Consider the following 72,089-nt stretch of genomic DNA (forward strand, 5'->3'; position numbering starts at 1 on the left):
CATAACATATAACATTCTAAATCACATTCTACGTAAGTCTAGGGATCTCACATGTTTAACAAATGCGTCCCTAGATATTGGTTTGGTAAGTGGATCAGCCACCATATCATGTGTAGAAATGTATTTGAGGACCACTTCCTGTTCAGCAATTGCGCCTCTAATATAGTGATATCTCATCCTGATGTGTTTGGTCTTTCCATGGTATTTGGGATCCTTGGCTACAGCCAATGCAGTAGTGTTATTGCAGAAAATTGTCACAGGTTCTGACGCTGATTTGACAACTTCTAAATGTTGCAGGAAACTCCTTAACCAAACTGCATCTTGTGTTGCTGCAAAACAAGCTACATACTCAGCCTCCATCGTAGACAAGGCTACACAGGATTTCTTCTTGCTACTCCATAGTATTGCACTACCATTAAGCGAGAAATATCTTGAAGTTGATTTAGACGGATCTATTTATCCTCCCTAATCAGCATTAGAATAATGATCAATCTCAAATCCTCCTTTCCTTGGTAACATAGCATGTAATCTGAAGTCCCTTTCAGATATCGCAGAATCTTTTTGACTGCTATCCAGTACTTTTGACTAGGGTTCGATTAAAATCGACTAACCAACCCAACAATATAACATATGTCGGGACGTGTACATATCATTGCATACATGAAACTACCGATAGCATTAGCATATGGTACTCCGGACATTTTTTCTATCTCTTCTGGAGTCTTGGGACACATATCACGACTTAGGCTCAAGTTCTTATCAACAGGGGTATCCATCGACTTGCTATCTTGCATGTGATAGCACTCTAACATCTTTTTGATGTAAGTCTCTTGATAAATTCCCAAAAGCCTTCTAGCGTGATCTCTTATGATCTTCACACCTAGCACGTAGCTAGCCTCACCCATGTCTTTCATTTCAAAGTTCGATGATAACTACTTCTTAGTGGCATAAATCAATTCTTTGTTATTCACAGCCAACAAAATGTCGTCGACATACAAGGATAAAATTATGAAACCATTACTTGAACGTTTTAAATACACGCAATGATCTTCTTCCATCATTGTAAAGCCATCCCTTTGGATTGCTTGATGAAACTTGATGTTCCATTGCCTAGATGCTTGTTTAAGACCATATATGGATCTATTTAGCTTGCAAACTTTACGCTCTTGTCCTTTAGACTCGAAGCATAAAGGTTGATCCATATAGATTTCCTCATCTAGTTCTCCATTGAGAAATGCAGTTTTCATGTCCATCTGGTATAATTCTAAGTCCATGTGTGTAACTATTGCTAGGACGAGACGAACTGAAACCTAGCGATAAATCAACCAAGTCCCAGACTTGATTAGTTTTCATAGACTCCATCTCTTCTTCCATAGCTTTAATCCATTCCTTAGCTTTAGGACCAGATAGAGCCTTATTGATTGTTTTAGGCTCTTCATCATCCTGTGGAGTAATCATGAATATTTCCCCCTCAATATCAAATCAATGACGTGGAATTCGTTCACGAATACTTCGACGAAGTTGAGATTGCTCATGATCTTGCTCCATAGGAGTTTGATCAGGCACTACATCACTCCCACTTTCCCTAGGAGGATTAAGAGTTTCCTCTAATCCCTCTACTGGTATAGATGCGCCATTTTCTAGATTTTCCATTTCGTAAAATTAGAAATCTTTATCAATCCACCACTCACAGGAAAGTCCTTTTCTAAGAAGACAATATCACGGGACTCAATTTATGTCACCTTCCGATTAGCTTCTTCACCAATAAACACGAATCCTTTAGAGTGAGAAGAGTATCGAATGAAGATACACTTCTTCCATCTAAGACCAAGTTTCCCGTGGTGATGGGAATTATTGTGAACATAAGCTGCACACCCCTAAGGATGTAAATTACCTAAATTAGGTTTTTCACCATTTCATAGCTCATATGGGATGAAAGGGATAGATTTAAAGGGCACACGGTTAAGAATGTAGGTAGCAGTCAATATTGCATCTCCCCAAAAGAAAATTCATAAATTGGCTTGCGCCATCATTGACCTAACCATGTCTAATAGGGTCCTATTCCTTCTTTCTGCTATGCCATTTTGTTACGGAGTATAAGGAATAGTTAGTTGTCGAGCTATACCCTTTTCATCACAAATTTTTTTGAATTGGTCAGACAGATATTCACGACCTCGATCGGTCCTTAAAGCTTTGATCTTTGTGTTTAATTGATTCTCCACCAAATTGGTGTATTGTTTGAAGTAGTCCAATGCTTCAGACTTGTGTGAAATCAGATAAACTTGACCAAAACGTGTGAAATCTTCTATAAAAGTGATAAAATATACTGCACCATGCCTAGCCCATACATTCATTGGTCCATATATGTCAGAATGAATAAGCGGTAATGGACTATTGGCTCTCTTGGCTTTGCCAAATGGTAATCTGGTAGCTTTTCCAGCTAGGCATTGCTCAAAAGTGAGCAATTCTACTTTGGCGAGAGATCCTAGGAGACCTGCTCAAGCCCATCTATTTAATCGGCCTTGCCCAATGTGTCCTAATCTAGCATGCCATAATACACTATCAGTACTTGGAACAGAACTGGAATTTTCAACAACATAGATAGATGCATTGTCATTGAGTACAATATTAACGGTGTCTAACACCATAAAACCATCCAATACATAGCTAGAACTATAATATACATTGTCCAGAAATATTTTCACATAACCTTTATTAAAAACAAGATGAAAACCTAGTCCTAGCAACACAAGAACAGAAACTAGATTTCGTCGAACTTCTGGAGGATAGAGCACATCATGGAGATAGAGTGCGCGACCTCCCTGTAGCTCTAGCTTACAAGTATCGATCCCAAGCACATCAACGAAAGCATTGTTCCCCATGTATATACATCTACTCCCCTTCAGAATCCGACGAAAATCTACAAAAGCTGTTCGGTCCCTTGCTACGTGGTTGGTTGCTGTCGAGTCTACAATCCAATAAGACACAGATTCAGCAAGCATTGAGCAACTACTAACATACAAGTTAGATGGACTAAAGTGGTCAAACATTACCTTTGGCTCAGTGTAATCACGAGTAAAGTGACCTGGTTTGCTACAATTGAAGCACTATTGTTTATGCTTTTCTTGCCACCGTGTGTTTCCCACGCTTGCGCTTGTGTCCACTAAAACTAGCTTCATTCACCCTCTTACCTTTATTAAGACCTTTCCCTTTTCCCTTTTTGCCACCAGAGTTTGATGCTCTTCGTGAATCAGCCATAAAAACCTCTTCAGTAGGTTTTTCAGTGAGAAGACGATCTTCTTCAAGCTCCACATGGCGAGCGACCTCATCAAATGTCTTTATGTTGTCGTTGTGGGTAAGGTTAACACGCATGTGTTCCCAAGTACTTGGTAAAGAGATAATAACAGCTTGGACTTGCTGCTCGTCAGTCATTTTATGCCCAGCAGTCCTCAATTCACTGATCATGTTGGACATGACTGTTAGATGCTGCCTCATTGTGTGATTCTGGCGCTTCTTATAACCATCAAATTTGAGGGTTAACTAACGAAGTCTAGTAGTTGAGATCCCCCCATATTGAACCTTCACAGCATCCCAAACTGCTTGAGCTGAACGGTGCTTCTCAAAGCGCAGCATTATGTCATTCTTCATGCTGCTCAACATCAATATGTGAGCCACATGATATTTGCGCTTATAGGCTTGATATGCTTCCATATCACGCCTATGTTGAGCAGTGTTCCCATGCTCAGGTTCAGTCATTGGTTGAGTGATTGTTTCCAGCATGTCTTGCTCTTCTAGGAGATACTGAATCTTACAATGCCAAACATCTTAGTTCTTTTCATTTAGTTTGTCTCCTTGGTTCAGGTCAGCGACAATGCTTTTTGTTGCAGCCATTTCAACTATACAGACACAATTGCTAACATTAGAATCTAGTACAATTTAAATTTTCAAATAATTTTGCCACTTCATTTCAAATCAATAATATTAATATAACATATGCCACAGAAACGAATAACAATGTAAACATTCAATCAATTCCCATTAGCATAGTCCAATTAGTATTTTTGATTCAAACTAGTGTAAAATATTATAGTTATTAGTTCATCTAATAACTCTCACTATTTGATGACATTCCCATTCATGCACATTTATTGTAATTACATAAAAAAAATTACATAAAATAAACATGCCATTAATGAAAATATTCAATATGTACATCAAATACATAAAATATGTATATACATAAGAAAGATGTACAAATAAAATAAAGACAACATAAATCACATGCTAGGAACATAATCAAGATCCTTTTTTATGTCATCTTCATCTTCTTCGTTACGTCTATCAAGTTCGTACATCTCATACCATGGAACAAATCGAGCAGCAGAATCCAAATGATTTGCGCTATGACCAGTGCATCGTATACCCATATTAGCATACAAACGTTCCCTCTCTAGGAGCAACTCATCCGTGAGAGTTTCGAAACTCAACTTGCTCAACCTTTGCTTCAATGAGTCTCGAACCATGCTCCACTCTTCCGGTAGAGAATCGAGAACAATTTGAATTAGTTGCTTGATGTAGAACTCATGAACATCCCGTATCCTCAAATTTTTCATCCAATTATACATATGATATATGTGTAGATGCATGGTGTGACTAGGATTTTTCCTATATCCCAATAAGTGTATTATTTAAGCTCTTGTAACCACTACAAACACAAATAATTAAATCACATTAATAATTAAATTTTTAATTATTTAATTATCATATGTAATGATTTTTCGGTTACCAAAAAATTCCAGAAAAACAATAGAAAAATAGAAAATATTGTTTTAATTAATCTGGAAAAAACAGAATTAAAATTGGATGGCACACACGCCCTCATAGGCCCAAACAAATTGGATGGTCTAATGAGAGATGGTGCACTACACGCGCCACTGTTATGGATCGCGAGTTAAACCCAATCCGTACCCGCCTATCCGACCCGCTACTTGACCCTTTTAGTTGACCGGGTTGACCCAACTGGCGCGTGAGCGCTCCGCCAGGCAGGTGAGCCTCACGCGCCACCTTCTGTCAGTTTTGGCCGAAATTTTTTTTCGATCAGGACAAATAGGATGTCTAGATTTCATTTCTGGTCTTATATTTACCATTACAATCTTTTAAATTGGTGTTTGACATTCAAACTCAAATGTCGCGACTGTAATTCATCAATGAAAACATAAAACCAGAATACTAGTTTCGATACTTATCTTTGAGAATTCATATAAATTCATAAGTTCTCAAAAATTTTAACAAAAATATCCGTTAGAAAGCTTGTTTCAAGAGCTTTCCAACCATACCAAACTTGTTCAAAGTAAAATTACATATGATACTCAAATTTTTATGCAAATTTCCCATTTTTTTCACGATTTTTGAAGAACATAAACCTGATTTACACAATTTTCAGCCATCTATATATGTTCTAATCATGCAAATCGTATTCAACATTATAGAAACAACCTATGCTCCGATACCAATGTAGTGTTTCTAAAGAGAAATCTAAAACTTACTGATTTCCTGATCGGTACGAATAAATGAGGATCGATTTCTAACTTGATTACTAGAACCAAGAACGAATCCACAGTACGAACACCTTTTGTTTTTGCTTGTAAACTTGAGTTCTCTAAATCAAATATTGGAATCCATAGTGATTTCTTTGTACTGTGTTTTCTCTTTTTTAAAGATAAAAAGACGTCAATTACAATTTTGTAACTGACGTAAGAAAGTTACTAGTAGTTGCCTCCAAGACAACTACTCAATAACCCACCTATGGGTTGGGTTGGGTCAAGCCCTCATGAGATCACGAAAAATAGAAAATTCTAAAAGGTTGTTTTCCAAAATGGGAAACACGAAAACACGGAGTTCTTTGTCTTTTACTTCTTTCCGTCTTTCCGTCTTACCATCTCGGTGAATTACACAATGAGATCACGAATAAAGGAATGACCGAACGAGGGAGTATTGTGATGGGTTGGTGGGCTAGAAAGGCATAGGCTAGGACGTATGGGTTTTGTATACCTTGGTTCTTGGTTGGTTTGGGTTTGTGTTGGGTTGGCTTCTGCTAGGTGGTAGGCTGGTTACTGCAAGTATGGGGCATTGTTGTGCTTTTGGAATTGAGCCAAACTTTAGTAATTGAGCTTATCTAGTTATCTGTACATAGATTAGAAAGATGAACATTATTTGCACCTCGTTTTTTACTAAGTACACCCCATTAACCCTTTAAAAACACACTAGAGTGGGGTGTACTTATTAAAAAATGCGGTGCAAATAATGTTCATCCATTAGAAAACTTATTCAAAATAGGTTAAATCCTACATATTTTTTTCTTTTTACAATCCATGCATGATTATGTTTATCAAAAGTGTTATGATAAACAGAAATAGAAAATAGAAATATACATCAAACCAAACATGTTTTCTGAGTTTCTTATTCCTTAGAAAACAAAAATAGAAAATAAAAATGGAAAACAAAAACAGAAAAGGAAAATAAGAAAACATAAAATAAACCAAACGGACTCCAAGTGATCTTGTGCAAGATCTTTCCCTCGTCTTTGGGACAAGTGCCAGCAAGATGGTTCCATCAGCTACTCCCAAATTCAATTGAATCATGGAGGCAATTGGCCAAGCAATTCATCTTCAATTTCATAGCGGGAAGTAAGGAACCAAGGACCCTGAGCACACTTCTCACTATGAAGCCAAGTATAGGGGAAGGCAAAAGCGATTACCTCTCAACGTATTTGGATGTTTATTAAGAGGTGGAAGATTGGAGTAAGAAGACAATCGTTACTTGGTTTTGCCTTGGTCTTCTGGTGGAGAGCAGGTTGGAGGAGTCTTTAACCCTATATGAGCCAAGCACTATTGTAATTTGCAGGATAGGGTGAGGAGATATGAAAAGATGGAAGACGGTCCCTTGATTGACCAATAAAATGATAGATCGGCCTCATCCAAGAGTTCATACAACCGATAATCACGAGGTGGTCGGTAGAAAGATGATTGAAGGGGGACCAATCAAGGAAGCTAGTACTCAACAAACTATATGGAATTCAATACCCTAATCCAAAAAATATTTTGAGAGATAAAGGATGAGTCGTACATTGTTAAACCACCAAAGATAGCGGTTGATCCAAGGTACATAAATCAAAACAAATATTGCAACTATCATCAAGACAAAGGACATTGGACAAGAGAATGTGTCCAACTGAGACAACATCTTCATAGTCTGGTCAAGCAAGGGCGCCTGGCTCTATATGTGCAGAACCCCCAAGCGAATGAACCAAAGCGTAAGGAAGAGGAAAAACCAATCATTAAAGCCTAAAGGCAAGGGGAGGATCCCCCGATTAGACTATTGAGATTATAACTTTGAAGGGAGTAAAGGATGTATCATCTATGAATAACACGACTTTAGACTTTTCATCAGGGGCGACCCCCAATTGAGAAGAAGCTGAGGTTTCCAACTATTGACATAACATTCATAGATCAAGATTTGAATAGTGCAAGTGTCGAGCACGATGATGGGCTGAAATGAGAATTCTACCTTTGAGCGAAAAGCCAGAGGTTTACTCCCTTCAGACTTCGAGGATTGAGAATTGGCCCGCAGATCGCCACTCAAGTTCCTTAAAGTGACATATTTATGCCTTTTTGGATGCTCTTTAAAGAGGTCATGTCCTTAGAACTCTTTTCAACACAAAGTGGAGGGTCAGAAGAATCTTTCCTTGAAGGTGGAGTAGAAGGGAAAATTGCATGAATAGGGGCTAGTAAGGGACTAGTTCTGTGAGAGCCACCCATGCTTGAGCTAAAAGCCTTCAGAGGATGAGCCATCAAAGTGGATGAAGAGTTTGCAATAATGAAACAAATAAATAAATGAATAGAGAAAGAAGACATACAAAAATAACATAGCACTCGCACACACATTAGATTCCTCCAGTTTTAGGAGGTTTCAGCCGACAACAGTAAAATCAACTAAATCACCACTAAAACCCTCTAACCAGCTTTCATTGTTGGAGGACGTATAGGAAACCTGGACTAGACCAAGTACCTCAGCTCAATTGGCATGAAAAGAATGAATAAGGGTGTTGCCTAGGTTGAAGGAAAGGAAGAATTCAACTACCCAAACTTTGTCAACTTCTGATGGCAAGCGAAGGAACGACACCACCGAGGGCCTATAACCTAGAATTACTTGGGCAGATCGGCAGAATGGCTTTATTTCCCCATCGCCTAAATGCTTATAGAATTTAGCTAGTTCTGGACACAGACCACATGCCCAAATTAGCCATATAAAAGGACCAGCACTTGAAAGGAGCAACCTGGGTTAGAACGTGGGAGATATAACAGCCAATAGGATTGGCTAACTTAAGGACGTGAGACAACTGACTTGGAATGACAAGTGGACCTCAAATAAGCTTGTTTGGGTTCATCTCACCTTCCCTTTCGCTGAACACCCAACCTTGACTACGAATCAGGAAAAAAACTCCTTCTCAGTGTGTAGATGAAGTGGGCAAAACAGTGGATAAGGGGTTGGGTTTTCTCATGGGGGAAAAGGTTGTATTCCTCCTCGACACTACTACACTTGGCGAATTATACTCTCTCCACATTGATTGGTCTAACCCCAAATCCGTATGTCCTATTTAAATAGTCAACCCAATTAACTATAATGAAAAAAAGTTATAATTGCATTGGTGGGAGCGAGCTAGACGACTCTCAATGACTCTTTGAAGAATTCGGAGAGTGAAAACCTCACTCCACCCTCAATGACAACAATCAAGGGGGAACTTCACCCAACCATCAGTGAATTCACCAGGATAGAAGAGTGTGAGCTTGCACTTGGGTGGGAAATCGTTAGTGGAGGCTCTTTCTTTGAGTGAAAGCTCACACTTGTAGTAGTTTCACAGTGGCAAAGATACAACTGACATGTGAATTGAAAGTGAGAAAAACCCGTCTATTTACACAAGAGAGGCTTTAGAACCACGAGGTGGCAGTTAATGGAGGAGTCGAAGAACCAACCATCACTTTTGACAGTTCAAATGATGAAATCGGGTTCCGAGGCAAACAATAATTAACCTTGCAAAGTAGGGGTAAGCCATCGCAAAGTAAGTTATGAAAGAAGCAAGCAGATCTAATATGAGATTCAGTATCACGACAAGCTCGACCAATAAGGACGGGCTCAGCTTGGATAAAATCCAAGCCAACCTTGGGGGTAATTATAGAGGAGTAAAACCTAAAGGCATAAAGTTAACTTGAAGCACCAATGGGGTGCGGACACGTATCCCACGATAAGCAATTAAGGCATGGGATCAACAACTAATCCCTTGATTGGTGTCACGGATCGGCCACTACAACCGATACACATAATTAGCGGAGTCAAATTGGCTAATTAAGAATCCCTTAATTAAAGGGATTAGAATAGTACTATAAAAGGTGAAAGATAACACAAGATATGGGACTCTTTGATTACAAAAATACTCACACTTGATACTGGAGACTAACTTGAGCATCGCAGTCTTCTCGATTATCCACGATGGTCGTCGGATCTATTGACATGTTCTTACAGGAGATCAACGTTAGAAGGAAGCTTTTTATATTTGATTGGACGATTCAAGCTTTGATAATTTTTTATGTTGCACTCGTTCGTATCAGATCCAATCCCAGTTGAACTAATGAATCATAAACCGATAAATTTTTCAATTCGATGACCGGTCTGATTTTTACAACCTTGGATAAAACGCAAAAATGGGAGCATTGAAGTAGTTTAGTAGATATTGGATAGGCAAAAAGTCCCATTAACCGATAAGACAATTTTTTATGTTGAACTCATTCATATCAGATCCAATCCCAGTTGAACTAATGAATCATAAACCTATAAATTTTTAATTCAATGACCAGTATGGTTTTTACAACCTTGGATAAAACGTAAAAATGGGAGCATTGAAGTAGTTTAGTAGACATTGGATAGACAAAATGGTTCATTAAATAGTTTAGTAGACAATGGATAGGCAAAAGGGCCCTTAAATGATAAGACATTTTGTCGTCTATATGAAGTTAAGCCCAAAACCGTGTGTCCACCACCCCCTAAATACGAATTAAAACTGTTGTGTTAATTATATACATATAATTACGCACCCTTTACATGGTATTTTATGGTTCTTAGAGTGAATTGAGGATCGATATTGCCTAAGAATTGTATATTTACACATTGCAGGTGCCTAGGAGCATATCGAACGAAAAGGAGTCAAATTGGATTAAAGATTGAAGAAATTACAGATATTGACAGAGAGGATTTTCGATTGATCGGCCAATGCTTAACCAAAACTTACCAGAAAAGATTTTTGATCGATCGGGGATCAATCTCGATCGATAGGCCAGACCTAGATCATGATTCTGTGGATTTCTGAATGCCTAACAATATCCCAAACTCATGTGGGTCCAGTTCAAAACGACACCAATGGGTATTCTAAACGACATATATGTAAAGTCGGGTATAAAAGGATAAATTTTAGGGTTTTAGGGACATTCTCTCCCATTTAGGAAGAATCCTTGGAGGCTAGGGCTTAGGAGACCAAGAGGAGGCAGCTTTGGAGCTTGGAGAAGAAGAGGATTTTAGGGGGTTTCTTGATTTCTTTCTCTAATCTTTGTAACAATGACTGCTATTCTTCATTATATGATATATTTGCACTCTTTCAGGGACTAATCCTCTTGCTAGGGTTCTAATGGAGCCCAACCTTGAATATTGAATGACCTTGCTTTGTGATTCTAGATTCCTCTTTCTTATTGATTGTTTATGGGTGTGTTTAATGCTTTTGGGTGCTTGATCACCATCTAAATGATTTGTCGCCTAGATTGAAACGGAAAGGAGATTTTTAGGATTTGCCTCTTGCCATAGACGATATAGGGTGCATGAACCACAGAAATGTAGGGACATGACCTATGCAATTGCTAAATGGTTAATCCATAAATCTTAATGGGTCTTCGTCTTTTGAATCCGATTGTTAGACATAACAGGGAGTTGAGATAAAGGCACTTCCAGTGTGACCAAACATGGAGCATTGGAGAGGTTAGGGAAATCGATTGTCAATAATTGAATAGGGATTATGGATTAGCGAATCAAGAGAATTCTATTGGATAGGTGGTAGTGACATTAGGTATCCTAGTACCTTCACTCCTTGATTTATTTATTAATTGCTTTTAATTACTTATCATAGTGTTAGTTTATGATCAAACCCAATCTTCACTTTTCTACTTTAGCATAACTTAACCTTAATTGATATGAATTTGAATTGTCAATACATCCTTGTGGGAACGATAATTTTCTTATCATTTTATTATTTGTGCTATTTATGCGCTTGCAATTAAATCCATATCAAAAACCTAAGTCACTAAGATATCCCACGCCTCCTAATTCCATATAAAAACTCCATTATACTTATACCATGCTCTAATGACAACGTGGATATGGAGGGCGTGAGGGATTTGGGTTGTTACTCTCAGAGTTGGGTACTTGGGATTCATTTGGCATAGAATATACACTAGAATATATGTTATTGATTTATTTAGAGCATATGCGGTAAAATATTATGTTTAAACGTTTGATGAAACTTAATTTAGATGTAGAGTATGTGTTGTGAATTTACCAGTAAGGGCTTAAATCACAAAACAAAGTATTTAAAAAAAGAACCCATTTTATTTTTTCTTCACATAATAATTATTCAATGGTGGATTTCTTAGGAACACAACTTCTTAGTTTTCATCTCTTTTTTTGTGACATTGAAAACAATGTAATCTTATCAAAGTCCTCCATTGTTATCTGCAAGAACTTTTTCAAGAAATTTTCTAACAATCCACTTCTTTGATTCTTCGGGTGCCCTTCAATTGACCTTGATGGTGAATCTTGGAACAAAACCCTTTGATTTCTCAGCGAGTCTTGGCACAAAACCGTTTGATTTCACAGTGAGTCTTTGGTTCAATTCAAGTTTGTTTACCGATGATGGAGAATCTTGGCACAAAATCTCAACTTCCTAATATTCATCTCTCTTTCACATATGAGAATAATCCTTGTCTAATCCTTTGATTTCCCAATCAGGATCAACCACTTTCATGATTTGTCTACTAAGGTGACGAGAAATGGCTTTCATCAAATAGGCTAGAGATGGGGAGGTGACGATCATGGAGCGAGAGACGCGAAGGGCAGAGAGAGTGTAGTCTGTGTAAAAAGCCAAACCAATAAGAAGAAACACTCCAAATGTCAACGTATATTTTAATTGCAACGTATATGTAGCCGTTTCCTATCCGTTTGGTAGCACAGCGTAGCCAAGTTTTTTTCGCTAGCAACAAATGCTTGGCCATGCTCTACCAAATGCAGACTTGGTTTCTAAAGCTTCCGCTAAGAGCTTGACACGAATGAGGATTCTCTAAGTTTTGGGCCTAACTTTTTGGGCTTCGATGTGAAGGCCCAAATTTTGACACTTTCAAAATTTTGTTCATGGTAATAATGTTGACAAGCAACTCTACGTACCCCAATTTACGACCCTATTTTATCTCAAATTCTACATGGCATGTGTGATAGTCATTGATTATAAATACACATATAAGACTTACTGTTGCTTATCTTCTGCTCTGGACAAGATATTTCACAATTTTGGCTATTGGGAAGAGGAGTTTTGTGTTGTAGATGATGAATTAGTAGGTGACCCAGGGTTTGCTGTCAGCCCAAAGGATTTGATAGGATTTTACACCGAGTCTGAATCTGTACCAAATGTATGCAGTTAGAGAACACAAGACTGTTGGCTCGAGGTTTACCTTCCAGGAAAAGGACTTAAAATTCATGGAGTGTCAATCTAAAAAAACGCATGAAACAAAAAACTATCACCAGAATGAAAGAGCTTCTATTAAACGAAAATGAAAAACAACACATTGCTGGAATGAATTAGAAATTTCATTGACAAGGGATACATCCTAAGATGTAGGTGTACTTTACAAGCTAAAATAAAGATATCACCGCAGGGACTTTGAAAAAGGAAAGACAGATCTAAAACTAGTTGGCCAAAGTCATGCTAAGTAAAAAGATAAGTGGCTGGAGCCATGCCTAAGAAAGCAATAAAGGATTAAAGACGCTGAGTCTGTGTTTGATGCGGGATGCTTGTAAACTTCTATTCTTTCTTCTTTTATAATGTCAAGTGATGTCTCTTCTCCTGCTTCTTTGGTACTTACTTCACGTACTCTTGTCATGGGGATCGTGGCACAACTGCCTTGAGATCATTTGCTTGAATGGTTGAATTAATGGTCTTCAACTGTAACTCTCTCATGGATATGGGGATTCTGGTAACCTTTCTCAGGTCATGCGTCTTCTTCAATGAGGACGTGGATGTTCTTGGAAGTTGTGACAATCTCCACTTTGGGGGTCTTCGGGCTTCATGCTTAAATATGTGGGAACATGGCTAACAACAACCATTCTATTGATGCTTATGCACGAAAGATCATATATAAACAAATGGGGGTGACTGTTTTGATAACTAAAATTGCGTTCTCCCTTATTTTTCAAAACACTACCTTTGAAGTCATTGTCCAAAAGTTGCACAAAGCCACGCCCACAATTATGTGAATAAGTCATTGAAGTTAAGAGAGATGTGGCGATTTTTAAGAAGAGCGTGGATTTTATTACGAAGACATTTTCTGAACTATGGTCTGAACTAAATCATGCGACCACAATCGAATTAAGTTGAATGGTCCTTTTGAAAATCTATATCAACATTAGCTTTGGGGTATTCATGATAACGGTGCTCCACCCGATGGGCAAAGAGGACGAGCATAATAGGGCCAACTTATTAGCAGACACATGATGTTGATCTATGGGTGGTAATTATTATTTTGGTCATAATTTAAAATATTCAGTACCTAAATACTTTGGTATGATATATACGACGATATATGATTTGTGGTGTAGCGTTTCCTTACAAAAAGCACCGTGTACCAATGGTTGGAGAGGGGGAGTGAACTTGCAACTCGTGAGTACGTTTTAAGTAGAGGAGTTAATCAAGGGTGAGTTGGTGTATACGTGTCATAAATTGATGATCCTAATTTAATCGATTGACATATGTTTAATTGCAGTATTGATGCTTAATTAGCTAACGATGTTGTGAATCTTTTTGTTCAGAGAAGTAATTGTGAAGTCCAAGTATCATGTCCTCATGAAGAAGGATATTGATTGTTTGGCAGATGATAGAGACATTATTGTATTAGTCAGTAATAGGTTGTGACAATACGTTCCCTAAAGTAAACAGTATTATATTTCTCCGTTGCTTAATATACAAGTCATGGATGCCACAATAGAGTTGTATGCATCGGAAGTGAACTGGATATCATATGCAAAATGCAGGGAGCAATTATTAAACGATGGGTTGAACTTAAGGACGTGGCTACTAAATATAGAGAAATGGCTGATGGTTTCACACCACCATACAACTACGATATGGTAGAATTTTAATGATATCAATATTACATTGGCGATTCATATGTTTTAGCAAAATATATAGATTGATAATCATGATAATTGTGTCTGTTATAAATTTCCATACTCATGCATGCCGGATCGCACTGATATGTTGTCGTGATCGACACCCTAGTTATGGTTTTGATTATTTTTGACGTCAAGTGAGATGAAGTTGATATCAAGATGATTGAGGATTTAAACGCTATGGTAAGATACATATATACTATAACATTAGTTTATAAAATTGTGGGTTTGATGTGAACCATACGTCGTTGGTTCATACTAATGTTATTTTTATATTAATATGGTTGTTTATTTATAGCTTGCTTTCTTTGATGCTATGTATGAACACCCTTCTTTTCCCGGTATTGAGACAATTTATCGTGGACTGAAGCCGTCCACTTTCAAGAGGATTGTTGTGCGAACACCATATTACCATATACAAGGTATATTTTTATCCTCGCTCTTCATTATGATAAACAATGGGATATGTTGAGTTTGTTTGTAATATGGGTGTAGGGAACACTCTGCCTTGTATATGTTAAGTGTGTTAAGGTGTCACACCGGGGACTACTTGACCAGTGTATGTTCGATCTACAAAATAATATGATTGAATATATGTTCACATGAATTCTTCCATGACAGTATTGGTTATGATTTATTTTGTACACAATTGAGCTGAATTTGAGGATGACGTTAATAATGGAAATTGTGCATCATTGCTCGAATCAAATCAAATGCGATTTTTATGGCAAAGCATGAGATTGTGACAATCAAGATGTGGGACAAGCTGCTGTAGAGACTCCGAATGCAGGGGTGGATTTTGTGTTTGTTTAGTTTAGTTTAATTTTGCAGATGGGAGGATTTGTGTTAAATATTGTATGAATTTGAGATGGGCATTATCTAACTATCTAAGAGGTTAAATATTAAATCTATAATGTTTGGAATAAGAAAATGGACACAATCTAAGCTATTAAGTACGTATAATATGTTTTTGATAATATATATATATATATATGTTATGGTTATCATTTACAAAATTCAAATGTGGGAGTTTAGGGCTTTAGGTGCGGCGACAACTGAGTTAATTTGATGACATTGTCATGTCAATGTAAGTTCTTTTTTTTACATCACATATTTAGGTATGATTGCATATCTTACAATCTATGGTGCAAATGTTTATTAGTGTGCTTTGAAAAATGACATATTTTTTTTTCAATATGTGGTGGTAACTTTATCGATAGACATGGGTGATTAAAGAGATGGACTTACACTGGAGGAATTAGTTTTTTGAGAATCCGATCATAGTTCCAACCACATGGAGGGATGCAAGTAATTTTTTTTTCCTTTTTTTTTGTGTTCTATGGGGTATGTTTGTATAATTGACATATTCATTGCTTTTATAGGTCGTCTTTCCATCTCGAGCAGACAAGTCAATGAGGTCTCAGAGTTGAGGGTAGCTAGCATCTTTGAGATTCCTTTAGAGGAGATAAATTGGGAGGTGATCCTGACACCGGAGAATCTTATGCGGACTAGTTTATGGGTAGACGACCATGAGTCAACCAGAGGTAGTATTCCTTCTATGGGATTCTTTTGATAATGGGTTTTGTTTTCTTAATGTTACTTCTATTTTGGTAGACGAAGATGCATCATCGTCGACTGTTACTGGGATGAGCCCAAACCTTATGACATCGTCAATATTGAGAGGAAAACAGGAGTTTGGTTCTTCTAACGCGGGGTGTGTTGATGTTGACCAAGAGGAAGTACCTGTCGCAAGCAAGAGGTTGCAAGCCATGAATGAGATTATCAAGTGCCAAGAAGGGACAGATAGAGTTTGCGGCATGCATAACCAATGTTACTTCTTCTGTGACTTCTCCGGAAGAGTATGGGATAATTATTTTGAAGTCATGGTTTTCAATATATATATATAAATGTATTACTTGGTTTCCTTATGGAAATGTTTTAAACTTTGGAATAATATAACATGCATCACGAATTTGATGAGATTTTGTGTTGAAATAGTGAATTGAATAAATGATTGACACAAGCGGTAACTCATGCCTAATTGAGCTAAGCTCTGGGGAATACTCCGAGGAACCAAAGTCGCGAAGGTCTAGGATTGAGCAAAGCTCTCGGCTCAGGATTCGTGGGGGTGTAAGATTGAGTAAACTCTCGGCCCGAGGACTAAGTATAGAGAAATGCCTATGTACAGAATGTTATGTGTTGGCTTCTGTAGAAGTCATTGTCAAATTTGTAAAATCCAAAGGCTTATGAGTTCAACGCATTTGACTTTCAATTCTACTATGTAGCTTGCCTTCTGGGATGGTTTCTTTGATTCTATGGTGCTGCCTCCGAATCCTTTCATTGAGATGGGAGCACTAATATCCAGTTTCCACATCAACCGACCAACCGTACAGAAGATCTTGTTCAAGTTATTATATGTTGCTTACCTGTTAGGTTACAAACAAATTCATGTGAAAATATGACTTATCTTATATTTTGTTGCTATGTTGCAGTGAGGACTCTAGAGTCTAGAGTCTTTGTGTTGAGAATCATGAGATGCAGAAACCGCACTAAGGTTCTTATGCATCTCTTATATCATTATTGCAGCTTCTCAATTTCAGATGTATATGATTTGGCTTGCGCGTTGTACAAGAAGACCGATGTAAAAAGAAATGTGGTTGTGGTAGAATCTTCTTCAGCGGTGCCTATAGCAGACTCTGTGTAAGAATATCATCGACATTGACTGTGCTAGTATTGTGGGTTTTTTTTTTAATCAATCGGTGATTTAATGCCAAGTTCTTGATGTTCTTTGGATGTCACACCCATTTTATTATTTTGAATTTTCATCATGCTTTTGACTAGTATTTTGGAAAATACTGTATGGTTCCCCATGTTTGTGAATTAGGTACCTTTGGATTTGTGAGGATCCATATGTCCTAACATTGATATGTTATAACCACTATGATTTTGGTAGTGATGATAATATATTAACGTATACTTGATTTTGTGGTGCAACAATATGTAATATAAACTCATAACAAAACTTTGGTGGACTCCTTTATTGCATGTGATTTGAATCTTCCCAAGTTAAATGAACAACTTAGATAACACATTTAATTTATTCCTTGCATCTTGAGTTGTGCATTCCCCCAAGTATGTGCTAAAGTCAAATATATATAAATGGAAGCCTGTCACATTATTGTAGATACCAGATACCTCTATTTAGTGTACACAAATGAAGAAGTTGCTTTTGATTTTATACATGTTGGTCAATTTCTTATTTCCTTCAAATCTTGTACTAAATTGTTGATTTCAAAGCTGAACAGATAAGGCATTAGTGCTTACCTCTTTCACTTAAATCTATATAGAATAAGATATTATTCTTATTTAATTTGTTTTTTATGAACGAGATTTGTGGTTACAATATTAAAAATAATAATTATTTCCTCCAAATCTATTACTAAATGTGTTGATTTCAAAGTTGAACAGATAAGGCATAAGTGCTTATCTCTTTGACTTAAAATTATGTAGAATAAGATATTATCCTTATTTAATTTGTTTTTTATGAAGAGATTTGTGGTTACAATATCAAAAATTGATCACAATGTAGTTTGATCATATCTAATTATACAGTAATCATCCACGTATATAACTAAGGAAAATATTTCTTCTTCTAAATTGATAATAATCATCCATGTAGTGTAGGAAAGATATCACGATGGTGTTTGTTTTAGTCAATATGAAATTAAGTATAAAAAAATTAAATAACATGTGTGAAAGTGAAAATGTGTCAATGTATAATATGCATATCAAACTTTATGTCAATTTGATGTCATTGAATATAAAAAATTGATTTGGAGCCGCTTATGATATATGAAACCTTATAGGTTGTCAAAGTTACTTAATTACTAAGTAACGTTATTTAAACGTCAAATACAATCACGTTGCACTATTAATCAAACGACGTAAATAATGTTTAATCATCAAATTGAACGTTATCAAATTATGGTTAAATAGACTCTTCAACACAAATATTGCCCTAGCATACGCCACATATTCAAACACCAAAACAATTTAATCAACGCCAAATACCATACAAGGACCTCATTTAAACAAAAAGAATCTTGTAAATATTGACAATTGAAACTAACTACTTGGGTAAGAAGTTGTAAAAGTGTTGCTAATATTAACAACAAGAGAGTATGTATTGTTAATATATGGACCAAATTTATTCAGTTTTTATGCTTATAATATATGGGCCAATTTTAATGACTTTTTTTGGGCTTCTTAAAATATGGGCCGTTAAATTAATCCTTCTCCTGAGAAGATGATATCTCCTGTTATTATTGCACTAATTCCATTACTTTTTATGTATGTCCAGATTTGTAATTTTAACTACTAAAAATACACTCTATAAGAAATTGGTTGCACACTAAGCTCATAGGTTAATTTACTTTTTCAACACCCGTTAAATACATGTCAGAATTTTGACAGGATGGGATCGGAACCCACTTTTTTTGGATGGGATATAGAAAATTCCGAAGTTGAAGAAATGATTGTGAAAAATTGAGAGAATATTTGCTATCATCTTCAATAGGCGTTCAAGTCATCTTTAATCTTCATCCTAAGCTTCTACTCGAGCCACCTACTAGACCTTCTCACCATTTTGATTTTGTAAAGAGAGGGTACTACTCATCTTAGGCTCTACTTGTTATTCTCAAATCACCTCACTTACCTTACTTATAATTCCTACTCGTGAGAGTGCGATTATTGTTAGCGAGAGTTCTTCATTAAAATAGTTTAGTGCTAGTTTGCGAGAACCAATTATTGTTCGCTAAGATGGAAAGGTACATGTGAAAGTGGTACCCAATTCAACTCTTCAAAGTGCAACAAGAAATTGATTGGAGCAAATAAAATTGAACAAATCATCACAAAAACTAACACAAAAACACTAAATTGAATAGAGAAATTGTTGAACATATTTAGATCCTATTCACCTTCAGTTGATGACAAAGATACAATGTTATACTCCTACATCCATGTCATATATGGTTTGAGTGCTAGGCTAACTCCTCCACAAATCTCCGAAATTAAAAAATTCCTAGCACATATTTCCACATATCAGGAGTCATTTGGCAAACTCTACACCACTCATAGTCCCTGGTTTCTTAGGCTGAATCATGAATTCAGCCAGTGGCCCAATTCTTCATATGGTGAAGTCATAATCATAGGACTCATCGATATAAGCATTTGGCTTGAAAGTGTGAGCTTTAGTAACAAGGGGATGCCACCAATACTATAGAGATGGAAGGGGCAATGTGAAAATGGTTCTTGCATTCAATCCTTCTCTCTGCAGCAAGAATCTCATTAGGGCTCAAAATTATAACAAAGGCATCTTTGTTGAAAGTTGAAAAATCAATTCGACATTCTACAATGACTCTCCGTGAGACTTCTATGGTCACAAAACCCATACATCCACTGCTGCTGGTATTTTGTGCTTGGTGTGAGTCACTTTTGATTTGCAAGAGGCAGGGCTGGAAAAGTAGCACCAATAGCACATGTTTTCATGTACAATGTCGCATTTGATATGGGTACATATGAAACAACAACAACAGACGTGCTTGTTGGCATGGACCAAGTAGTTGTTAATGGAGTAGACATTGTGTCATTAACCATGGGTTTTAACAATACTTCCTACTTCAGTGATGTCATTACCATAGCTTTGCTTTAGCTATTGAGAAAGGAATATTCTTCCTTGTGCAGCCGATAACTATGGAGCCTGTAATTCAACACATAATGAAGTTCTTTGGATTACAAATAAAATAATGTAGCAATTCTACATATATATGTCTATTTAATTGCTTACCTATATATAGGACTTCTCAAATACGCACCAATTTTACGCACTTGTTTTCCAATCATAGATGCAGTGGTCCCGTATCAAATGTGTGGTGTCCACTTTTGTTGTGTTTTATTACAATTATTGGATTTCGAGTGCGTAAAATTGGTGCACATGTGAGAATTCTTATATATATATATATATATACACACACACATTTGGTTATAGTCATATATATATTCATTTTATATGTCCAACAATTTACAAGTTTCATAATTTATCTCTTCAATTTAATATTTCTGTGTTTGCTTTTGTGGTGGTTTGTTCAATTTTCTCTTGAAAGTTTATCTGTTAAATTTTATCTCTTCAACAATTATTTTTTAATTTATCTGTTCAACTATATGTTAAACAATTTGTCTAGTTAATTTAGTTTTTTTTTGTTTTTGTGGTTGTTTGCTCAAAATATATATTTTCAGTAATGGGAAAAGAATCAAAGAGGTCCCTGAACTTTGATCACTAGGTCGATTAAGCCCCTAAACTTCATTTCGGGTAAAACATGCCCCTGAACTATGATGAATGATGTTCGTTACCCATCCGTCACATTTTCCATTCAAATTCGCTTAGGTTTCCTACATCAGAATTGATGATAGCGCTACTTAGATTCCATAAGAATGCTCCAAGTCAATTGATGCCGAACACAATGAGGTTGCTTTTGATGCTTCAGCGCCAACCGTAAACACGAGGGTTGGGCTTTTCTCTGAATGACTTTTTAGCCCACTATGTGTTAAGGGAGCATGTTATAGAAAATGATAGGTACGAGCTCTTATGTAGAGGAGAAACACCTTTGATAGTTGGGCTCTGGGTAGAGGATGATGGTTGGAAAAGTGCATACTTGTACGCACGGGAGGAATTAGTTTTCAAGGGAACTATCACAGTTCCAACCGCATGGAGGGAAGCAACCTTTTTTTCATCTTCTTTATTTTGTCTTATATAGGGTCGACTTCATGTTTGACGTATTCATTGGTTTGACATATTGTCTTTCCATTTTGAAAGGGCAAGTCAGTAAGGTGTTGAATTTGAGGATAGGTAGCACTTTGGTTATTTCTTCGGAAGAGAGAAATTGGGTGGTGATCCTAACATCGGAGAATCTTAGGAAGACTACTCTTTGGATAGACGTCCAAGAGTCAATCAAAGGTAGTATTTCTTCCATGGGATTCTTTTCATAATCAGTTGTGTTTTGCTAATGACGCTAATGTTTTCGTAGACGAAGATGTTTGACCGGACCTCTATTTTGAGGTTCTAATACCATCTAATTAGGGGGTCTAGTATCTTAAGTAATGTATTTGTGTTTAAATAAGTTAGTTTTACTTTTATGGTTGCCTCTCATTGGTTTTGCAGAAAATATGACTAAATCGGCAAAGTTGGAAACCCTCGAGACTGAAGAAAAGTGCATAGAGATGAAGAATTGTCTGGACACCTTCATTGGATGTTCGGATAGTTGAATCCAAGTGTAAAAAGGTCAAAGAATCGTGAAGTCACAGCCAAAAATGGAAATCTGCACAAACTGTCCAAACACCTTATAATCTGTCTGGACAGTTGGAACCAGAAGGTTTAATGGTCCACATAGATTTCTCAACTGTCCGGACAGTTGCCCGATTTTTGCATTCCGAGAATGGTTAATTGAGCTGGGTTTTCGAGTATTTCTCAAATGTAACCAATGGCAGAAAGCTTTGTAAGGGTAAATAGATAATTGTACCTGTAAAAAGAAGGGAAAACCCAAAGATTTGAGTTTTCTTTCTCATTCATTCACTCTTGAACTTCTAGCTACCATAGTTTTTCTCTCTCTTTCTCTCTCTAGGGTTTTGCTTACTTCTTGTGATTTTGTTTGTAAACATTGATTTTCATCTATAAAATTGATGTTTATATCCATTATGATAAGTGGCTAAGTTTCCTTTCTAGTTTGTAGTCCCAAACGGTGGGTGCAAGGTTTCGATTACTCAAGGTATGTTCAAAGGGTCGTAGCTTCGATCCCTCTCTTTTAATTTCATGATAGTTTTGTGATTGGAAATATGAGAATGACATATTTGATTGTATTCTTGGATTGTCTAGTCTAGTGATTGCATCTAATGTGTTCGATTGAGAATTGTTAGACCCATTGCATGATTTCCTTAATTAATCGAGTTTTCTATTACAAAGCTATTAATTATGTGAATTGATGATGGGGTTTTGGGTTAATTTAGGAATGTGCATGGAAGAGTTATGGTTAATTGATCTTTGAATGTGAAACTAGGGTGTTAGCCAAGCCGAGCCCCATGGGGGAACATTAATCCATAATATTAGGTGTTTATCCCTTTGCGTTCATCATAGATTAAGAGACCCGATGGCCTACATGTATGAATTGAAGTCTTATATCCCAATTCTCTTTGCATATGCATCATGGATAGCATCACACAATGCATTGTGTATGGTTGTGTGTGTTTGCAATGATACCTTGAGTATGAGAACCGAGTGCCACCGGGAAGATTGGAGACCAAAGGTTTTTAATTAATTGTTTTAAATCCAATTCTCACTTACTTTGATTACAAAATCGCTCTTGCTACTGAGTCATTCGGCCCATTTCATTTACTTGCTTTTATTTGATATTCATTGTGTTTATTAGTGCTAGTCATTTGCATATCATTCACCACCAAATTTGCGTTGCTTCCTCGTGGATCGATACCAGACTCACCAGTTTATTACTTGTCGATACCCTACAATTGGGGTAAGTACACACACACACTTTGGTGTCGGTCAAGTTTTTGGCACCATTGTCGGGGAAGCAATTGTGAAGATGGAGGGTCGCTTGTAGACGGTTGCTTGTAGACGCTTTTCGCCATCAAATAGGGAAGGAACACAGTCACGCTTCTAGGGTAACTTCGTTCCTTTTTCTACCGCTTTCATAATTTAATTGAGTGTAGAAAAAAAAACTGAAAAAGAGAGAAGATCATACATAAAAAAAGAAGTGAGAACTTGGCGGATGGGATTAACTTAGTTTCCTGTGGGCGATGGATGCCACCTTGTTTGCTTTGTGGTAGTGGAATGTTGTTTGAGAGAGATTTGCACTTTTTCTTTTATTCCCTACTACTTGCTTGCATACTTGGTGTGGTTATCTTTTCTTGGAAACCTATTGTTGATCTATTCTTGCCTTTGCTTATTCTCATGAATTCTTGTTTTGAATGCACCTTTGGTTGAGATCTCTTTGCTTGAAACTCCTTGATTACTATCTTGTGCTCCTTGTGCTTAATTGAAACTTTGTGCCAAAATGTCGTTATCTAGAGGGAGTAGTGTTCATGCTAATGATGCGGGGGGTGGTCAAGGGGAAAATTTTGATTTGAATACATTGTGTTGTTTATTGCAAAATGTGAACATAAAGGAATTGTTAAATCATAGGCATGAACCAAATGCCCAAGGAGGTAATGTTTTGCAAAATGTGCCACAAATTGTTCAAAATGATAACCATTTGCAAAATGTGACCATAAATGTTCCACATGATCATGTATTTCAAAATTCACCCCAACATGATTTTCAACATCCCAATGAACCACTCATGCATTATATGCCTCATGCGCCCCAAGTTCCACAATATGCATATTATGGGCATGATGTGCATGCTCCTCCTCCTCCTTTTGACTACATTCATGCACATGAGTACCAACCTTTTAGGCAAGCACAATCTCAACACACCAAAGTATAGCTCCACCATCTTACCAACCATGCACTCCACCCCATGAGAGATCACTTGAGGATACCCTTCAAATATTCATGGAAGCTCAATTGGAGGTTAATCAAAGGAGATTTGAATTTCGTGAGCAGACCAATAGAGCCTTGGAAGATTTAAGAAGCCAGTTGACAAAGATCACTCAAACATTAGAATCTCAATTCGAAACTTCAAGTGGGGGGTTGAATGTGCAAGAACAAGAACAACCTATCACTACCTCAAGGAGTGGGATAGTAGTTGACAATACCATGACTTCTAAGGGAAGTGAGGATGAGAAATTAGTGGAAGAAGTGGGTGGTGAGGTGAAAAATGTTATAGTTGGAGATAGATCATGTGGAGACAATGACAATGATCAAGTTGAAAAGTTTGAGGAAAAGAGCGAAGAGAAGAGAAATGAAGAGAAAGAGGAGAACAAAGTGAGACCAAAAGGGAATGAGTTAGACCTTGGGAGGGTAATTGAGTACATCCCTAAGCTTTATATTCACTCTCATGTTGAGGATATATTAGAGATGACACTTGCAAAGGATTCATTTGAGGGTTTGCTAGCTTTGGTTGAGAAAGGTAGTCGACTTCTGATTGAGGGAGATATTATGAAAAAAGTTTTGAAGTCCTTGACTATTTATAGTGTATAACATTTGCCCCTTCATTTAGGAGCATTAGAGCCCTTCCCAATCAAAGTTGGTTCATACCAAGTGCATCCTCCAAAATTGACAACATTACCTTTTGCAAGTGAATTTAAAGAATCCTCTAAACATCATGTCACACATAAAATATTTTCCAAAATTAGAAAAGTGTGGCATCCCAAACCACGATTACAATTTTTTTTAGGTGAGTTTGGGGAAAAGGGGACCGAATCATGCGTGGTTCGTCATGTTCCTCAAAATGGGAGTAGTGATTTTGAGGATGTTCTTGGGATCTCAAGGATCTCATCCCTCCCTTGTGTTATGGTTGATTCACTTTTGTACATATATGTTTAGGATTAGTTTAGAGATCATTTTTATTTTTATATGTGTCTTGTATGCTCACAATCCATTTCACAATTTTCACTCCTTGTGCACTCATTCAAGTTGGGGGGTGAGAATTGTGAAATGGTTGTGTGTTATGTTGTGATTTTCTTACCCTTAATTTTGGTGTGTTTTTGTATGTTCACAATGCATTTCACAATTTGATCTTGCATTGTTTTCCATTCTTGACATTGGGGACAATGTCTCATTTAAGTTGGGAGGTGAGGGAATAGTGAATTCATTGTGAAACTTGTTTTATTTTGGTGTGCTTTTGTGAATATCAAAAGTTTGAAATTTTGAAAATTTTTTTGTTGTGTCATGCTTGGATAGTGTGGTTGGTATTAACTTTTTCAAGATAAGCTTTATTTCTCATGATTCCAACCACTTTTGAAAAGTATGGTATGACTTTCTACCCTCCATCCTTTTGTGTTGTGCTTTATTGTTCATTCATGCTAGATGGACTTTAGGAAGGGATAGATAGACGCTTTTGGGATTCACTACCAATTTGAACATTAATTTCTTATTCTTGTTCAAACGTGCAATTGTAGAGTAGGTTTATTGGTTTCGTTTGCGAAATTTTCTTATTCTTGTTCAAACGTGCAAGTGTAGAGTAGGTTTCTTGGTTTCGTTTGCAAAATCGATGCATGTGATTGAGTGGGATGACTATGATCAATTTATCTTGGAATGATTTAGACCTAATTTGATATAAAATTGTGTAGTTGAGTAGGCATCTTGGCATTAAAGCATTTGTATGACTGTGTTTTTGGATCATTTTGTCTGAAAAATTACCTTTTTACCCTTCTCATTCTTTTGAACTATTCTTTATTGATATATATTTGGTTTTTGGGTGATTCTTTTCATCAATTATTCATTTCACACCCTATGAGCGTGTTCTTCAATAGCTTTGTAAACATTACATTTGATTACTGAGAAGTGTGATTTTTGTATTTTGCCACTTGCTTGTGAACTTAGGATTGAATGATTCATTAGGTTGAGAGATTTGAGCATGCCTTATTCATTTGTGAGTGACTATAAGCCTAAATCTCTTTAAGCCTTTTTATTTCACTTACAAGCCTTGTGTGAACAACTTCCTTAATGCTTCCCACCTTTGGTTGCAAGGTTGAGTAGGAGCTTGAAAAAAAAAATAAGTTGGTAGTGATATTACCCTTTCTTATGTTGAAAAAAAAAATTGAGGGTTGTTGTATAAATGTTGTTTGTTTTAGGAAAAAAAATAAAAGAAAAGAGAAAAAGAAATTATAGAAAAGAGAAGAAAAAAAACACCAAAAAGAGATGTATGCAATAAAGTTAATCCTTTGTGTGTAAAGAAGGAGAAGTCTTTGAAATTGTGGTACAATGGAAGGGGTGACAAAATGAGAACTTAGCTCACATGTTGAACTTAACCTTGCAACTTGCTACCTAGATCCAAATTCTTCCTACCTTGTCCCATGGCCACATCACATCCCATTTAACCTTTTGATGAATTTGATCCAGGGTAAGCAAGTGAGTTGGTGAATGCATCAATTGCTCTTGTGGTGATTTCTTTCTCAAAGCTATGCCCATCCAAATTATCTTTTATAAACACATACACTTAATTCAATTGTGTAAGTCATTGACTTAACACAATGCTTTTATGTTTTTGTGTACATTTAGGATTGGGGATTTATGAACACCAAAAGGGTCCATAACAAGGTTTTACTTATGTGAATGTGTTGAGTTGCCTTGCTTGATTGCACATATATTTTTCATAGTATAAAATGTTCTTAGTCATCTTTGAGGGGATTGAGATTGATTTTGCATGTTTTCGACCAGCGGGGGAAATTGGGGAATTAACTCTACTTCTTGCATGTGAGAACTTAAGAATCATTTATGGTGCTTTCAAAGTAATGGTGGATCCCTTGGCAAGCGTATGTGGGTATCACTCTGATAAACCCTCACGAGACTACAACTTGTCCACTAGGGTGACCTAGGGGTTTAAAGGCTTGTTGCATATGCTAAATGCAACCGTGATTCCTACGTCAGTGAGTTAGGTTTTTATTTTTAAGTAGTGTTTGCATTGCTAGGGACTAGCAACGTCTAAGTTAGGGGGTGTGATCGGACCTCTATTTTGAGGTCCTAATACCATCTAATTAGGGGGTCTAGTATCTTAAGTAATGTATTTGTGTTTAAATAAGTTAGTTTTACTCTTATGGTTGCATCTCATTGGTTTTGCAGAAAATATGACTAAATCGGCAAAGTTGGAGACTCTCGAGACTGAAGAAAAGTGCATAGAGATGAAGAATTGTCCAGACACCTTCATTGGATGTTCGGATAGTTGAATCCAAGGACAAAAAGGTCAAAGAATCGTGAAGCTATAGCCAAAAATAGAAATCTACACAAATTGTCCAAACACCTTATAATTTGTCTAGACAGTTGGAACCAGAAGGTTTAATCGTCCACATAGATTTCTCAACTATCCGAACAGTTGCCCGATTTTTGCATTCCGAGAATGGTTAATTGAGCTAGGTTTCTGGGCATTTCTCAAATGTAACCAATGGGAGAAAGCTTTGTAAGGATAAATAGGTAATTGTACTTGTAAAAAGAGGGAAAAACCCTAAGATTTGGGTTTTCTTTCTCATTCATTCACTCTTCAGCATCTAGCGACCATAGTTTTTCTCTCTCTTTCTCTCTCTAGGGTTTTGCTTAGTTCTTGTGATTTTGTTTGTAAACATTGATTTTCATCTATAAAATTGATGTTTATATCCATTATGATGAGTGACTAAGTTTTCTTTCTAGTTTCTAGTCCCGAACGGTGGGTGCAAAGTTTCGATTACTCAAGGTATGTTCAAATGGTCGTAGCTTCGATCCCTCTATTTTAATTTCGTGATAGTTTTGTGATTGAAAATATGAGACTGACATATTTGATTGTATTCTTGGATTGCCTAGTCTAGGGATTGCATCTAATGTGTTCGATTGAGAATTGTTAAACCCATTGCATGATTTCTTTAATTAATCGAGTTTTCCATTGCATAGCTATTAATTATGTGTATTGATGATGAAATTTTCGGTTAATTTAGGAATGTGCAAGGAAGAGTTATGGTTAATTGATCTTTGAGTGTTAAACTAGGATGTTAGCCAAGCCGAGCCCCAAGGAGGAACATTAATCCATAATATTAGGTGTTTATCCCTTTGCGTTTATCGTAGATTAAGAGACCCGATGGCCTATATGTATGAATTGAAGTCTTATATCCCAATTCTCTTTGCATATGCATGATGGATAGTATCACACAATGCATTGTGTATTGTTGTGTGTGTTTGCAATGATACCTTGAGTATGAGAACCGAGTAGCCACCAGGAAGGATTAGAGACTAGAGGTTTTTAATTAATTGTTTTAAATCCAATTCTCACTTACTTTGATTACAAAATCACTCATACTACCGAGTCATTTGACCCATTTCATTTACTGCTTTTATTTGATATTCATTGTGTTTATTAGTGTTAGCTAGTCATTTGCTTATCATTCACCACCAAATTTGCATTGCTTCCTCGTGGATCAATACCGAACTCATTGGTTTATTACTTGCCAATACCCTACACTTGGGGTAAGCACACACACTTTGGTGTAGGTCAATGTTGACCAAGAGGAAGTACATGTGGTAAGAAAGAGGTTGCGGAACATTGCTGAGATGATACAGAGTGTCAAGAATGGACGGTTGGAGTCTACGGCTATTAGTGGTGACCCTACAGAATCAGCCTGAACTCAGGCGTGTTTATAACATGATGAGGTGGCATGCTTAGTTATCTAGGGATTTCTCATGTTTATTTTGGCCTATATTGACAATTAATTATATTTTCTGGTTATTGTAAGGACATGCTCTTTGTTAGCTTTTTTTTTATGTTTATTCATTCGGGCAGCATCAACTTTCTCTTATTTATTTTGTTTAATAATTGTAGGTAAGAGCATGGTTTAGAGGTGTTTCTACACGGATGATGGAGTTTATATGATTGCAATTGTTTATTGGAGTTTTTTGTTCTTTTCATTCAAAAGATTGTTCAGCGATGATTATGACTGATCTTTAACGATATTTTTTTCCGACCATTGTTTTGAATGTTTAAACTTCAAATCAGTGTAATGTAATTTGGGTATCAACATCAACTAACCCTTTGGTCCAGTATGTTTGAAGAAAAAAATACTTGTTAGATTCGGATCATAATTTTTGTCACGAACAAATTATGTTTACTTGGCCGAAGTATATTTTTTTACTGAACGAGTTGTGTAGCAATCATCCCATTCAATATAATATGGTAATACCTTTATTTTTGCTAAAGATTTAGTTGCATGGAAATAAACCTTAGCTGAAACTCTAAACATACGACAAAACTACAGTTATAATAGTTCATAGCATATTCCAGAACTTAACTACAATGTGCATGGCTACTTGGTAATATTATAATAACTACAAAATGCCTGCCAAGAAGGGGTTATTTAATTTCGTCTCTTACATCTATGATGTCCCACGTGGTTATGTAGTTTTTTAGGAAATATAAATTGTGTGCCACCATAAATACGACCATATCACACACAAAATATTTGTAAACAACAAAATACATCTTTAAAGTAACAAAATATAAAACAGGCACAGTAACTGGTTATGAACTAAATATCTTGGCGCCAAATTGGGAGTTGATGTCATGATGCAGTGCCGTAATCTCATTACAATCTGACGCACTTGACTTGCATGAGTAATGAAATTTTATATGCCTATTGATTTGATTTATGATCTAGGCTAAATTAAAATAATGTAACAATATATTGGTTCTTGCTACTGATTGCTTGTGACTAAATACAAAGATATTTACTAATCCAAATATATATATATATATATTATGTGTGTGTGTGAATTTGATGACCTCATTGTTGTCAATTATATATGTTGTACGTTACAAATATTTATGTAAAAAATAGAACAAAAGTTCCCTGTGATCTCGCAACCGACTAACATCCCTCATAATCATCACATGAACTTTCATGACAGTGCTAAGAAGGTGCGAAATATTACTTGGAGGCAATTTGGGCTACACGTGTATAAGCTTATGCGTTATGGAGGAGAATGTCATACAGTGTTTCAACCTTATTTATGCCACCGTAATGAGATATGTCAGTCAAAATAAATATAATAGTTTATGCGCGGGCAAGGCTCCATATTCAAGTACTCAACTCACAAAATTTGTTAACTCTTCATCTGCCGCTAGGGCAACTAATTATATATTCCGATAGCTAATTAATTGCTACGACGCTCGTTTGTAGAGTATAATAGCTGGTTCTGGCTACTTTGAAATACACTAAACATAATTACCTTACTCACAAAATCTCATTCTCCCCTCACTTTTGAAGTCATTGTTAAGGCCAGGTAGGACCGCAAGCCAACACTGTGTGAAGAAGTGAAGTTAAAAGAGATGTGGCCTTTCTGGGGACAATTGGGCACTTTTTTTAACGGGTTCTTTTTCACTATGCGTGATAATTATTATTTCTAACACAAATTACTCGTAAAGTAAATAATTGGGCGTCATATGTGTGTGTGTGTATATATATATATAATATTATGTACGTGTGTAGCATTTCCTCTCAACTTACACCATGTATCAATGCTCTGAATGGGAGAGGGAACAGGTGACACAAGAAGTAGAGTACTTTATCTAGGGTGAGAGCTAGGGGTTACTACATCTCATTTAGGCTTATTGTGCATCATTGATAGTTAATTAGCTAACGATATTTTGAATGTTTTTCGTACGGGGAAATTATTGTGACGTTGCAATATCATGTTCAGTGTTGTGAATAATGATGGCTCAATTTGACGAAACAATAATACAGAAACAAAATAGAGAAAAAAAGAGCAAGACACAAGTTTAACGAGGTTCGATAAATTGCCTAATCCTCAGGCGAAGCCAATGAAAGTTCCACTAATATGAACGAAAAGATTACAAAGAATTCCAAGAGATCAGTTCTCTATGCCAAGAACTACCCAAAATCTCGAAGAAGAAAAGTAGTGATAAATAATGTTTTTTTCGTTGAGTAGTATTTGAAGGGTATTCTTATTTTTTGTTAGAAACTCTAGTTTCCTGGAGTAAACTCTAGTTTCCAAAAATATAGACGTTTAAATTAGTCTCATTTTTCTTGAGGTCTTTTCAGTTTTAGACATTCGATCAATCAAATATTGAGAGTTCTCACATTTTTTTTGATGGATTCTCAATCTTATTATTTTTGAGAGTCCTCCATACTTTCACTGCGTCAATTTAAAGTGTCCAAATTGAACAACTTGATTTAACCAATGAACCAAAATAAAACTCTCATTTCATCTTTTTTTAGCATTCCCCTAGCAACCATATGAATAATGGGGGAACGATTCACAAATAACGCAAAAAATTAACTTTATATCTCAACACCTTTTTTCCCAGAGATCTTACACAGGTTCACTAAAGGCAAATATAAGATCTTAATTTCCAATTTAGTCAAATATTAATATCAATAAAAGCATATTAGCTACAATGGAAATAATACGAACAAGCTCCCACCAAGATAAAACCCAATATTACACCAAAATAGCGCATCAAGACATTAAGGAAGTATTTGATTAGATTTTAACATTTGAAAATTCTATGTAATGTGAAATATAATCAAGAAATCACTTCTTTAGACACAACTAATATACGAACATAGAAAAAAAGAAGTTCTAAGGAAAAGAGAAAGATCTGGACTGAAGCAGTAAAAATTAAAAAATATAAGAAATTATAAATTATTTTTGCCTTTCCTTACATGTACATTATTATAATTAAAAAATTTTTACATAAATTGTTAAATTTTTAAAAGTGTTCATGTGATTCCAGCTCCACTTGTCTGTCTATCAAATGAAACTGCAAAATAAATTATAGACAGAGAAAATATTAGTCATGGTTTAGATAAATATAAAACGTTCAATTGTAATGATTTATGAAAAGAAATTGAAAATTTTATATATTATTTTGTTACTAAAAATTATATACTGGGAAAACGATGTAAGAATTTAGAAAATATATATGATTGAATACTAATAAGTCATGAGGGGATTATCAATTTATATATATTGGTCAATTGATGAAAAGCTAAATTATAAATTAGAATAATTGTATACCTTCAATAAATGGTGGCAATCTCGTGATAGATATCTTCCCCACTTACAACAGCAAGAGCACTTGTGTAATATAAACCAAATATTAGTGCAAGGAGATATAAAAACAATTTAAGATTTTCATAAGAGGACAGTAAAAAAGGATTTATACTATAAATAATTTTTGGTAGAATATTATTCGGATGAAATCTCTATTAAGCATGAATCTCATTCACTGTTAAAAAGAAGGAAGCAATCTCTTTCCTTTCCTCCATTCATATGCAATGATATATGAAAAGAACATTAAATTGAGAAAATTTATCTGTACCCTAATGCATATGTAAAAGATAGATTAAAAAAGTAAGGAAAAAATCGGTGCTCACCTCTTCATTTGATGGGGTTTTTGAACTTGACAAACCTGTCAATCATCCCAATACTTCATGAATCATTATGATATCTTGAAGTCGTTTCTATCAAACTCTGTGCCTAATATAACTCTAAATATCACAAAGTATTTTTTTGGAAGATTATTATTCTGATGAAATCTCTAGTGAGCATCAATTCTCTTTTTCATTTTCCTCCATTTAGAGAACATGAATCAGAGTTTTTGAAAGGTGATGGATTGAGATTTTGCAATGTGGTCTATTCATCTCAATTGGAGTACCTTTTTATATAGCGGGCTAGTGGACAAATTTTATTTTTTAGCAAAACTATATATGTGGTTAGAGATAAATCAAATCATCAAGGATAAGAACACCACCAATATTATTCCATTTTTACTTTGTATACCTAACTAAAATTTTCTTAGTTTCTATGTAAAACTATATGCATAGGAGAAAACCTTAACATATTTGAATTATGATGCAATGCATTTGACCAATATTACTAAAAAATTTCCTTACTTTTTATATAAAATTATTTCTATGTAAAACTATGTGCACATAGAGATAAAACACATTACCTTTTTTTTGAAAACATTATAGATCTGATTGTATTAAATTACCCAACAAATTAGGTAAATAAGGCCCGTAGACACTCAGGTCATCAAAAAGATGGAGTACGAGCAAGAGCACTAAAAAAAGAAAACAATTAAAAAACACAAAAAGACGGTCATCACCGGACACTCCCAAACGTTATGGAATTACAATGGAAATCATTAGATGATCGCCGAACGATTCTGTACTCCATCGATTGATGCCAGTGGAGATAGAAACCTAATATATTTGGATAGTGATGTAATGAATTTGACCAAAATTGATTTTTTACCAAGACGATGTATTGTCCCTTCCTAGTCACTGAAGACCAATATGGTAACTATCCTAATGAATGTTTTAGATGCATTTTGTATGTATCAACCAAAAAAAGCGCAAAGCCATAATTTTTTTTTGAAAAGAGTAGATGGCTCAATAATTCATTGCACGAAAGCAAAAGTTACACCTAACAGTACGTTAGCAACCTAAGAAATTATAAACTCAAGTCTAGAAAAATAGACACCCATACCCAAAAACAACCCCGGAATATATTCGGGACCGCACCGAGAAACCCACAATTTTACATGAAAACACATGAGACTTATCAAACACTATCTACACTCTTCTTCTTTTCTTTTCTTTTTTTAATTTTATATTTTGCTCATTTATAAAATCAATGATATAAATTCAGAATAACAATCAACTCTCTCACACTCTTCCCAAACAAAACAGTGAACAAAACCCCAAAGTTGTCGAAAAGTTGTCGCAAAGAGAATAATATGTCTAATTTTTGTTGTGTGTTCTCTCTCTTAGAGTGTGTTTGGATTGAGGGATTTGGGGGGAAGGGAGGAGAATGGAAGGGAGGGGAGGGGGAGAAAAGGGAAGGGAGGGGAAGGGGGACTATTTTTCCCTCTCCCATGTTTGGATAGATAAAAAAAAAGAAGGAAAGAAAATTTGTTTAATTTACTAATTTATCCTTATTTTTATCTTAAAATATTATGTACAAGGGTAAAATAGATATTTAACTTACAAATTACTTAATTAGTAATCCCTTCCCTCTAAATGACTCCATTTTGGAGAGAAAGAATTTTAACAAAAATTTAATGAAATTTTCCTCCCAAATCCCCTCAAATCCCTCCCCTTAATTTTTAATAAACTATCCAAATAAGGGAATTGGGAGGAAACTCTATTTCCCTTCCTTTCCCTTCCCTCCAAATCCCTCAATCCAAACATACTCTTAGGGTTTACAACATATAGCCTATTTATACTATATGGAAGAGTTTAGGTCGTCCCAAAACCTAAAACCACTAAAAGACCCAAAACCAAATTGGACTGGAATTCATCAAAACTACTACTGCCTAATAGCTGTCCGGACGGCCACTTATGGTGTCCGGACAGCCATGTATAAAAACTATATTCGAGATTGATTTAACGTCGACTGTCCAGACGGTACATGTGGTGTCCAGACAGTTGCAATTAGGTTGCTTTTTCACCAATAAATCCAACGTTCAGAAAGATCACTGTTTGAAGTTGATACAACCCTTCAACTTTGACCTAGTACAAAGAGGATGCCAGAGGAAACTGGAAGAAGAAAGAAGTGATTTTACTGATATCTCAACAACTGATTACAAGCTAAGCTAAAGTGGCTATTTATATCTCCTTCGTTAACAGAGGCTTAACAGGCTCTTAATAGAAAGTAAAATAAACAAAAGGACTTAACAGTAGTTCCTAACAAAACTTAACAAACTACCAATTACAAAATTAATCCTTTTAAAAGCTACTAATACAATTCTATTGAACTTGATCATAAGAAATGGTTCTTATCAACTTCTCCTCCCTTCAATCAATGCTTGTCCACAAGAATATTCATCAAGTTCCAGAATTACAAATCAGAAAGAAAGAACTCATGCAGAACGGCTGCCTAAGCCTCCAACCAAGTGATGACAATTGATAGAAGAATCAAATAGGAAAATAATCCTTCAACAAGAATGACAATTAGCCAGCAAGATGTCAGAGCTTGAATGTTGAAAATTTATCAGTAAACTCCTCATAATCTTCCCACATTGCCTCAGCTTCATTATGATCTTGCCATTGAACCAGCAGCTGAGTACCAGCCACATTACCTTTCCTGTATACCCTTCTTTAGAGAATAGCTTTAGGCAGTTGTTGAACCAGCCCTTGCTCAGATACTTCAGGTAATATATCAAATGGAGTAATAGAAGAACCAAGGTGCTTCTTGAGATTACTCACATGGAATACAGGATGTATTTTGGAATTAATAGGTAACTTCAACCCATAAGCTGTCATGCCAATTCTTTCAACTACTTCATATGAACCAAAGTATTTAAGGAAGAAGTTTATTATAAGAATGGGCAGTAAGAGAGGGATATTGATAGGGAATTAATTTGATGTACACCAAATCCCTCACAACAAACTCCCTTTCAGTTCTTTTCTTATTAGCTTGATGTTTTATTCTCTCCTGGGCCAACTGCAAGTTCTTCCTCAAAATTGAAACCATTTCATCTCTTTCCATCAGAGCTCTTTCCAACATATCCAATGTGGCAGATCCTTGCTCATAAGAAGTGATATTTGGAGGAGGATATCCATACACAAGCTCAAATGGGGTAGCTTGGGCTGACACCTTAGGTATGTCTCTATAAACCTATTCACAACTTCAGATTGATCGTCACTTTAAGGATGGTAATCTGAACTCATGCACAGTTTTGAGCCTTGTAATTTGAAAAATTCTTTCCAAAAATCACTGATAAAGATCGGATCCCTATTAGTGACAATTGTAGATGGCATGCCATGCAATCTAAATATGTTCTGAATGAATAAATGAACAACTATAGCAACTATATAGGGATGACCAAGAGGTATGAAGTAGCTGTATTTTGTAAGCCTATCAACTACTACCATTATCACTGATTTACCCTTGCAAACTGGTAAATAAGTAAAAAAATCCATGTTGATGTCCTTTCGAAGCATAGTTGGAATTGGTAATGGTTTAATCAAACCAGGTGGGGATATTTTCTCATGCATACTTATTCTGCTGACAGACAGCATATTCAGCTACTAATTCTCTGACCTCCTTCTTCATACCCTGCCAATAGAATCCCTTCTCCAATCTGTGATAAGTTTTTAACACACTAGGGTGATCAGCGGCTGGAGTTGCATGATATCATGGAATAATCGAGACTTCTGAGAAGAAGTAGGACTCAATAGTATCCTATTCTTGTATTTAAGAAAACCATTGTCCACTTGATAGTAAGAAACATGTACAGCAGCATCAACATGTTTTAACTATTGTAACTTTTTTAAAATTCAATCATCTTGTTCTAAATCCCTCCCGAGATCATCATATGGATATGAAATAGCATGAATTTCACTGCCAAAGCCAGATTCCATAACTAAATCCTCCTGTGTTTCTTTGGAATTAGGAATCCTAGATAGTGCATCTACCACTATATTTTTCACACCTTTTTTGTAATGAATTTCATACTCAAACCCCAATAGTTTAGATACCCATTTTTTTTGAAATGCAGTAATGGCCTTCTGGTCTAAGAAGTACTTCATGCTACAATGACCTGTTTTGATTATAAAATGTCTACCCTGCAAATAATGCTATCATTTCTTTACTGCTGAAACAATCACAATAAGTTCCTTCTCATAAGTAGATAGGGCTTGATTTTTTGGACCAAAAGATTGACTATAAAAAGTCACAAATCTACCCCCCGATTGCAAAATAGCTCCTATGCCATAACAATTTTAAGTTGCTCAAAAGCAATAGTATCAGCCTCAGATCATATGAACCCATTCTTCTTGATAAGTTGATACAAGGGTTGGCAGATTTTGCCATAGTCAGGTACAAATTTTCTATAATACCCTATCAACCCTAAAAATCCCCTCAACGCTTCCACATTTTTAGGTAAAGGCCATTCTAACCCAGTTGTAATCTTTCCAGGATCAGCTGCTACTCCATTCTTAGAGACTACAAGTCCCAAATATTCCACCTTTCTTTGACCAAAAGCACACTTTTACTTTTTAACCAAAAGAGAATTCTGTTTAAGAATAACAAATGTGTTCCTTAAATCCTATAAATGTTGTTCTGAAGTAGCACTAAACACCAAAATGTCATCAAAAAATACCAACACTGATTTCCTTAACACTGGCTTGAAAATATCATTCATTAAAGACTAAAATGTGGTTGGTGCATTGGTGAGTTCAAATGACATCACTAGAAACTCATAATGCCCTTGGTGAGTTATAAATGCAGTTTTTTCTATGTCCTCTTCATACATTCTGATTTAGTGGTATCCAGACCTCAAATCCAACTTAGAAAAATATGTGGAACCATAAAGTTCATCCAAAAGATCATCTATCAATGGTATAGGGTACTTATCTTTAATTGTCAATTGATTTAAGTCCCTATAATCTATACACATACACCATGTCCCCTCCTTTTTCTTAACTAACAAAACAGGGGAAGAGAAAGGACTACGGTTTTCCCTTATAAAACCTGCTTGTAAAAGTTCCTTAACAACTTTTTCTATTTCAGTTTTTTGCATAGGCCCATAATGGTAAGGTCGTCTACTAAGAGGATTAGACCCTGATATTAATGGAATTCTATGATCAAACTTCCTCACAGGAGGTAGGGAGGTTGGAGTCTAAAAAATATCAACAACTTCAGATAGTAAAGCTTACAACTCCTTTTCCTGATCAGATGGCAGCATATCATTTCCTTGATGAACATCCACTACTTCATGAGAATAAAGCAATAGATCTAAATTGGTATCTTGTAAAGCTCTTTCAAGATGATGTAAGGATACCTCTTGAACAAAAGGTCTGTTGTGATTCACACTTGTCAGCTTATAAGATCTACTATCCACAGAAAAATCCATTGTCAATGAGTTGAAATCCAACTAAATGGGACTAACAGTGGAAAGCCATTGAACACCTAAAACCATATCACATCTACCTAATGGCAACACATACAGGTTAGCCAAACAACTACATGTCCCCAGAGTTATAGGAGTATTCTTACAGCATCTAACACTTTTAACTCTACCACCATCTGCTATCATGACCTCAAATTCAATAGTATTCTCCCAATAATTTTCCAAATACCTATTGAACTTAGCATCTATGAAATTATGTGTGCTACCAGAATCCACTAGCACTATTATAGGTTGGTTTTTAACAAATCCTCTAACTTTCATTGTTATTACAGATGACACAACAGCTATACCATAGAAAGCACTAGAACTCAACTCCATTTGCTTACACTCAGCAATTGAATTACCCTGATTGTCCTCCTCGACATTTTCCTCAAAATCTACTTCTAATAACAGTAATTGTTTCCTTGCACATTGATGACCCCTATTGTATTTTTCATCACAGTAAAAACAAAGGCCCTTAGCCCTCTTATCTTGAAATTATGATGGTGCTATCTTCCTATTAGGTACCACATAACCAGGAAGTTTCGGAAAGAAGTGTTTGAACCTTTATTAACAGGGATAATACTAGCAGAATCCATGATAAAACTAGGCATAGCAACAGAATCATATTTACCCCCGATATTAGCCTTAGGAACACTAGCACGCAGATGATTTAGTTTGGAATCAATATGAAATGCCTATGCAATTGCATCATGAACAGTATTTGGCCTAAGAAACTTAACATCATACCTCAATTCCCTTTAAGTCCCCCCAAGAAATAGCTCTTTAACTGCTCAGGACTGATACTAGTAGTTCTTGTTGCTAGACGTCTGAATTCAGTAACAAATTCCTTCAAACTACCTGTTTGTCTCAACTTGAACAAAGATTTTGAGCTATCTTCGAACTCTATAGGTCCATATTCTCTGCAAAAAGCCTTTGTGAATTCCTCCCAAACGGGAGTGGAATTAAGACAATCAACCTATTACGTATGAAGACTAGGGTTGCACAGCCATTCTCAATACATTCACTATGTCGTATAAGAGTATAACAGTACATATATATAGGGTTTTGGGTAAAGACCCATAATGACTAAACTACCCCTATTTACACTAACACTCCCACTCAAGTTGGAGCATATATATTAGTCATGCCCAACTTGTTACAAAACAAGGTCACTCTATTTCCAGTAAGAGCTTTAGTAAATACATTGGTTACTTGATCACCAGTTCTAACATGGTTAAGAGAAATTAATCTCTGTTCTAGTTTCTCACGAATGAAATAACAATCAACTTCAATATGTTTCGTCCTCTCATGGAACACAGGATTAGAGGCAATATGGATGGCAGCTTGATTATCATACCATAAGTGCATTACAGTGGACTCATTAAGCCTCATTTCCTTGAGTAAATGACTGATCCACATAAGCTCACATATGGATTGAGCCATGGCTCGATATTCAGATTTTGCACTTGACCTTTCCACAACATTATGTTTCTTGCTCTTCCATGACACCAAATTTCCTCCAACAAATAGTGAAAACCAGAACAAGTTCGCACAACTAGAATGAGAAGAAATCAGAACAGAGAGGAAACCAAAACCTGTGAGACCTCCATCAAACCTCAATAATCTCGATAGAGAACCAGTTGAACACCAGTGATGATGCCAACAAACAGAGTAGTCGACAAACAAGGAAGAAAATAAGAATCACTAGATGACGCTGACGAACATACAAACCCAGATGATTGTCATCCGCTCCGATACCATATTACGTATGAAGACTAATGTTGCACGGTCGTTCTCAATATATTCACTATGTCGTATAAGAGTATAACATTGCATATATATAGGGTTTTGGGTAAAGACCCATAATGACTAAAGTACCCCTATTTACACTAACACAACCCATTTGAACCACTAAAGATCCTCATTTTCCAGATTAAATGATACAATAACGACCTTTTGATTGTCCGATATTCCGAAATAAGAGAAATAATGTTCGGCTCTATAGATCCAGACCAGAGGATATCCCCTTCCTTGAAACGAGGAAATTCCATCTTCTGCCAAGGATTTTTGACAGGTAAACCTCGTTGTTCTTGGTTTCTTGGTTTTGTTTGATCAACTCACTTTGCTGACCGATGTAACCCTAACTCTGATATTTGCTCATCCTCCACCGAATCTTGATTTTGTAGTAACATTTCATGTTTTCCCTAATTGATTCCAGCGGACATCTTGGTTTCAATTTGAGTGTCAATCAAGATCGACGGTTTCATAAATTCATTGTGGACGAAAGTCTGAAAATTTTGGAAACCTTCCAAACTCACTGAGATCTTCTCGACAATGGCCTCCAACCTCCAACATTGTCATCCAATGATCCATGGCTGCTCGAGTCGTATTACGTGACATGCATAGGAAAAGAAGTGTGAAGATCACTGGTTCTTCAATACCAAATGATACAACCCTTCAACCTTGACCTAGTACAAAGATGATTCCAGAGGAAACTGGAAGAAGAAAGAAGTGATTTTACTTATATCTCAACAACTGATTACAAACTAAGCTAAAGTGGCTATTTATATCTCCTTCGTTAACAGAGGCTTAACAAACTCTTAACAGAAAGTAATTTTAACAATAGTTCCTAACAGAGCTTAACAAACTACCAATTACAAAATTAATCCTTTTAAAAGCCACTAATACAATTCTATTTAACTTGATCATAAGAAATGGTTCTTATCAGAAGTTGAGCTCTCAAGCCTCTGAATTCCGTCTCTCGCTATCAGTAGCTGCCTCTTTGCACTCTGATATATATCCAATAGCGTATCTCCTCCTTCCACTCCCATCATCGCCATTGATCTCCAATGCGCGCGTGAGAGAGATGCAGAGCGTAGAGTCCTGTTTATTTCTTGAAGAAAGAAAACAAATTACTAAGAAATGAAAGTTTGGGTAAACATCTTTTGCGCCGTGCGCCCCATCTGGATTGCATCTCCATTACTAGCCATCATCGACAATCTTTGTCACACATCGCCAGCCATATCAGCCACCCATCATCACGCAAGTTATCTCTGCGAATCACACGAGCATTCAAGGCCCAAAAATAAAGAATGCTTTGGTCATTTAGTTGACTTAATAAATTGAATATAAACTCCGTTAACGTCTATTTGCATAATTTCTGACCGCATACACACGCGATTATTTTGCGCTCTAGATTCTTCTTCTTCAGTAAGTGTGGCCTTCCACAAATTTCCTTTTTTTTAAAAAAATGTATTTTAACCTTGCTAAAAAACCCCCGTGCCCTCAAACTTGTTAAAGCACAAGTTTCAGTCATAAACCCGAATACAGAGCATATATCCATGCAATCAGATGTAAACAATGCCCAAACCCGAGACAGTGCCAAGTTTCAGTCAGATTTTTTTTTTTTATAAGCGCGGCATATATCATATATTAGATAAAACAAAAGGGATAGAACAGGGCATCTAGGAGATGGCATGGGAGAAGGACAAACAAAACAGGTAAACTACACTATGAATCAGCATCTGACAGGCATATTACAGTGTCAGAACTTTTTCGAACTCCCTAGGTCTGCCACATCATTACCTTCTCCTAGGATATGATTTATCTCCACCCTTGGACGCTGAGATTTGGCCACCTCTATTGCACTGTGAATTTGAGAGAGCTTCCACGGGACCTCACTCTCCACCTTTGGGCTATGTGATTGAAGGCTGCGGACAGTTCCAGAGCCTTATTCAAAGCCCTAAACTCGGCCTCGTTAGACTCGCAGACACCAATATTACAAGCGAAGACGCAAAGAAAATCTCCTTCTGAATTCCTTAAGACTCCACCAATGCCAGAAGGCCCTGGTTTCCCTCTTGAAGACCCATCCACGTTCCCTTTAATCTGGCCTTGAGGAGGAGGGCACCAAGATGAGAGGGCCCTTGGCTTCTTCACTGCCAACAAGTTACACTCTTTCACCGGGGCAGAAGATATGCTCAGTTGGTAGCATGAGTAGGGGAAATGATAGAACACATATTTGAGCCATAGATGAAATCTAGCAAAAATCACTGCCAGTACACAAGCTTGCCTCTGAAGACTAAATCATTCCTCTCTAACCATATAGACCAAACAACCACAAAGAAGAGAATGCTCCATATCTTCCTCTGGGGTTCTCCCTTAATTAAACCCTGCCACTGCTCAAAAAGATGGCATGTCTCCTGAGATACTCCAAGAGATTCCCCACCATTCCAAGATAAAATACCATAAAGAAGAAGGACAAACACATAGGCAGAAAAGATGATTTGTTGATTCTAATACTGTTGAGCAGAATGGACAAACAGTCTCACTCCACTGGATGATACCTTTATCAGCCAACCTTTCTTTAGAGCATCTCCAACCCACAATACTATTTTGGGGGACAACCTCTCCCCCATTTTAACCAAAAATCTATTTTAGGGGATCCCTATTTTAATATCACTCCAACCATAACCCTCATTTCAACATGACATAAAATATTTTATTATTTTTTAATATAACTACTTTTAACTACCTTCAACTTAACTTATTATTAATAAATACAAATAACATTGTTTTAATATTAATAATAATGTTAATTGATATTAATTTAAACTAATATCAATAAATATATCATAAATGAATGATTTTTAATATTTTTTTTTTTTAAATTTGTCTACCATATCTTATTTCAATCACCACTTATTTATTATTAAAAAAAAAGGAATAGTGTAATGCCGACGAGAGTTCCCGCGATGGAGAAAAGAATTAGGAGAGAGAATCAATAAAATATTATTTTTTAGTTTTGGGGGAAGCCGGCTGCCTCCCCAGGAATGAGGGAGGCTGTGCAACTTTTTCTATTTTGAGGGATTTGTTGAGGTACCGGTTGGAACAAGATTTTTCAAATTTCATCCCTCAAAATGACTTTTTCCCTATTTTGCTACACGCGTTGGAGCTGCTCTTAGTATTTATCCTATTGAGAAGTAGAAGCCATGAAAAAAATTCCACTTTTGGCGGGACACAACCCAACCAAACTTTTGAACATAAGATGTTAGAAGCTGTAGGAGAGGTTGGACTACCAGATAGGATCAGATGATTATACAATGACTGGAGGCCACTTGACTTGTTAGCTCTTGCAACAAACTCTCTTCCCATGTGAAGAGCCTTCTCCTCCAAACGAAGTCGATCTTGGCAAAGGGCGAGCATAATCAAATAGACAAAAAAAAACACAAAATCAATCGAAGCACGACTAACTCAAACTCCAAAAACAAACCCTAAACCCATATAAATCAGACATGGGTTCCAACCACAATGAAGCATAATCAAAAGAGAAAGGTCACGCTTGAAAAATCAAAGAATAAAATACTTGCAAGAATGCTTGGTTGATCGTGATTGACACTTGGAGAAGGGAGTGGAGATAACTGGCAGCTGCGCCTTTGAAGAGTATGCGATTTAGGTTAAAATCGGACATAGCAGAATAGCCAGTGGTAAAATTGAAAATATCAGTGATTTTTTGACACGGAAAGAGTGGGGTCTCTGTTTTTTAAGTGGAACTCAGTTCTTGCTCTCGATTGCTTCAACCAAGATCGTTAATTCGAGAACTGGATTTGCACCGGAACTGGCTGGCACTCAAACACTCCGGTGAGTGAAGGTCGGAACCCCAAACAGACCCTTGGATATCATCAAGTCTTATTTCTTTTGCTGTGCGTTTGTCCAAAATGTGGATGTCATTCCCTACAATTCAAGATTTTCTTAGTCTGATTCTCACCAAACCACACTATAACCTATGGATTTCTTCAAAAGGCGAAGGATTTGTTGTCTGAGCATCTGGACCCACTAGCACCATGGGTGTATCACTTGAAATTGAAAGCTCTCGTCTCTCATTCCTCTCGAGCCATCAAACAATCAAGCTAAAAGGTATACAATTCAAGCAGGTACATTACTTTACTCTCTATAAACGTGCAACCTTCTTTCACAATTTTTCCATTTAATTACAGAACGCAAATTAAAGCAAGGAACTGGCACAACAAGAGCTGGATCTACATAATACCTACTTCTATCAAATGCTACCAACCTATTTGAACAAGAATTATCCCAGTGCCTGTAGCCAAGGACAGAGTCTAATGCAAACCTTGCAAGAGAACATATAGTTTCAGGTCGCCACTTTGAAACTTCATCCCGAGCCAGAACAAACTCATAAATATGTTCCATCGAGTAAGAACCACCTATAATAGAAGTTCTGACTAGATAAAACAATTGCCAAGAGTTATTAGTGACCGAAAGTCCGAAACAACATTCTCAACCATCTGATTTCCACGTTCAAGTCCTTTCCCATCCCTTTGCCACCTCCATATTCCCTCTTGGATCAGTTAATGGAACCTGTAAGTGATAGCTCATGGAGATCACTGAGCATCCACTCCTCTCCGGTCTGACCACCAAGGACTATAGCCCTAGTCCCCCCAACAACACAGGTACTATGGCCCCAAGCAAATCTTGGGGGCCGCCCAGGTACATTTAGTATTCTCCAAGTAGGCTTCTCATCCGTTGGGTCCAGGATATAAAGTTGCGAGGCAGAGTGAAGACCAGCCACGGAACCGCCAAAGATCAGGATTCTACCCCCTGGAAGGCTGACGGCCACATGATCAAGTCTAGGTGGTGGAGCTACACCTCCTGGATTTCCAGCACCAGGCATTCCACTCCCAGTCACACATCTCCAACAAGGTTCATCCTCACTTAGATCTATAGTAAACACATCACTAGAACGGAACCGAAGGGGACCACTCTTAGCCAGACCCCCAAACATCAATATTTTCCGACCACCATAAACTGACAGTGTGTGACCCAACCGAGAAGGTGGGGTCCAGGCTACTGGGATCTCTCTCCAGACAGGCTTCTCCATAAAGAGGTCAAGCAGAAAAGTATCACTAAGAAGTACTCCAGAATCTGCACAACCACCAGAAACAATCAACTTGGTACCATCAAGTGTGCATGAGCTATGCCATGATCTAGGAAGCGGAGGGGCCAAACCGGAAATTTCCCGCCAAGTTGGAGGCTTTGCATCCAAATCCAATACAAAAACGTCATTAAGCAAGCCTTGCCTGCCACAACCTCCAAATACCACTAAATTCGAACCATTCACACAAGAAAGCGTATGACCCCACCTACCAGGAGGTGGAGAGCTCACTTGGACATGTTGCCACTCTGGATTACAAGAATTCAGATCCAATACGAAGGTATCATTCATTGGCTGCATGTTAACCCCTTCACCACCAAAAAGGACAACCCTATTTCCAACTGCACAAGCACTGAAGTTGCACCGTGAAGGTTCAACAACACCACCAACAGTTAGCTTCCTCCATGCTGCTGCTTCAAGAGTCGTCAATTCCCGTGCCAAACGACCCCACCCTAGCCTCTTGGCACCCGGCACAGTTTCTAAAACACAGGTTGTTTCACTGCCCCATGCATTTTGGCATACCATTCGCCAAAGATCCTCATTCTTTGTGATAACATAAAGTCTCCTACAAACAGATCCAACTGACGCAATATCTCTTGGCGTCAGAAGTGAAAGTATCTTAAGAGACAATACCTCATCGCTCAACTGCAATATCCCACAAACTCCACGACAGACATTCCGGTCACCAACTGGGATAGGACGGAAAACAGAAATCCCTGAACGAAAAAGATCAGAACATTTTGCAGACTCTTTTACTACAGATCCGGGCACCGGTCCAAGATCAATATTTGCTTCCGTAAAGAACTGGATGCCAATTACATGAGTGATAGTTTCATCATCTCCATAAATAGGAGTCATGCGCAATCTATTCATCAGTGGAGAACCATCTTTCCTAAAGTTCAACAGATTGCCTTGGAATTCAATACCCTTCTCAAGACACCTCCTTATTTCTGGAACAACAGTCGAGTCCACCAAAGGATGCCTTCTTTTAGCAAATGGTCCTCTATATTGCAAGAAACGGCTGCAAAAAGATAATCCCAAGACATCAAAAGAATGACTGTGTAGTAGTAGTTAAATCACCAAGAGAGAGAGAGAGAGAGAGAGAGACAGGGGGAGGGGGGGGTTCTATAAACTGAACTTCCAGCAACAACCTACAATAAACTCAAAACCGGGTAAGAGGCAATCAGATCTCGGCCTATTATCTGAAGAAATAAATGACAGGAGCTAATAAAGCATTTTATAAGGGTTGTCACCCTCAAGTAACAGGTAATCACCATATAAATGATTACACCATCCCTGCTAGTCTCAGTAATCTCATGTCATTCTTGATAAAAGTTTTACCCAATGATTACGTTCTTAGGAGGAAAAAATATCATAAAATGATAAAACGAAGTGGCTGATAAAATCCGACAATAATTCAAGTTTGTCTACTGGTTTTTACACTTCACCCTCACAAAAAAAATGAATGCAAATTACCACAATGTAAGAACTGTTGACAACTCAACTTCCAGTATCAACCTTGTTTCACATCATCATTGTAAAGATTACTTTGACATTCAACCCAATAAGTTAATTTGTTGGGTTGGGGAATTTCACATTATTTATACATATTCTAACACTCCCCTTCACGTGTGGGCTGAGCAATCGAGCGACCCAACATGTGCACAACAAACAAGGCCCAACACGTGGGCTACTCTCACACAAGGCCCTCACTTGGGACAACAACAAACACAAACAAAGGCCCACACTAGGGGGCAACAACAAATGAGAGTTTAAATTATGAAAGTTAAGATTTGACCCCAAGACCTCGCACTCTGATACCATTTTAAGGCTAGTGACTTTGTCATTCAACCCAATAAGTTAACTTATTGGGTTAGAACATTTCACATCATTATGCATATTCTAACAATCATCATCATCAAAGCCTAATCCCAAACAAGGTTGGGCTCGGCTACATGAATCCATATGAAAAACTAATGAGAATTCAATACATGAAACATGAAAATTTTAAGTAAATCAAGTCATTTATTTGCAGCAATGTCATTTTGCCAGAGCCACACAATTACACCTATCACATACAAAAAGACAAAAAAAAAAAAAAAGGGAAACCAGATCCCTAATGAAATTTAATCTACTCACATTTCACTCTGATGCATCCATCATCTGAAATCTGCGAGCAGGTCATGATGCATTATTGCATGCACAAAATAGATTTCAGATACATGGATAGATCAAATTATATTTTGTAAGCACTTGTGAATAACATATCCAGAAACAAATAAATGGTGTATTAATATAATAACATCCAAGACAACAAGACGTAATTAAGAGTTGCAATAAATAGGTTGTTTCGCAACTATTTCACAGGCAGGTCGAAGGTATAGTGAAATTTTGAAATCATTTCAATCTTAGCGATAATTTCATCTCTTGGCAAGTTTCTCTTGCACCCTCACACCCCCTGCACCCATTTCTCCTCGCCGTATATGTCTCCACTACTTTACTTGTTTGTCTTCCTTAATTTCTTGTATGGATTCATGTAGCCGCCACATTGTTTAGGATGAAGGCTTTGATGATGATGATGACACAATGATGATGACCATAATGTTACCGGGAAATATTAAATAATTGACTAAGTAGTTGATTTGGACTCATTCCTCGAATTACCTAAATGCTACACAAAGATTAGACACAAATAAGTATGATTCATAATTAAAATTTCAAGCAAAGAATTGATGAAAGACCATCCCACATTAAGGAATAAAGGTGGTCTATAACCAATAAGAAAGAGTTTTATGCACTGGAATGACATTCAAGATAATTCTTTTAGATTTTTTATTGGCGAAGGTAATCGTATGGAAATCAGGTGAAAAAGCATAGTTCAAGAAATTTGGCTCTCTTTTGAAGGGTTCGGAAATATATGCTTCAATAAAGCCTATGGACAGGGCCTGTAAAGGGTTTTAAGACTTGCAATACCTTTTAGAGAAAGAATAATAGAAGAAAGAGAAGTAACCTTACTCACTAGTCCTTCTAGGAGTCTCACCAAGAAGTCATGTCAAAAAACTACACAAATCTCAAAAAGAAAACTGTATTCAATTTTTTTTATTCATTGATATTGCTTATAGAATTCCTCTAATCCATAACAAAGAGATCAGGAACTTCTACATGGATTTTTTTAATGAGAAAGTGTGACACGTAACGTTGATGACCTGCCTCTATCTACTATGATCCTGAAGATGCCACTTGGTTAGAGAGACGTTTCGGAAAAGAGATATCAAGAATGCCTCAGATAATTGAGATGGTGACAAAACTCCTGGTCCAGGTGGATTTAATAGGAGCTTCTTCAAGAGACATCGTAAGTCGTAACAATTTTCTACTTTCCTAAACATCTACCTCCTAGATGTAGTTTGATTATGTAATATGTTCTGGTTTGATTTCATTTCTCTCACTTTCTTGTACCTTTCTTCCAGGCCGCCCTTAGTTCTTCCCCTGTAATAAAAATCATATTTTGCTAGCCACACAAGAAAAAAAAATAGAGAGAGAGAGAGAGAGAACTCTATCTTACATCCATTGGCTTGTTATATTTTGCTCAGTACCTTCAGAATTTTTTCCTTTTCTCATATTGAAAAATAATTTCATTGCAAGCAGCAGAGGGTAACCACCAAAATGGATACAAAGGAAAACAAGAAACAAATTACAACTTCAAATTTTGAAATACTATCAAAGGCCTCTAACAAATTAGAAAACACGGAATTCATTATCCTGAGAGAACAAAAATCTTAAGGGTTGAACCAACTACCTGAAACATTTGCCATGAAAGCCTAAGTGTCTTCACTATTAGTTACACTGTCTATCAATGGATCTTATAGCCAAGTCAGACATGAACATATCTCATACTCCAGAATAGAAAATTCAAGAAACATATTACAACGGGAGGACAAAAATCTTAAGGTTTGAACCAACTACTTGAAACATTTGCCATGAAAGCCTAAGTGCATTTTCAAGTGAGCCGTTGGTTGAACGGAAATCACCTTGCATATAAGGGAACACCCACCCATTAGGTCATGGGTTCAAATCCTAACCCTCCCCAAACCCCTGTTTCAAAAAGCCTAAGTACCTTCACTATTAGTTACACTATCTATCAATGGATCTTATAGCCAAATCAAACATGAAGATATCTCACACTCCATAAGAGAAAATTCTATTCAACTTCTTTATCTTCATGAGTCATAGCTTACAAAAGACTTCCTGAAACAAGGATACTAATTCTATATGCGAAAATAGAGAATTCTAATCTTGAATGGGAATGAAAGCAGATACAAAACTCGCCAACGAAAACCAAACAAAAAGCAGAAAAACATTAGCTTGATCTTCTGTTACTAGGGAATGGAAATCTTAAAATTAAAAGAACATCCTTAATTACAACTACCATATACTCAAAGAGTCAAAGTAAAGAAAGATGACGTGTGATTCCACCTATCCCTATAAACGTCACATAGTCACTGCACCAGATGTGATGACTGCATCCACGTGGAAAGAATAGGACTAAACCTAGGACAATTAAAGGAGGAAATGTTTCTGGAGTCTATACTACATAATACATGAGTTGAACTAAAATGAAATAAGGTTTCATTAGTAGAAAGACAAATACGTCTTCAATTCTGGAAGCAAGAGCGGCACAAAATTGGCACATGTTTATTAATGTCAAAGATTGTAATTCAAAAACTTAATGTCAAAGATTGTAATTCAAAAACCTAATAATTTTGCTGCTCCAATTACTAAAGCTCGAGGACCGTGTTTTTCAACCATGAGACCATAGTGCAAATACCGAAGACAGTATACGGAAGACAAGATAATAATGAAGCAACATTACCTTGATCTATTTGAGTTAAATTTGAATCAAGTCTTAATTATTCTATTTGGTTAGGCCTAATTGCTGTCAGTCAGTTTTCTGGTTCTCTTTCTTTAATTTGAAGTAGAGGGAAAATCTGGAGTTTCCAGACTAGCTATCATGGATCATAAGACTAACCAGCCATAATGCTAACAATTTACTCATTCTTCATTATGATAATTTTACTTATTCGTCAAAAGGTTCCTCATAAGTCAAGAAGTTTCATGTTTGAACTTCTACTACCAGTAAGATTTTTGTGGAGCTAGCAGCAAATAGCCAAATACATTACGTTCTTCCCATAATTATGATTGCAAAAAAAAATTACTTAATAAGTCATCGATTCCAATACGATCTTCTTTTTTCGTAAAGGGAAAGCCAGTTTTTGGGCTGCCGCTTACAGCTGAGAAACAGCCATTAAAAAATTATTCATCTTTGTCTGAAGTCAAACCATAAATCTTATTGCTTCTTCCAATTCCTACCCTAATAACAAGCGCGAGTACAAGTGCATAATCCAGGATTCCGTTTAAACTGGAACATCCGTTTCCCACCGTCAGGGATAGAAAAAATGCCACCAATATAAATTAGTGTAACTTTACTAATGAATCAATGCTCACAATCCTCAACCAATTCTCTATTTGTTCTTCGCCGCTGTGGTTTTTGGAACAATATACATACATTTGCAAGCACACGCTACAGGCTATAAGCAATTTTATTCCCGAGAATCGAGCATGGGAGCTACCAAAGCCAAGTAGCATACCCATAGCCATCTATCTTTAGAACCTCGTCATACGAAAAAATCTAAAGAAGACATTTAAACTCAAGGACTGCAGAATACTTTACTATCAGCATGTGCTGAAACAAGTTTGTCGAATAAAAAGGAACAAATTCTGGATAACCTTGAGCTTCCTCAATAACTTAGACCCTGACACAAGTGACTTTCTTTATGAATCAATCCAAAAACTTACCACAACAGCAATGGGAAAAATCAGAAAATCACCAGAAATAGGTATTGCAAAAGAACATCCCATCAACCATAATAATACTTCCGTATAAGAAAGCATTGAAACATGACCCTTACCCTAAACCCCTCAACCCTCCCAAATTTCACTCTACGAATCAAAAAACATTAGCAAATGACAAAAGTGCACAAATAATAGGAAAAAGCTAACCAGTTGCGGCCAAGAACCTCCTCAGCACGGTAGCCGGTCACCATCTCAAAGACAGCGTTGACGTATATGATGGGATGGTCAGGCTCAAGAGCGTCCGTGACGACAAATCCACAAGGCGCGGTCTGGGTCATGTTCTCAATGGGAAAGGGCAGCAGGGGCTCACCTCCCACCGCATGGTCGGGCGTGAAATCCTCCTCCTCCTCATCCCCGCTTAGATCCGAATTGCTATCCCACTCCATCTCCTCGAGAAAAATACGTCCCGTTCAACCCATTCAGCACCGAAGAAGCAATCGAACAAACAAATGTAAAAGAAATTTATCTCTCAAAGAGATCAGAGTGAAGATTCAGAGCTCGACGAGCTGTATAGATGGAGATTGCGAGGCAAGAGAACGAGTGGTGGCAATGTTTGGGAAAATCGGAGTTCTCTTAATTTTCGATTTTTTTTCCCCTTGTTGGACGAGGCTTATTTTAGCATGTGGAGACACCGCCTTTGTTTGGTCGAAAAATCTGGGCCTAACTTGTATAGTTTACTTGGAATCTGGTTTGGTAGAAAATTGAACCGTGGATCGGGTTCTCAGAAATCAGAATTGCTCCGGTCAAGTTGAGCTACAATAGTAAAATTTTTCCGGGCCAAATAAAATGTATGGAATTTTGTGTGTTGTTGATGTGATTGTGTTAGAATACGTGTTTTATTGATATGATTGTATTAAGAGACGTGTTTTCTTGATGTGACTGTATCGAGATTTTGTGTTTTGATATAGTTTTGTTGTGAATAACATAGAAGCATGAAATATTGTTGGCTTCCATGTTGGGTGAGAATGAAATAGTTTCAAAAAAGAAAACACAATGGAGAAGAAAGAAGAAGTTTATTCAAAACATGAATAGCAAGTTACCAGCAACGGTAACTGGAAGTGAACCTAAATATAGGGATGACCAACGGTCATCAGAGATTAAAATAAAATAAAGTAAAATACAAAAGCGATAAGACATAAAGTAAGATTCAAAAGAAATGTTGTCGTAGAGAACTCAAATGAGAAGAAGAATCAAAACGGCGACGTGTAGGAAGGCAAGCACAACAACATCATTTATAGACATATGACAACATCCCCTTGCAAGATGAAGATCATTGAGTATCAGTGATGTTCAGCTTGGACATAAAGGCATGAAGTTGTGCCACCATCATAGGTTTGGTGAAGATGTCAACGGGCTGCATTTGTTGTTGATATATGCTTCAGTTGAATCAATTTCTTCTCAACCTTCTCTCGTACAAAATGGCAGTCGATTTCGATATGTTTAGTTCTTTCGTGGAAGACTAGATTCGAAGCGATATGAATTGCAGCTTGACTGTCACAAAAAAGAAGAATTGGTCTGTTGATCCGTATCTGCAATTCATTTAGTAGAGCATTGATCCAAACTATTTCACTTCTGACACCAGCCATTGATCTGTATTCCGCTTTTGCGGAGAACTTCGACAGAGTTTGTTGCTTATTTGATCTCCAAGAAACCAGGGCGTTTGCATACATGACACTATATCGAGTAACTGATCTTCTGCTATATAAGCATGAAGCCCAATCTGCATCACAGTAAACTTCCAGAGTGGAAGACTGCTTGGTAGGAAAAAAAAGACCTTGAGCTAAAGTTCCCTTTAATTATTTGAGAACTCACTGTGCTGCTTGAAGGTGAATTGTGGTTGGACTTCTCATGAATTGATTCTGAGTGTTGATAGTAAAGCTAATATCAAGTTCAGGTACATGAGTTTTCCAATGAGTCTTCTATATTGCATTGGATCAACAAGAGGATCTCCTGCCAATTTAGAATTTGTATCCATAGGGGAGGTGATTGGCTTGCAATCCCTGAAGTTAGTATCAAGAAATAAATCAAGTATGTATTTCTTTTGACTGATTTTCATACCTTCATTGGCTCTGTGTTTTTCTAAATCTAGGAAATATTTTAATTTCACCTAGATCTTTGACTTTGAAACATGTAGATATATACTTCTTAATTTCTGTAATTAAGTTCAAATCATTTCCTCCAATTGCCATGTCATCCACATATAGAAGAAGAATGACTTTGGAGGAATTCTTTGTATATTTGAATACCGAGTAATCACATTTGGACTGTTTAAATCCAAAGTTCAGTAGAGCATTTTTGCATTTTATATTCCATTGTCTAGAGGCTTGTTTTAAGTCATACAAGGATATATTTAGCTTACATACATAGCTAGAATCATAAGTTTCAAAACCTGGGGGCATTTTCATGTAAACATCTTCATGGAAATCATCATTAAGAAATGCATTGTGTACATCTAAATGATGTATGAACCAATTATTTGAAACTGCTAAGGCCAAGAAGATTCTAACCGTTACCATTTTGAAAACAGGAGAGAAAGACTCTTGATAGTCAAAACCGAAGGTTTGATTGTAGCCTTGTGCTACAAGTCTTGCCTTGTACCTTTCAATGGTACCATCCGGATTATATTTAACTTTGTATATCCATTTTGATCCTATTGCTTTCCTATTTTCTGGTAGCTTAACTATAGTCCAAGTGTTGTTTTCATGCAAAGCATTTATCTCTCTATTCATTGCTTCACACCAATGTGACACCTTAGAAGCTTCTCTGAATGTTTTAGGTTCATGATGAGACTCCACAGATGCAACAAAAAATAGTTATGATGTTCAACACATGATGAATGAATAATATTGCAGTATGCATTATGATCTATGACATTATTGCAGTCATAATCATGTAAATAAGCAGGAATTCTTTTCTGCCTTTTTGTGTTTTCAGTTACTAGTTTTGGGTTTGCAGTTATCTCCTCATTAGGAGGCTGAGTTCTAGTATGATCTTGATCAATCATTTCTTTCTCCTTAAAAGGGAATCTATCTTCATTGAACATAACATCTCTTGACACAAAAATTTCACCTGATTCTAAATCCATGAGTTTATAACCTTTGACATAAGATGGATATCCTAGAAAAACACAAGTTCTTGCCTTAGCCTCAAATTTTGAACTCTGTGGTTTTAATATCTTAGAATATATCAAGCATCCAAAGACCTTAAGATTGTTATACTCTGGCACCTAATTGTATAGAATTTGGTATGGACTTTTATTGTCTAATATTCTACTGGGAAGTCTATTTATTAATTGTATTGCAGTAAGGACACAATATGTCCAAAATTTTTCTGGAATACCAGATTTCAGTTTAATGGCTCTACTGGTATTCAGAATGTGCTGGTGCTTTCTCTCTACTACACCATTCTACTGTGGTGTGTAGGGGCATGTTTTCTGGTGAATAACCCCTTCCTTATTGTAAAAATCTGTCATGTTAAACTCCAGTCCATTGTCTGATCTTATATAGCTTTTATTCCTTTATTGATTTGAGTGACATAACTATGAAAATGTTGTATATGGTTTCTAACTTCAGATTTGCATTTCATCAAAAGAATCCAAGTTGCTCTTGAAAAGTCATCAACAATAGTCAAGAAATATTTATAACCATCCATAGATATTACAGAATTTGGTCCTCAAATATCAATATGTAACAACTCAAAAGTAGCTAATCTCTTAGTTGTACAAAGATTAAACTGACTTCTTTTCATCTTAGCTAAGGGACATATATCACAAGTCTTACAATCTTCAACAAAATCTACACCTAACATTTGTCCTATCTTAGGAGTTGGATGTCCTAATCTTTTGCGCCAAGTGTTTTCTCTCATAATTGTATTGACTGATCCACAAATTTTCTTCTGAGGTTTCAATCCTTCAAGAAGTTGATATAATCCTTTATCCACGACTCCCATCCCAAGTTTCTTCAATGTGGTTAAATCCTGCATTTGACATGAAGTTGGGGTGAAAGTTAACTCACAATTCCTATCTCTTTGAAGCTTATTCACTGAAATCAAATTGAAATTGAAATCTGTCACACACAGTACATCTCTCAATATCAGATCATCTCTTAATCTAACTTCCCCTATGTGGCTGACTTGATGTTTAGTTCCATTAGGAAGTGTGACAAAAGAATTATAAACTTTATGAAATGTATGCAGATGATCAATTGTGCAAACAATATGTGCTGATGCTCCAATGTCAATAATCCAGTTTGAGGTTAGATTTTCATTACCTCCAACAGCAGTAACTGAGGCAGCAAGATTGGAGTCTACAGTTCTCATGTTGGATTTCAGAAAAGCCAGAAGTTGTTGACATTAGTCACTAGACAGTGGCATTGAGTTTGTTTGTTGACTTTGTGAATTTGTGTCCACTTGATTTGCACTGAAATTTCCTCTCTTGTCATTAAAATTTCCTTACCTTTGTCTCTTGTCTGGGCCATCAGAATCTGTTGGATATCCCACGAGCTTAAAGCACTTATCAATGGTGTGGTTAGTTTTCTTGCAATATTTGCAGAAAACCTTTTCTCTGTCATGAGCTATTCCTTTTGAATCTATGATTGTTGGTTCCAGCATGTGAGCTCCTTCCAGCAGCCTGAGTTCCCACTTGCATAGCTATGGAATCCTGGATATCAGTTTCCTTTTGTGTGACCATATTCTTCTTGTCATTTTGGTCGACTGTTTGCTTCCTTTCAACTTGACTTATTTGACCATAAGCTTTATTCACATCTGACAGAGGGTCCATCAGCAGAATTTGATTCGTGACATGCTCGTACTGATCATCCAGGCCCATTAGAAATTGAAGTAGTTTCTCCTTGTTCTGTTGAGCCATAGAGATTTTGTCAGCTCCACATGAACAGCTACCACACTTGCACACAGGCAGCAACTTATACTGATATAGTTCATCCCAGAGTGTTTTAATCTTCACATAGTATTCTGTGATAGGTGCACCTGCTTGTTTGATAGTTGATATAGATCTTGTCAATTCAAAATCTCTAGTGGGATTAGCAGATGAATACCTATTTTTCAGATCTGTCCAAAGCTCTCGTGACGTTCTTGCAGTTGAGACGCTCACCATAATATCTTTAGAGACACAGTTGGTGATCTAGGTCTTCACTAAACTATCTACTTGCATCCAGTCTTGGTATTTGGGATCAGTTTCTTCTGGAGTTTTGAGCGTACCATCAACAAAACAAATTTTGTTTCGAGCTTTCAGAGCAGTCTCAAGTCGGTTGATCCACAGATGGAAGTTGTTCCCCGTAAATGTCAATGTAATCAAACTTGAGGTGAAATCCGAGTGTGTTAAATAGTAAGAATTTCGAAAATGATTTTATGTTTGCTTCAAGAGCTGGGGCATCTGGAATTGAAAGTTTTTGAACTGAGTTCGATGTTCGAGATAGATGATTTCCCTGTTTTTTTGAACTTGCTGTGAGCCATGGCCTGCTCCGATACCATGAAATGGTTTCAGAAAAGAAAACACAGTGGAGAAGAAAGAAGAAGTTTATTCAAAACATGAATCGCAAGTTACCAGCAACGGTAACTGGAAGTGAACCTAAATACAAGGATGACCAACAGTCATCAGAGATTAAAATAAAATAAAGTAAAGTACAAAAGTGATCAGACATAAAGTAAGATTCAAAAGAAACGTTGCCGTAGAGAACTCGAATGAGAAGAAGAATCAAAACGGCGACGTGTTGGAAGGCAAGCACAACGACATCGTTTAGAGACATATCACAACAGGGAAAGGATAATGTATAAGAATTTGTGTTTTGTTGATGTGGCTATATTGAGAGACGTGTTTTGCTGATTTGGTTGTATTAGGAGACCTGTTTTGCTTGACTTTTTTGTGTAATAAAGGTGAGACTCAATATTGATTTTTGTTGGGTCATTAAAAATACAGTAGTGCTAGGTAACCTTTGGGAGCCTAAGTCTCTTAAATGAAATTTTAAAACGTTTTAACTCTCAAAATACATGTTAAATTTTTAAAAAAATTACATATTCAGGATCAGCACATAAAACTCTTTCTAACAAGATCCATTGTCGATGAGTTTTATCGGGTAATTTTTTTTAAAAGGGTTTGAACCAAAAGTTACACATGGCTCCACATTAACAGCCTAGAAATTTACAAATCCTAACAGAGAAATTACAAAGTCAAAGAACAAACACCGAACAATACCAAGATATACCCCAATAATCCTGTCCTGAGATAAACCCGGACAGACTAAGGACCCGTTTGACTTGATTACATGGATATGTATTATTCTTCTCAAGATTTTTTTTCAAAAAAGTTCATTTAAAATATTTTGATCCAAAAACTGACCAACAGTTTGTTACACACAAGCCCTCATGGCATTTGATTAACATTTAAATGGTGGAATAAGGGTGAGAGTCACTCATTTTCTTATTTGGGTAGAATTTTGGAGGATGGAATCTCAAACTCTTTCCACCCAAGGGAGAATAATAGTTATGCTCACCAAAACATTGAGGATGTGTATTCTCCTTTGTGAATAATTAATTTTAATATACAAAAGACTATTTTATCATTATTATTAATTAAAATCCTCACACTCATACCCACTTTTTTTTTTACCAAACATAATCATGTTTAACTCATGCTAATTGCTACACTCACTTTACACTTATTCAATTACGAACCAAATGTCTCGTTAAGCTCTTCTCGGGAGTTTAAAATGCAGCGATTTTCATGGGTTACGAGGGCCTTAGTTACGTGGTGTCCGAGAATGACGCTACTTGGGATTTTTTTTACGTGAGTTTGGGGGTGCCATATGGTGGTTGTATAGCTAGTACAATTTTTTTTTAAAATCATAAATGTATTTTAATCGAGTTTACGAATCTAATATTATATTTTTGTCCTAGAAAAAATCAAATTGAATATGAAAAGGCATAAAAATTATGGACTATTGAGTATATACCTGAACACTCTATGTTTCTCTTGCGATGAATTTGATTTTGTTTGGAGAAAAAATATATCATTGTTCTCGTAAACCCGATCAAAATACATTCAGGATTTAAAATGAAAAGGAAGTTATAATGACTGTACAACCACTACAACAGGGTCTGACATAGTGGCTCTACAACTCTACAATAGACATGGCAAGACATCGTATTCATTAATTTACGATAAAAGGTTAAGAGTAATTGACCTAATTTTCAATAAAAAGACTTAGCCTAGCTAGCATCCTAGTTCCACACTTAAAAATCTATTCACCATAACATTACCAAATCCATTTCATGAATACCAAGAAATTTTCAATTAACATTAATATAATCGATAATCATGCAATCAAATTAAGGATTAGATTTTAAAGACTTTCATACGAGCATATCAAGACATCGGATCGCAAGATCATCGATGAAAATTTTGAATATAACTCACCGAATCCTAAATCAATGTTTCAATAAGGCTTGGCTTAGTTACCAAAGTAGTTTCACACTCAAAATCTATATATCATAACATTAACATGCTTGTTTAAAATTACCCTTTCAAAACTCTAAATCAATCACACAAAAGTATTAAGAGATTTAAAATAAAACGCATACCTTGAACAATCGAACATCGCATCCACTGTTTAGAGATTAGATACTAGAAAAGAGACTTAGTCACTCATGATCCTTGAAATAAACATCAATTCTATTGATTATTTCCAAAGTTTACACAAGAATCTATGAAGAACGCTAAGAAAACTTGAGAGAGAAAACCAAGAGAAAGCTAGGAAATTGAATGAGAGAGTGAATGAATGATAAAGTCATGAGAATAAACCCTTAATTAGGGTTTTATCTTCTCTCCTACCATCTAAAATACCTAAATACCCTTACAAAAACAAATCCCATTGGTTACAATCTTCAATTATCGAAAAACCCATTAAAAATTCTATTCTCGAATCTGCAGATCACGACTAGACAACATATTGGAGATATTCGGATAGCTCTTAATCTATCTGGCATCTATTTTGGCTTCCTTGTACGAACACCTAGTGAACTGGTGTTACGAACACCCGTGAAATAAATTCTCGTTACACCATAGTAGACACCAAATATTTCAAAGAAGAAGTCAAAGAACCATGAAATAAATTCACCAATTCGTATTTCTCAAAGCTATGATGGCACATGAAAAGCAAGTTTTTGAATTATTCCCATGCTTGAAAAAATGTCTCATGATCTTTACAAGTAAAGTTCATGATTTGTTTTTAAAATGTAACAGTTCTACGAGTATGAAAGAATTTCTTGAAAATTTTTCTTGCATTGCCCGCCAAGTCATAGTTGATCAGGGGCGCGAAGTTTCAAACTAACATTTAACATGATCTTTAAGAAAGAATGGAAAAGGTTTTTTTTTTAAAATCTCTTGTGAACATGTAATATCACCAAAAGTAGCAAATACTTATTCAAAATCATGTTCATGTGAGTAAGGATTTCGGACTACATATCATGACATTTGGGAATCATTTGAAAAATGTTTGACTTTAAACTCATCGTTTATTGATTCAACGGCAAAATAATGTATAAAGGTCGTGCTTATCGTGAGGGACGAGTCAATTGCCATAAAGTGCGGTTGTCGTACTATGATTCGTATGATAAACATCAATTTTATTGATCAAAACCAATGTTTACACAAAACTCAATGCAATGAAGCTTAAAAAGCTCTCTAAAAAATCCTCTAGCTAAAAACACCAAGAACTATGAATGAATGAATACAGCCCCCTTTTATTAGAGTTTTACACTTCTCATAATAGCTAAAAGACCTAACTAATCCTACAACTACGAACCCCATTGGCTTAAAATATGAATTTCTCAAAAATTCCATAAAAATTGGTGGGTTTGATTGTAGTTTCCAAAATATTTTTCAATTTTGGAACATTAAAATGGGTATGAAAATTCATTTGGGGGCTTGTTTTTAGAAATTATTTTGTAAAATTGAAAATCATTTTTGGTTTTAAAAAGCCAAAACTAGTATATGATGTTTTGTAAAATTTTGGAGATGGACCGGTGATAATTTTTGTAAAACAAAATGAACTTCCCTTATCTCTCTCTCCTTTACCCCCTAATTGTAATGCTGAGCAGTCCTCTGTTTATAGGCCATTTATTTGGATTCTTGCATATTCTTTTGCCTCTTCCAATAGGTTAAGGTTGTTGAGAAGCACCTCATTATTCTCATGCTCGGTGTTTTGGGTGACCCGCTATGTTAGAGATCCGAATTTCGATCGGGGTGAGGGCCTCTATATTTCGAATGTGAGAGCGAAATAAGTTTCTCACATTGAGAACCCTGTTGATGAAATGGTCAACTCCAATTATCAATACAAATTGTATACTAATTGAGAACCCTGATTTTTAGTAAATACAAACTCATTTACTCTGCAAACTTTATCTCTTTCTAGAAAAACGTTTCAAACAATGCAAACAATCAAAGGAGGAGGCAGTAGCTTCAATCTTCGCCCCTCCTCCAAGCCGATGTCTCACAATTTTTACAGCCTTTTCTTTTTGAATGCTTATTTCCTACGCAATTTGCTATGCATTTGCGGGTTCATCCTTTTATGATCTGTTTCAGAGTGTGCTGTATTTTGACCTATAGTGAGTGAGGTGAGATGATTTCAAAATTTGTGGTGAGCTAAAGTGTGTTGTGATGATAAAAAGTGTTTTGCGTGTCACTAAAAAAATTATAGTAAAGTGAGTTGATGTGAAGTTTAGCGTTTGGATGAACAAAAGTGCGGTGAGGTGAAGTGAACTTTGTCTAATTTTAATTGTAATGTATCTTAATAAATTATTTTGATTATTATTTAATAAATTATTATATATTTTATGACAAATTATTTTTTTAAAACTATATTATGATTATTATCATTAATATATATTACATATTAATATAAATATACTGTGATTTTACATTAGAAATAACTTTCTTAGCAAAGAAACAGCATAAATAAGTGTTAATTGGATCATAATCTTTGCCATTCAAATTGAATTGTTTTCCATCCTTGGATGTCTCAAGTTACACTCTTGATTTTCACCAGAACATGTATCCTCAATTTCTCACTTTTCATTTCATTGGTTAACTTTTCATGCTCTTCAATCTCCACATGATCATATCTTCTTATCTGAACAAAAGAAAAAAAAATCCTCAGGGAGGGTCTACAATGGCGGAAACAAAGAAGATTAAAGGCGAGATCCCTAATTTAATTAAGGTTTGTTGTCAAATCACAGTGTTCTTGTGCTTTTTTGTTGAAAAAATGAAGAAAAAATAGTGAAGATCAAAAGGCAGATAGTGGAAGCCAAATGGGTTTGGATTTGAAGAGGGTCTAGATTTGGAGGAGAAGGTCTGGTATTTCAGAGGAAGAGAGGAGTCTAAGAAAAAACTGGGATAATTGGAAAAAGGATGGATTCAGCGTTCAGAGATAGACCTTCTTCTCAGTTTAGAATCCCAGGTAGTCCAGTGCTCATTTGAAACTATGAATTTGAGTTCTGAGTTGATCAAGGTCCAAAATTTGCATTCTCATGGACAAGTTCATTCCTAGTAACCCACAGCAGATCCATGTCAAAACAAAAAGTTGGACCTTATGGCAATCGAGTGCTCCAAGAGGAAATGAACTCGCTGGACTAAGAATAACTTTGAACCACTCATATCATATGCATATCTATCTTAAAAGCAGAGAGATTTATTGGACGGGGAGATGGGTGCCATATGATTTTAGAAATGGGACAAGATATGAAAAGACATGTGATAAACTATTTATCAGTTCTAAGAGAAAGATACCGAGGACATCATAACACGACATGATAAGTATTTGGTGAAAAGGATGCTGGTAGATCGAGGAAGTGTTGCGGAAATACTATTTTATGAAATGAATATCCCCGAGAACAAGCTCAGGAAGTCCACATTGCCACTCTTTGGCCTCACTGGGGAATAAGTTCTTCCCATAGGAATCATATCCTTACCCATCACTTTGGGTACCAGTCCATGGACTAAGACCTTTTTTATAGATTTCTCGGTGGTGAATATAAGTCTGCCTATAATGCCATCATCGGTAGGCCACTTTTGCACAAAGCCTGAGCTATTGTAGACCTACCACTTGAAAATGAAGTTTTCTACTGATGAAGGTATACGCGTTCTGAAGGGCGACAAAAAAACAGCAAGGCTAGTGTGTTTGACTGATTTGAGAGAAAGGAATAAGTCATCGCTCAATGTGGTGACACTAGACGTTTGGGAGACCGAGAAGATCCTGAAACCTGAACCAACCAAGGCATCAGCTCCAATCATTACCGAATAGGGGACTGAAAGAAAGCTGTATATTAGAACTCAACTTCCCAAAGACCTTGCTCAGGAAATGACTAAGATGCTTCTTTCTAACAATGGAGTTTTTTTTTCCTGGAATGCCTATAAAATGCCTGGGATAGATGCAGAGGTAATTAATCACTAACTGAGTATAAAACTAGGTACCAAACCGATCAAACAAACGAGGAGAAACTTCGCCCTTGACCGACCAAAGGTCATCTGAGAAGAAGTGCAAAGTGTTTTCAATACTTTGAATAAGTTTAAAATGAAGTTAAATCCTGAAAAATGTGCATTTGGAGTTTCCTCGGGAAAGTTTCTGGGATTCCTTATCACTTCAAGAGGAATAGAAGCAAATCTCAAGAAGGTACAAGCGATTTTACAAATAGAGCCTCCATCTTGTCCTAAGGAGGTTCAGAAATTGATAGGACGAGTAGCGGCTTTAGGGCGCTTTGTTGCTCAATCAAGAGATAGATGACAACCATTCTTTAATGCCTTGAAAAAGGCTAAGGAATTTCAGTGAACCGAGGAGTGTCAAAAGTCTTTTGAAGATCTGAAGAAGTATCTTGGTGAGCCACCACTTCTCTCCTTACCAAAGACAGGAGAAACTCTATATCTCTACCTCGCCACATTAGAACATGTAGTGAGTGCAGTCTTAATTCGAGAAGAGGAGAAAATACAATGATCTATTTATTATGTTAGCAAAGTAATGTTGGGAGTAGAAACCAAGTATAGCTGAGCAGAATAGCTAGTCGTTGCCCTAATCATTGTAGCTCGCAAGTTATGACCGTACTTCCAAGCACACACCATTGAAGTACTTATCGACCAACCCTTGAAGAATATCCTCCAAATGGCAGATACCTCTGGCAGGTTGATAAAGTGGTCAGTGGAGTTAAGCGAATTTGATATACTCTACAAACCAAGGCAAGCTATGAAAGCTCAAGCTTTGACTGATTTTGTTGTTGAGTAGGATTATCCACAATGGCACCTTTATGTGGATGGCTCCTCTAATCATGATGGTAGTGGAGCAGACATACTCCTCCTCGGTCTGGGGGGAATATCGATTGAACATGCTATTCGATTTGATTTTCATGCATCTAACAATGAAGCCGAGTATAAGGCCATGTTGGCAAGATTTCAACTAGCAAAGGGGTTGGAAGTGAAAAATCTTCAAATTTATAGTGACTCTCAGCTCATTACCAAGCAAATTAAAGGAGAGTATGAGGCTCGAGGTCCAAATATGATGAAATATTTGGTGAAAGTTAAAAACTTGTTGCAAAACTTCCCTAAGGTGGTGGTTAACAGGATCCCAATGGAGGAAAATTTATAAGCGGATGTACTTACTAGGCTCACCTCTGTTTGTTTGGCAAAACAAGCAACCTCATTCCACATAGAAGTGTTGCCTCAATTGAGCATTAATGAAGATTAGTTTGTCATGGATATTGATATAGAAGAATCATGGATTGATCCGATCATGGGCTACTCAATAGATGGTACTATTCCAGAAGATCACAATGAGGCCAAGAGTATAAAAGCCTGAGCAGCGAGGTATTCTGTGATTGATAGGGTATTATAGAGAAGATCTTTCACACTCCCTTAGGTAAAATATCTACCACCCCAAGAAGCCTATTATGTCTTGAGGAAGGCTCACAAAGGCATAGGTGATAGCCACATTAGAGGAAGAATGCTAGCTCACAAAGTGCTTAGATAGGGCTACTACTAGTCGATGATAAGAGAAAAAGCTTTAGAAATGGTGTAGAAATGTGATAGGTGTCAGAGGCATTCAAATACTTCTCATCTTCCATCTATTGAGATGACACCAGTCCAAAATCCATGTCCATTTGCTCAGTGGGGTTTAGGTTTGCTCGGTCCTTTTCCCCAAGCAACCAGGCCGTGCAAATTCTTGTTGGTTGCTTCCGATTATTTCACTAAGTGGGTGGAAGCAGAACCTTTGGCTAGTATTATTGAGGGCAAGATAAAAGAATTCATATGGAGAAACATCATATGTCACTTTGGCCTTCCCTAGGTTTTGGTGGTAGACAATGGAAGGTAGTTTGTAATTGGAATGATGAAGCAATTCTTCCAAGAGCTTGACATTGACCTCAGGATCACTTCGATAGCCCACCCACAAGCAAATGGACAAGTTGAAGTAACAAACCGTACTATCCTACAAGGTTTGAAATCCAGACTTGATAAGACCAAAGGACTTTGGGTCGAACAACTTTATCATGTCCTTTGGTCTTACCGAACAACTCCTTGGACTTCAATAGGAGAATCACCTTTCTCATTATCCTTTGGAACGGAAGCCCTGGTTCCTATGGAGATAGGATCTCCAACATATTGGGTGCTTAATTTTATCGAGGAAGAAAATAGTGAATTGCTCCTGAGCAACCTTGGTTTACTAGAGGAAGCCCGAGAAGAAGCAAGACTCAGAACAGTTGCCTATAAATAGAGGACAACACAGTATCATAATCAATGGGTCAAGCCCAAGAGTTTTATCCTATGAGACCTGATCCTAAGGAAGGTTGAAGCCACCGAAAAACATCCTAAAAAGGTAGGAGAGAGCTGGGAAGGGCCATATTAGATTATCGAGATTCTAAAGGATGGAGCCTACAAGATAGAGGATCCGAGCAAACCAGGAGAGATGAGACCCTAGAACGCTGATAACCTCCGTAAGTATTTTGCTTAAGTCAATATATGACTGGCAACTTTGTTTGTTTTACTTTACACTTTGTCTTGCTTAAGTTTTTAATATTCAATGAAGACTCTGCTTATTTTCACATCAAAAGCATTAAAATACTAGAAAGTTATTTCGGTTATAATCAAACAAGTACACATGCATAGCTCCGATCTTGAATTAATCTCGAGTAATTATGTCAAGAGAACTTCCTCTGTAAATTCCCTTGAAAAACTTAGGGTTGGGAAAAACCGAAGTCCAACTCGGTTGAATAAACCCAAAACACCCTAAGAAGCTTAAGGGAAATTCGAGAAGAGATAATAATCCACCTCGGTAAATAAACCAAGAAGAATCCTTCTAGTAAATGTGAAAATACTTGGAAAACTCTTCAAGTATGAGAACACCGAACAAATCAAAACCCACACACAAACTAAGAAGTTCTTTTGAGAATACGTTTCAAAATATTTCAGATAAGCCCAAGTGAGGATATCGAGCCATTAGACTTGGTAAAACACTTAGACAAATCCCAAGTAAAAAGTTCCACTAATTAATCCCAAAAGAATGCCATAATAAGGAGGACCCGAACAGTTAGTTTGGTATCATCGAAGGATAGGCTCCTCCAATATAGATATTTTGTCAACACATTCAAAGGACCAGGAAAGAAATAAATATGGTAATACCGAGCAAAATAAAGATATTCATTAAAAGGAAATCAGATGTTACACATCCGAGGACCAGAGAGAAAAGCATAAATAAAAGATAACTAATCTACAATTTCAACATTCTCTTCGGTTGAAGCTGGGATATCGGTTGGGAGAGCCCAATCTTCTAGTGAAGGTCTACTTGGATCGGTCGATTCAGTCTCCTTAGGAAGAGTAGAAGAAGCTACCTCATCACCCTCTTCATCTTCTTCTTCCTCAGAGTCATCAATGGCAGTGGCAATAGCTTTTTTTCTCTTGGCTTTTGCTTCAATGTACGCCGCTCGAACCTCGTCCTTTGTCTCTGCCATACCCAAGGTTGTCAAAATCTCGATTTTGATCATAAGATCGTATGATCTTACGATCTTAGGTCAAGAATTCTATTCGAATCGTAGCAAAATCGCAAATATGACATAATCGTTCGATTTCACTTAACGATTTTACCGATTTTACCGATTATATCGATTTCACCGATTATATCAATTTCAACGATATTGGCTAAGTGGGCTTGTTATCCCTTTATGAGCTATAAACAATGGGCTAATGGACAAATGGGCTTATATTATGGGCTTATGGATTATGGCCTTCTTATGAGCAAATGGGTCCAATTAGGCAAATACAATTTACAAAAGTCTGAATTTAGTAACCGGTAACCTAGGTCAATTATAATTTACACAATGATTTGTCGATCTCTCATTCTCCCTCGAGTCTTGCTGCCACTCCACATCCACATGGACCACACCTTTGGTCCCTCACCATCCATCCCAAATTTAGTAACCTAGGTCAATTCTCCAGTGAATCGCGACCAACAACCTGAAGTCTCCAACAATTTCTTTCATTATCCTGAACTGGAGCCCTGCTGAGTTACTTCCATCCCAACGAGCAAGAGCAATGCTTGATTTCAACAAAATTATGTGAGTCTTTCTCTTTAATTGTTGATTTGTGTTGATGGTTTACAGTTCATAGTTCCACAACCTTGTTCATAGTTCTGAAATTATGAATTGTTTCTCTCTATTTGGTGGGCAACAACGCATGAATGGAATGGTAAATTTAGAGTGTAGTTGTGCAGGTGCTGGACCTACTGGTGTTTGTGGGTTTGCCACAATCACACACAAAACACAAAAATTTCTTATTTACTTTTAACTATATTAAAGAAATACATGATGTCAATAATTGTTTTCAATGAAGATTAGATTTCAACTTTTTATATAAGACTTATTAAGGAGGACAATGTATAGACATCATTATTGTATTATTTTATATTTATTTTTAATTTTTTGTAAAATCTTACGATTTTACGATTCGATCTTGCCAACCTCTCATCGATCTTGAGTAAAATCCTGATTTTGACAACCTTGGCCATACCATCCCGACCGTCCAGTAGAGGACACAATGGAGTAAGAATGGAAGGATCTAAGCCTGTCTCAATAAGGCGCTTCCTTGAAGCTTTAATAGCTCCGCTGTAGGCAAAGAAGCCTTCAAATTTTAATGCAAATTTGAATTCCTCGGACTCCTTAAACTTCGCCACGGAGTCTCCCATCTTCTTGATAGTCTCTCGACATCCGACACAGTGTCCTCGAAAGTTTTGATCTCCTCTTTGTATTGGTCAATGTCTTTCCTCCATAGCTTCTTACACTCGTCCCACTTAGCTGTCTCAACAGCTCGGTTAGCCTTTTCTTCTTCAAAATCAGCCAGTGCTTTCTCCAAGTCAGTGTTGATTTTAGCGGCTTTTTCCTAGGCAGCATCTGCTCTCTCCCTCGCCATGGTTTCCTCAAAATCAAAATGAGAAAATTTCTCAAGAAGAGCAGACAAATGAGTAACAGCCTATCAAGAATTAACCATAACATTATATCGATTTTCTTAAAAAAAAGGAGAGAAGAGGAAAGAGGGAAAGTATCGACCTACATGATCAAATAATTGAGTTGGCCGATGTGCTCCATAGCAGTCAAAGGCCTAACTCCCTCAAAATCAATAAGAGTATGAATGTGTTTAACCATGGTCGCCACGTTGGGGTTTTAAGCTCGGTCACAAATTTGGACTCCCCACTTGACTTCATGGATGACCTGGTCTTCAATAGGAGTAACACAGGGACGGTTAGTAACTGGTTGGGGGAAAACTATGGCCCCGGTGGGAGGAGGGATGCCAGAGGAAAGGTAGATCCAAAAGGAGTTGTCAAAGGATGAGTAGTCTTTTATACCCTCTTCTTAACAAACGAGGGAGCATGAAAAGCTTACTTAGCGATTGGAGTCTCCCCGATTGCACCAGCTAGGGAGGTATCACCTGGGCCTTCCTTAGCTCCAGTTTGTTTTCTCGGGCCAGTAACAACTTTAGCTTTTCTTTTCCTTTGAGGTTTAGGATCAACGCTCATGTTCAAGGACATAAACTGGTCAAACTCGACCATATCTGCATACGAATAAACATAATTCAAAACAAGACCGATCAGTATGATTGCACAAGAAAAAGTTGAGGAAAGAATAAGGCACACCTTGACGAGACTCCAACAAAAAGAAAGCAGTAGAAAAGCCATCGGGGTAAAATTTTAAAGAGGTCTTGGAATTGGGGCTAAGACCATCCACAACAGATAATCTTAACAGATTCTCTAAATTTATAGTAAAAGTACACTTTTCACAGATTTAGAGTTTCTCTTAATAGTATATCACGCAACAAATCCTCTAAACCATACTCTAAATCTTTTAAATATTCATTTCTACAATCTTTCTTTTTACAACTATCTTATTATATTAAATAATAAATCAATTGAGATAAGTATTTCCATAATAGAATTATATCATATAAATAAATATAATAGTATTTTATTTTTAATAATATAATTAATAATTATACTAATAGTTGAATTGTGCTATACCACCATTATAGTAAGGAGATTTTTTTCTCAAAAAAACTATTAAGAAAAAAGCACAAATCTGACAAATAAAAAAATTCCTCTTTTTCACATTCTTTAACTTGTTGCTGGACTTTGGGAGAGAGAAAGCAAAAAAAAAACATGTTGAATATTTTAATCTCAAATATTTATTCCAGTATGCTACAGTATCCCCATGAAACCACCGTTTCATTGTAGCAATGTGTGAATATGGAGTATGGTTACCAGTATCTGAAGTGGGCATATTTTAGCCAAAAACTATAACAAAGACTGATAATTTGTAGTAGAGTATGGTTTTACAAGAGCTATTGTGGATGGTCTTAGAAGGGCTTCCAGCCATCCAGAAGCTCCTTCTCCACTCCTAAAAGTTTTGGAGGAGAATTGAAAAGCACAAGTTGGGGTATCGACCAGGTCATCCTAAAAGAGAGGTGTTCTCCTTCCTTAATCGGTACTTGGATAAAAATATAAGTTGATTTCCATTATTTGATAGAAGAATTATAAGGAGAAGAATGGAAGCCTTTTTTGAATTTGATGTAGAAAAGACCGAGATAATGAAAATTTTGACACAAAGTAAGTAAATGCTGGAGTACCGAAGAAGATATACCAAGATGGTGGGTCTCAGCAAGACATAAAATTGTCCCAAGAAATCTCCACGAGTTGGGAGGTATAATGGCCGGAGATAAATTAAATTTGCGGAAAAATGAAGTAAGAATAGCAAGGAATAGAACCCAACACCAACTTGTAATGCTCAATAAGAAATAGCAAATTCGTCGGGGCAGGATTAAATAGAGACTCATTAGCACCAACAGGATGACAAGGCCAAGGGATATTATATTTTTCCCTAGTGGCATCCACTTGCTCCTGGGAACGAGTACATGAGAGATAAGTCAGTTCGAGTTCCCTGCCCGAGCATTGGGGGGAGGCAGATCCCAAAGAGCGAGTTTGTGAGCTCTATGCGTCGGCACGTGTGAACGGTTCCTAAGAGGGGTACAACGTGTAGCACAGGAGGCATGTCCCCTATCCCACATTGAACAATGCTTGAAGGGAAGTATAGAATATCATAGGTCAAACTCTCAAACTAGTAACAATCAATTTTCCTTAGGGTGGTGGCCCCAAATCCCATAAAAACTCTGCAGTTAATCGTGCTTCTGCGAGAGTACTATTGGGAAGGGTGACGTCCTGGGAAGACAAAGCCGTGAGGGCAAGTTGAGCCTAAAGCAAATAAAGTGTTACTAAACTTGAGAGAGCGGGCTATTACAGTTCGTATCGAAGTCGATAGGTTGGGTCAGTGTGGTACTCATGGTCCTGCGTGGGTGCGCTCATGGGGACGTGAGCCTCTTAAGAGGGGTGGAATGTGGGCTTTGTGTGTCGCCATGTGTGTACAACTCCTGAGGGGGTACAGCTTGTGGCACAGAAGGCATGTCCACTATCCCACATCCGACAATGCTTGAAGGGAAGTGTAGAATATAATAGGCCAAACTCTTAAACTAGTAACAATTGGTTTTCCTTGGAGTGGTGGCCGACAAAGTGTTACTAAACTTAAGGGGGCGAGCTGTTATAGAGTTCCACAGGGAACTCCACCTGCACTAGTTCAGCATTAACGAAGAACTTATTACCCCTAGGAGGATGAGTGATCTCGATATCTGATGATGTAACAGTTCAATAATCGGAGCCCGATAAGGAAGTACCAGAACAGATGATGACGAAGACATTTTTAGAGAAAACTTACTTGGGAGCAGAAAAAAAAAGTTTTAGAGGTATAAGAAAGAGATGAGTTGCTCAGAAAGATGTCTCTGATAGTAAGAAGTGAAAAAATGAAAATTTTACTTCACTACTTATATTAGAAGAGGAAACCGCATCTAAAGTAAGAGAAATGAGACCTTTCAAATCATTCAATCTAAACCCTAGCCCTTGCTCCTGACAATGAGCCATCAACATTTAATGACAGGCAGTAATACTCTTTCACCTCAAACGTTTCGACTTCTCGAGGAAAAAGAGAGGGGCATGTGATGATACCAAAATACCCTCTAATATTATACTAACACGTGTCTAGAGCACAGGAAGCTATACTAGGGATCACCTAGGCTAAACTTGGTGTTAGGGCTGTTATGGTAACGGTAAATTATCCATTGATATACCGTTACCGACACAATAGTTACCGAAGATCACATAATACTGGTATACCGTTTCCAATACTTCGGTATGGTAAATTTATCGCTAAATTCGATACCGGTAACGGTAAGCAAAGTTTAAAATCGGTAAATTTCCCAATTACCGACATATATATTAAATATATATTATTATTATTTTTAATTTTATTTAATTATGACCCTTGGATCTGTTGGATAAATGACTAAAAGAGATCCAACCATTCATTTTTAGGGTTTATTTTTCTTATTCACGTTCTCAGTCCTCATTCCTCATAGCCTCTTCGTCGAACTTGAACTCCACCATAGCACCGCCTGTCTGCCACTCCGCATGAGATCAGACAATTCAGACCAGTGCGTTGTCTTCGTCAATCGCAGGCCTCAATTTTCCGCTTGAGTAATGACGATTTTGATTTCTAGCAACCAATTTGGAGGATGATTCAGATTTCTGGGTGACGATTCAAACTAGTGTGTTGTCCTTCTCCACTGCGGGCCTCTGTCCTCCGTTTGAGACTTCGAGTAGCGACGATTTTGGATCACGATTCTGGGCGATGATTATGATTTCTGAGTGACGATTCTGGGTGTTGACCTCTGTTTCATAGTTCCATTACTGGTATGAAAGCGAATTTATTCTTCGAGTCTTCTTGAAATACATGGTGAAATGATCATGGATAAAGAAGTAGATTTGCTCTTGATTAGTTAACTGTGCAGTTTGTTGTGTGGCTCGAATTGTGCACATTCTGTATTTCTGTCAAATTCATGAGTTGTTGAAGGTTGAAGCTGTAGGGGGAAATTTATTTTTTGAAGCTGATTTACTATTATGTAGTCTGTAATTAAACTCAATGACAATTTGTAGTTTTAAACTTTTAATTTGTATTATGTTGAGTACTTGAACTGATGGATGTTGTTACGACTTAAAACAAGAGGCATATTTTTTTTCCTTCTGCAGACAGGTCTATCATCTATGTAGACTATAACAGGTTTTCAAAATTGATAAATTTACCAATTATCAGTCTACCGTTACCGATGGTCGGTATACCGATTCGACCGGTAACGGTAGCGGTAGCGTTTTTTGAGTTACCGAAGGGATCGGTATGGTAACGATATTCAGTGATTGATAACGATAACTGTATCAATAACAACCCTACTTGGTGTCACCTCGGTTCATGGCTCCTCGGTAACCGATGAGATAAAATGGGTTGATCGGTAAATCACCCTGATTATAAATATGGAGCGCGCTTATAGCTCCCATGATCTTCAAAGAGCGGTTGTAACCCCAAAGGAGTAGTTAAAACCAAGAAGTAGTAGTTATTCGAGGAACATATAAAAGGGGAACTCCCAGTCAGGTAAAGGGGACAACTCTTTT

The 72,089-nt window shown here is 36.7% G+C and overlaps 2 protein-coding genes across 2 annotated transcripts; both read right to left on the minus strand.

The window, feature by feature from the left end:
- Positions 1 to 44,047: 44,047 nt before the first annotated feature.
- LOC119996702 (adagio protein 1-like) lies at positions 44,048 to 51,654 on the minus strand. The gene is made up of 2 exons (XM_038843435.1): positions 51,154 to 51,654; positions 44,048 to 46,117 (listed from the first exon to the last, which is right to left on the minus strand). The coding sequence occupies exons 1-2, from the start codon at positions 51,390 to 51,392 to the stop codon at positions 44,509 to 44,511; spliced, it is 1,848 nt and encodes a 615-aa protein (XP_038699363.1). The 5' UTR covers positions 51,393 to 51,654; the 3' UTR covers positions 44,048 to 44,508.
- A 3,916-nt stretch (positions 51,655 to 55,570) lies between these two features.
- Positions 55,571 to 56,116, minus strand: LOC119996964. Its single transcript, XM_038843742.1, has one exon. It carries the CDS (start codon positions 56,114 to 56,116, stop codon positions 55,571 to 55,573), a length of 546 nt encoding a protein of 181 aa, XP_038699670.1.
- Positions 56,117 to 72,089: the final 15,973 nt, after the last annotated feature.

The sequence above is a fragment of the Tripterygium wilfordii genome, chromosome 4, assembly GCF_013401445.1.
Source record: "Tripterygium wilfordii isolate XIE 37 chromosome 4, ASM1340144v1, whole genome shotgun sequence".
Taxonomy (NCBI): Eukaryota; Viridiplantae; Streptophyta; class Magnoliopsida; order Celastrales; family Celastraceae; genus Tripterygium; species Tripterygium wilfordii.

Excerpts from the sequence above, each read along its gene's own strand:
- LOC119996702 (XM_038843435.1), bottom strand. The coding sequence starts at position 51,392 with ATGGAGTGGGATAGCAATTCGGATCTAAGCGGGGATGAGGAGGAGGAG. Across the intron at positions 46,118-51,153 it reads GAGGTTCTTGGCCGCAACTG|CCGTTTCTTGCAATATAGAG; the intron begins GTTAGCTTTTTC and ends ATCTTTTTGCAG.
- LOC119996964 (XM_038843742.1), bottom strand. The coding sequence starts at position 56,116 with ATGGTGAGCGTCTCAACTGCAAGAACGTCACGAGAGCTTTGGACAGAT.